Source organism: Alosa alosa, chromosome 19 (assembly GCF_017589495.1).
Source record: "Alosa alosa isolate M-15738 ecotype Scorff River chromosome 19, AALO_Geno_1.1, whole genome shotgun sequence".
In the NCBI taxonomy this organism is placed as follows: Eukaryota; Metazoa; Chordata; class Actinopteri; order Clupeiformes; family Clupeidae; genus Alosa; species Alosa alosa.
Genome location: NC_063207.1, coordinates 20,412,070 through 20,483,057, shown reverse-complemented (window position 1 = coordinate 20,483,057; position 70,988 = coordinate 20,412,070). Strand labels below are relative to the sequence as shown.

General features: G+C 41.1%; 1 protein-coding gene and 1 long non-coding RNA gene across 5 annotated transcripts; one reads left to right on the top strand and one right to left on the bottom strand.

The window, feature by feature from the left end:
• Positions 1-20,051: 20,051 nt before the first annotated feature.
• On the bottom strand, positions 20,052-22,271 carry LOC125284031. The gene is made up of 2 exons (XR_007191829.1): positions 22,202-22,271; positions 20,052-20,255 (listed from the first exon to the last, which is right to left on the bottom strand). It is a non-coding gene; the product is annotated as an uncharacterized LOC125284031 (long non-coding RNA).
• Positions 21,135-59,694, top strand: kiz (kizuna centrosomal protein). Of its 4 annotated transcripts, XM_048227719.1 has the most exons (15): positions 21,137-21,349; positions 22,495-22,557; positions 22,939-23,101; positions 24,678-24,749; positions 27,926-28,490; positions 28,635-28,908; positions 32,527-32,646; positions 33,434-33,598; positions 34,501-34,651; positions 37,223-37,397; positions 38,821-38,883; positions 40,182-40,313; positions 40,926-40,995; positions 58,657-58,703; positions 58,866-59,694. In XM_048227719.1, the coding sequence occupies exons 1-15, from the start codon at positions 21,270-21,272 to the stop codon at positions 58,964-58,966; spliced, it is 2,241 nt and encodes a 746-aa protein (XP_048083676.1). In that variant the 5' UTR covers positions 21,137-21,269; the 3' UTR covers positions 58,967-59,694. The 4 variants fall into 4 exon arrangements, 1 of the variants encoding a protein (XP_048083676.1); XR_007191826.1 differs by lacking the exon at positions 58,866-59,694 and having other exon boundaries at positions 21,135-21,349; positions 40,223-40,313; XR_007191828.1 differs by lacking the exons at positions 40,926-40,995; positions 58,657-58,703; positions 58,866-59,694 and adding an exon at positions 38,276-38,382 and having other exon boundaries at positions 21,135-21,349; positions 40,223-40,239.
• Positions 59,695-70,988: the final 11,294 nt, after the last annotated feature.

Below are 70,988 nucleotides of genomic sequence, written 5' to 3'. Positions count from 1 at the left end.
CATGGCTTTCTGATTTGATACATGCTATTGTTCCTCTGGGATGAACATAGAGATGTATAACAGAGGGAACATGGGTCCCCTTACACACGTAACACTAACATGGTTGGCATGTTGCTTTGTTTTTTCCCCCCACCGTCATTATGTTGGAGCAGGTGGCTGAGCCCCCTGGCTTGGGGGACAACGGAGAAATGCCCGCGACCCCCCCGCCAGCCGCGTTGACATTTCGCGGCGGCGGCGGCGGCGGTCCACACGCAGTCGGCATGGCGGCCGTCATTTAGGGGGACTAATGGTGGCCAGTGCCGGCCCCCGTGTTTGCCGAGTGCCAGGGTGGCTTTTCCAGTGCGCAGGCTGTGACAAATTATGAAAGGCTGGGCCCGCGTGGCGGTCTGAATTTCATTAAACTTTAACTGGCCTTATCTGCAGCACGGCAGAGGACAGCATAATAAAAAGCTGACAGGTATCTAAAGACGTGTGTTTGGACTGTCGCGCTGGAGCAGCGTGAGAGAGCCGCAACCCAGCTTTGTCACCGAGAAAGGGACATATGTTGCAGGCTATAAAAAAAGGCAAAGCAGATGTCGCCGCTTGCCGAGATTGTGGACATGTTCAGTGCTTGGCACATATGTTTGTGTTTTGGGAGCGCTCTTAGTTTCTCATGCTAGCTGTAATGCAGTGGTCCTGGCGGACTGCACAGGTGTAGATTTGTGTAGTTTGTTTTTTTAATTTATCTCTAGTTTATGCTCATCTGTTCGGTGGTTAATGCTAACCTGAGATAGATAATGTGTTTTTGATCATTTTGTTTTAGTTTTTGGTGCAGTGGTTAATTAGACACTGAATCTACTGTAGAGCATTGTTGTTAAATAGACACTGATTCTACTACTTAATAAAGTTTTGTCCTCAATAGTGAAAGATTTACAGTCTCCATTACTGGATCACATGAATCTGATGAATAAATATTTGTTTTGAACTACTCGCACACTTAATTGAGGATACAATGAATTGACACCTTTTTTTCAATAATGTGTAGTTTAATCAAACAACATACAAACAGAAGTCTGTGGTTCAGTTTAATTACAACACATTTTCAATAGTCACAAAAGGCAAAAGTGCAGTTTAATGTTACAATGGAATGTGCCATACGATAAATTCAATAGTATTGGAAATATAGTCAATAAAGGTAGTCATTATGAATCTCAAGGTTATTTAACATGTACACACTATACGTTATCAAAAGGAGGACTATTGTGGACTGTAGTTGGCTTGTGCACACCTCCTGTACTGTCTATTCAGACCTCCCATAAAGCAACTTTCCCTGTAAAGACTGGTAGAAATAGACGAGATAAAAAAGAAAAAGGGGAAAGACTTGAATCTTAGAGGCAAGTCACATAAGGACTGAGGTTTTTTTTATTTTTAAAAAGGCACCTACACAAGGCCAGCAATGTCGCATGTTAAAATCTGATGAAGGAAGTGGAGCCTAAGACTAAGAAAAGAGGCAGAAAAACAGGAAGAAAAACAGTCTATTGATTCCATGGAATACAGACCCTCAAGGCCACCAGGTTGGAACCAAAGACATTTGGAATGTGTGAGTGTGTGTGTGTGTGTGTGTGTGTGTGTGTGTGTGTGTGTGTGTGTGTGTGTGTGTGTGTGTGTGTGTGTGTGGAGGAGGGGGGGGTTGTGTGGATGTCAAGGGGTGAAGGATAGACACAAAGAGAAAGAGAGAGGGAGAAAGGAAAGGAAAGGAAAGAAAAATGTAGTCACAGCAACAAAGCTCTAGTAACACAGGTGACATTATGGGATGCTGTTGAGAAGATACAGCTCAACAAACACACATCAACATTACACTGTCACACATTAATGCTGGTATTACATTCTCATTAGAGACCACAACAGAAACTACATGCAAAATGATAAAGAACAATGTCAAGTAATTACCAAAAGGGGAAAGTATGAGTATCACATCTGATTAGATTTCAGAGTTTTCAGAAGTAACACAATTAATTGACTGTGATATAGGATATACTTACATGTGATTCGGTGTTAATTAACTTTTTTGAACCCCACATAGTAATTTATTCATTTGGTATGCATGCCTCACATGTTACTGAGTGTGTGTGTGTGTGTGTGTGTGTGTGTGTGTGTGTGTGTGTGTGTGTGTGTGTGTGTGTGTGTGTGTGTGTGCGTGTGTGAAAAAAGGGGGGGGAGGTCAACAGAAATAATCACCTGTTATTCAGAGGGGAGACTTGTGAAATGCATAGAGGTGCCCAGGGATGTGTTTGCATGTGGCCTCTCCCATAATTGCCAGGGTCCAGGTCATAAATGCCACCGTCACTCAGGTGAATGGCCAGGGCAGGGACATGCCGGTGGGCACGGTGTGAGTCGGGGGGAAGAGAGGGGAGGCATGGAGGGTGTCCTTGACCACTCTCTCCTCTCTCTCTCTCTCTTTCTCTATCTATCTATCTCTCTTTCTCTCCATTGCTCTCTCTCTCTCTCTCTCACACACACACACACACACACACACACACACACACACAAACACATTGACACACACACACACACACACACACACACACACACACACACACACAAACACAAACACACACACACAAACACATTGACACACACACACACACAGGAAGACAGATACGTGTGCCACCACTCAAGGGGCAGTGTCCTTCGGGCCACTGGTTTGTGTGATTTTCCAGTTTGAACAGGGCCCTCTAAGCTCTTCCACAAACAGGCTGTGAGGGCGACAGAGAAGGACGTCTGGCCAGCCCCAGGCATATTTGCCTTCCGCCATCCGAGAGTTGCTCTACTGTGACACTTGAGGAGGCGAGAGGATCACCCTCAGGATTTTTAAGGAGTACCCGGCAAAGAGGGGGGTTTGGTTGGGGGTGGCGAGGGGGGTACTGCATTAGTACTATGCGATTGAATGTGTCTGAGATTCCAAGGCTGCTCTCTCTTGTTGTCATGGTGGGACGGAGTGAAAAGGGAAAGGCCGATGTGATCAATGAAAGACAGCCTTGGAGGTGTCTCCTTATGAGGCAAAAACAGATGGGCTCTTGATACAGAGACAGAGTGTTCTAGGCTCCTCTGTGTTCAAGGGCTTCCATGGCAGGCTTTAAATTTACCCCTGACCAGGCCGTGAACTGTTTCTAGCGACCCCATAGCAGTTAAAAAAAAAAAAACATCAGGACCAGCACTAGACCTCCCGTGTCCCTGTTTTACATAGTAGCATTTGTGGCATTAGAGAGTAGCATGAGAGAGAAAGAGAGAAAACAAATGTACTATCTGCAAAAAAAAAAAAAACACCAGTACACATTATCATTCTAGCTAAAAAGTATCATTCTGAAGACAGAACTCATAACTGGAGGTGCAGTATTAACAATACTGAAAGGGGACATTGGTGGCATTGTATGGCATACAGATGGCATGCAGATGCGCTAAGGTCTTTGCCATCTTGCTTGGGGTGGTGATGTGGGGGTCTGAGGCCTGGAGATGTTTAGTCCGTATTGGACCTGGTTGTGTAAGGGGAGCCTGTGTCATAACACACTAGACAGCAGGCTGCGAATCCATGCTCTCCAGACGCCTACTTGGCTGTGGAGAAGCATGAGATATTGACCTTCAATTCAGCCAGCATTCAGACCTGATGAAAGGAGATAAGCAATCTCCAATCTGGCCTCCCGTCGCAGGCTCCGCGTTATTGACTAACTGACAGTCTTATTTTAGTGGTGGCAAGCACCGTGGCATTAGAAGCAGAAGAAACCCTAATAGATGTTTACTTGAAAGGGGGCTAATATGAAAATTGCCGGCGAAGACGTACAAATCAATTTTCCAAGGCGAAAAACATAATTGGGATGTGGAGGGGTACTTTGGTAAATGTGTCGTGGTGCAGGTCTCCATGCCTAACAGAGAGGAACTATCGTCGTCTTTTATGCTTTTTCCCATCCCTTGCCTCATTCATCCTCTCGTTTGTAGCGCAAGGTATGACATGTCATTATGCCTCTCTCTCTCTCTCTCTCTCTCTCTCTCTCTCTCTCTCTCTCTCTCTTCTCTCTTTCTCTCTTTCACTCTCTTTACAGATTTACTGCTTTAACAGCTTACCATCTACACGTACAGAACATTTAAATAGTCAATGAAGAGGTGCCATCTTGAAGTATTGCTCCCTGGATGAGGGTTGAAGGGGTCGTGTCCTCCTCCTGCTGTTGAACGCAGTGTTTGGCACTCAGGCATTTGGATTTAGGGATTTGGGGGCTTGATGAGGAGCTGCAGGGAGATTCGGTGGGGGATTCAGTGCTAAGCAAAACTGTGGAGTAGCTACACACATAAATACGGGGTCTGAGGGTAGCATGATATTCTATACCTTCACCGTGGCATAGATCCACATGTGTCAAACTCACACACACACACACACACACACACACACACACACACACACACACACACACACACACACACACACACACACACACACACACACACACACACACACACACACACACACACACAACATACACTGGGCCATCCATATCAGAGAGCCATCCAATAATTTTCATATTTATATTTACATGTATATGAGAGCCCACATCCAGGGGAAATATGGCAGAGAATATTTAAATTCTCTCTTTAAATACCCACCCAGTGAGGAGTGAGCGGCTATATTTATTTGAGTGACATTGTCTAAATTGAAGTTTGACACTCTTCACCACTCTAACCTTTATGCAAATGCAAAACCATCTAAATGTGATGGACAGAATTCAATTAACTGAGATGACAGAAAATAATCTAGTGAACTGAATACATCAGGCAGTTGAAAGGTAACATAATCACGCTGCTGTGGTTCTGGTTGGTGGTGGTGGGGGGGGTTGGGGTATGGCTGGTGGAGGGAGGGATGAGCTGGCTCTGGGGGAAGTGGAGGGAGAGAGGGAGGGAGTGCAGGGAGGAGGGAGGGGAAGGGGAGTTGGGGATGGAGATACGGCCCATTTTCACCCGTCTTATCTAATGGCGCAAGCTCTATTTCTCCAAAGCGGAGTCTTCAGTCCGGTAAACTCTTGATCTCAAATGAGAGGCCTTGTTGCTAAGCAATTAGGTGGTGGTGGGGGTGGTGGTGGGAAGGGGAGGAAGGGGGGGTCTTTATTGAGCAGCTGATTCCACTGCCCAGTGTCCATCATTACCCCACCTAATAGAGTTCCATACTGATGAAGAGAAACGCGGCGAGCTGAAGAAAATGGCTGTGTAGGAGGAAGGAGAATGGGCGAGAGCGGCCCGCGATGGTAACGGGCATTCCACACCGTGACCACAACAGACCCTGCCCAAAACAACTGTTGCACTCTAAAAGGGCTTTTCAACACCTCCTGATCTTCAAGTGTGTGTGTGTGTGTGTGTGTGTAGGGGGGGTTCAGTGTTTGCATAAATGTGTGCTCCAAAAAAAGGAGCGTATTTGAGGGTGTGTGTGTATGTGTGTGTGTGTGTGTGTGTGTGTTTAGTGGCACTAGTGTTTAGTGTTAATTAAACTTACAAATGCATTTTACTGAGAATGTATTTAATATTTAAAACAATTAATTTCATGAAATAAATACAATGCAAATAATATTTAGACAGCATGCTTGATTTTATATTGTTTTGATAAGGTATATATATATTTTTAGAATTCAATTTAAAATATTTATTTTTATTTCAGAATGGAGCTTGGATACATGGGAGCAGCCTCTGAGAACAAGTCTCTTTCTCTCTGTAGACCCTGCTATATATCCACACTGCTGCCAGTTGGGGGCGCCCTTCATCAAGTTTTGAGGCAGACCACCAAGAACTGCAACTGGCTATTTATGAACATGGCTGAAGCTGAAAAACAGAAATACCATAGTTTATCAACAGTTAATAATTAACATTGTGTCAGTGTAATCAACTGAATTTCACACACACAGCATCAGACATTAAGGTTCAAATAGCATTGTACTGCAAAGAATCACATTCATCACTAGCAGACCACATTGTCTGTCAAATACATAATTCACAGTGGTTTTACCTAAACAAATTTGACCCCTGACTCTAGTAGTATCCAGCTTAATATGACACAGTCTTGGTTATGTGCTGCAGTGCTCTCATATCTGAAGCCTGTCTCTAAATTGTCCATCCCTGATCCTGTCATCATGGGGGAACTCCTGAGCCAGTAACCTATTGCAGCAATGTGCTATTGAAGAGTGAGAGCAGTCACATGGTTTCTCAGATGCTTCAGATGAAGGAGGAGTGCTGTTTGACTCGTGAGAGACCGGTGCAGGACTCATCAGCTTATTCACTTTCATTCTATTGGAGGTCTCTCTCTCTCTCTCTCTGCATGTGTGTGTGTGTGTGTGTGTGTGTGTGTGTGTGTGTGTGTGTGTGTGTGTGTGTGTGTGTGTTTGTGTGTGTGTCTAGTGCGGTTTTGACGCTAGATGGCTCTGTTGAGATGTTTGAAGAGTATTTACCTACCATTCCACAGTTTTTCCTGTTGTGAAGCTTTCTGTGTTTTCTCTCATCCCATGCAGGGGAGCATTACAATCTAGTAATAACTATAAAAAAGGAAGATATTGCCATCAATATATGCACTTGTATCCTGATATGAATGTTGTTAACATTTTGATTTTGCAGTAAAAAATAACTGTTCAGTATGTTGACAGTTCCCTAACTCATGCCTTTCAACATCAGCGTGCAACAGCATTTTGTGCATGTTATAACATGTGCACACACACACACACACACACACACACACACACACACACACACACACACACACACACACACACAATTCTTCAATTTTAATCACATGTAGTTATTTCTTTAGAAGCATGATAATTATATTAGCTGATAATTCAAGTATGCTTTTTAACAGATTGTTATATTTCTAATGAACCCACAAGAAAATGCCACAAAGTGAAATCGGGTCCATTAGAAATGGTTAAGTGATTCCAGCTATATCTGTTACATATAATACACTTTCCATTAGCCTTCAAACTGGCTTTGGTATGCATGCCATTTAAATATAGCCTTTCAAAGAAACCTAGTGCAAGCAATATAAAGAGCAGTGCATTTGAAGCTTGCGTGAGGTTACTAGTGCTTTTAACCACTGCTAAGAGTGCCCAGGCTGTTAATTAACATATTTAGAATTAAGTAGATTTGCCATGCACTAATCAGTCTCTAATTCAGCATAACTATACCCTTTCAAACACTGGACAGCAGTCACAACAGCAAGTACTGAGATGTTACATAATCTGTAATTATGTTTCATATAGCAAATAAATAAAGAATCAGTCGGAGCTCATCAATGTGATTGGTTAATGGCCTTTCTGGTCCTCCATCATGGCTTCAGAGCATAAGGTCATGAGCTGCCGTGTACTGTATCTATGAGGGAAGAGATATGTCTGCTCACACCGCCCTGAAGGCTAGGATATGTCCATTGGGAAAAGGACTGCAGAGTCTTCTGATAGAAATGCAATAACTCACAACCATGCACAACTGCACAGGCAAACTCACACGCATGTAGACTCACAAGCAGACACACACACACACATAGGCACACATACACTGAACATGTATGATTAGATTCCTACTTACTGAAAAACAAAAATTGTACAATGCATGATCCTTCTATTGTCTTCTTCAGTTAAGCAATTCAGATTTAAGTGCCAGACACACAGACACAATATGTTCAGAGTGTTATAATGGCATGGGACAATGGGGAAGTGGTCCCAGGTGGTATTTCAGTATGAACCATGCAGAGTCAAGAGCATGCAGAGTCAATATACTTTCAGGCAAAACATTTTGGCCAACATGTCTATGTGTGTATAACTTGAGGCAAAAATAAATGTTAAAGGTACACTATGCAAGATTTTCACCTTTACGAAGCCAATATGATGTTAAACGAACTTGTAATAGGCAAAACTTTCAACTAGCATAGATATACAGCATAGACGTAGCGAGTCGCTACTGAGAAAACCAGCCATGCAACTTCAAAAAAAGGCCCGACAAATCTTGCGAGAACCATGAAACATTACCTTGTCAGTAGATATAGCTCTTTGGAGATAGTTTTTGCCTGTTGTTAATCCTTCACCTCCACAACAAAAGCATTTTCATTTTGTACAGGGGGGATAAGTCACGAGAGGTTTGTTATTTACAACAGAGATATATATATAAATGTATCTAACTCTAGAGGGAGCTCTATAAATTAGCAAGAAATACCTGAACCTGCATAGTATACCTTTAAGGGTTGTGCTGCTAAATAGCATTCAAAAAGCACATAAAAAAATGGGAGTGAGTACAGGCAACCAGGGCTGCATTGTTGGTGGCCACATTGTAGCATTTTGTGGCAATTGGGCCATGGCTAACCTCTCTCCCCGTGGAGAACGGTGCCTTTCTCAGAGAGAACCAGTGAGGGGGCGAGGCAGAGAGAGCAAGAGAGCACGACAGAATGAGTGAGTGAGCAAGTGAGAGAGAGAAAGAGAGAGAGAGAGTTAGAGAAAGACTAATCCTGAGAATCCAGCTTGTGCTGACTCCAGGTGGCTCCCCTTGGACAAGAGTGGAATGGCCCTGTTCTTTTGGAGAGCGGAGGCCACCGTCTGCCCATTCATGGCCCATTGAGAGGGCCTCATCCTGGGCTTTCTTCTGCCGCTACCCCTGCCTGCACAGATGGGAGCTCCAAGGACCCACACAGAGTGGCCCCCCTGACACCACTTTTTTGTGGTAGCGCCACACACACAGACGCACACGCATGCCCACACACATGCACACAATGACACCATACACTCTCTTGTGAAAGCATCTATGCACTCCAGTTTTTGGTCGCAAGGACAGACTGAGAAAAAAAGCTAATTTGTTTGGGGAGTTTGATATTTTGACTTGTTGTATGTAAACATTATATGAATAATATATCTTGTGGTTTACAATGGATGAAACATTTTCCGTTTTTTTTATGTATTTATCAATGTAAATAATGTTGAAACGACTGTTCAAAAGCATACACAGTTACACACTCATCTTTTGTATATGAACTCAACACTTAAAAGGCATCAAATTAAAAATGGTAAAGGTAAATTGTCCTCGTCTTGAGCAAATATCTCCCAAAAACCCCAGAAATAGTTGGGATCCATTTCACGCTCGGGAGAAAATATCAGGGACACATTATGAAAACAGACAGGCTCAGTGGGAGAGCTGCTGATTGCTGACCACACAGACACCCCTATCTGCTGTGAGACAGGCCTTTGATGCCACCAGCTCCTCGTCCTTCACACGCACACACACACACAGATACGCGCACACATGCACAAACATACAGATCTTTGATTCTGCCTCTAATTGGCTGAGATGAACTGCACAGGCAAAGGCCGTCGCCACATCAAGCGTCTGTGTGGAGTTCATAGATCAGTGTCACGCTGACTGCAATGATGAGAGAGAAAACAGCCAGTGAAAAAAAAACATTTCTTTCACCCATGATGACACAAACCAACACACATTACAGTAAGTTTACCCCTCGACGTGGCCCCCACCATGTGCATACTTGTGATAGGCAGACCCATATCTTTTATTTATTTATTTATTTACTTTTGCCAGAAAATTGCCAAGAACACCTTGGCGGGAACATTTCAGATGTGCTGATGTGCTTCAAGTTTACGGTGTCACGCATAAGTTGACAGGACATTGATAGCAGGTTAGCCTCTGTGTCAACACCAGTTGGCTCTACCTCCTGCCCTGTCTGCTCCGAGGACCCTTCTGTGTGTGTGTGTGTGTGTGTGTGTGTGTGTGTGTGTGCGTATCTGGATGTGGTCCGCGCTGCCCGAGTGTCGTCTGGTGCCGGCGACTGTGCGGGTTTGTTTTTCGCAACTCCTCCACTTCGCGGCACCTCCACCCATCCGGGGATGGCCAGTGTGGTGGAGAGCCGATCCGGAGCACAAGTGGTGCTTTGTTTGACTACCTCTCAGCTGCCGAGAGACACCAGCGGGGTCCGGTAATGAGTCGGCAAACAGAACTCACAAGGAAAAAACGCCGCGGCTACATCCACGGCTAATTGTGATAAGACCGCGGCAGGTGACTGTAGGGAGATGGAAGCACGCGAGCGACGCCCGGTGACACCTGCCGACTGGGAAAGAGCGGTCATGAGGCTGAAGGGGTTTTTGAAATGTTGAGAAAGTTAGCCCTGTGTCATTTCTCCCTATGTTGGAGGTGTTCACAGCAGCCTCTGGAGCCTAAACTGAAATGCAATATGGCATTGGAGCAAAGAGGCTAACAGTAGTAAACTCAGTGTCACTCACAGAGCACCACTGACAGATGTGTGTGCCTCAGAAGCATAGTACCCGTTTAAGGGCATAATTGGTTGTCACGGTTTGAATGCACACATGCAGGAATAACACACCGAGAAAAAGTGACCAAATGGGGAAGACCTTCTGATTTTTTTTTTCCTGCTGAAGGGGAACAAACAACAAAAGCCTGATTTCCCCCCTCTGCGTCTGTGTGGACATGTGGCAAAAACACTGATTTGGGCAAATTATAGGCCCAGAATGAGCAGCCCAAAATCTCCCCACCTCAATTCCCACTGGAATGGAGAAAGATATTGTTCTGCCCGAGTACCATAAAAAACAGCCTGGTGTGTGTGTATGCGTGTGTGTGTGTGTGTGTGTGTGTGTGTGTGTGTTGTGTGTGTGCGTGTGTGTGTGTGCATGTGTGTGCGTGTGTGGTGGGGGGAGGGGGTGCAGCTCCGTGAATTAGCCGCACAGGAAGCTCTAAAGCCCCTGTTTTATTCATGAGCATGAAGACTATCTGAGGCGAAGAAAACCCCTGCGGTCTCCGCTGCCACATCAAGGTTGCTCACGCACATCAATCACAGCGCACGGACGAGGTTGTGTCTTTGACACGGCACATTAAGAAGCAGGCAAGGATTAGCGCGCCTCCGAGTCAATTTACAGATTGATAAACAGGTCGTTGACTGTCACGCGCCCCATTGGCCCACCCACCCATCGGCTGCCTCCATGTACGCAGACACGGAGCTGTCATCTGAACGCGCTCCATCCAAACCCAATCCCCCACCCCGCCCGACTCGAAGGCCTTTTGAGGATAACATGGAGGAAGGTGAACTCTGCGCTGTGGTCGTAGGCCTGGGTGAGGAGCTGAAGGAGAACGGAATTGTGGGATAGCTGCGAGGCTTGACGGGAAGGTAGTGATGGTGGCAATGGTGGTGGTGGTGGTGGAGTTGTTGCCGGTGGGGTGGTGCTGGAGGGAATATGGGGTGGGTAGGTGTGGTGGAGGGAGAGTGGTTGGTGTGAGGGAAAGTTTGCACATCTGCTGAAATGCATTGTTGTCGATAATCCCCAGGAAATTGAAAGAGGGAGAGCGAGATGCGGGCGCCTGATGGGAGGAGTGCTGCGGTGGACACAGGCGGCTTACCGCCACCAGCTCCCGCGGCTAGCAGGCTGGTTTGATCATAGCCGCGGGGGGTCCCTGAGCAGAGGCCTGTGTGGGAATGAGGCTAAGGGGCCAGATCTCTGGAAATAGCTTCTGCATATTTGCCACAGAGGAAGTTTTAAAGTTCCACTATCTGTAGCGCGGCACGACGGTGAAGGAAAAACTACATTGGAAATGAAACCGCCATATGTTTAACTTGTCAACACAGGCGCACCAATCAGGGAGAACATGGCTGCTGTTTGATAATTGCTTCAATTTGAGACATTAATTATGCTCCTAAAATCTGTGCAATGTTACATAACAGGTGTAAACAATAACCGTGGCATCATGCTGGAACGGTAAATGACAACCCCCTTCCTAAGCCCTGCCACACACACACACACACACACACACACGCACACAGGAACACATGTATACACATAAACACACACACATACACACACACACACAAAGATGAAGATGTTCAAGCAAGCCTGACTCTTAATAAGCACAGAAACAAACACAAATGAGTCACTTTGCCAACGAGAGAGGAAATAATTGCTGTACTTCCCATTATGCTAATAAACAAGCAATAAAAACAAACAAAGTTGCACTGCTGATAAGAATTTCTCAGCAGGCGACCATTTCCCCGCATCTTCTCTGCTCTCTCTTTCCACCCTCCCCTTCAAAGCAATTAGATGTATCTCCCAATGTCAGACAACGGGCAACATAAAGAATTTATGTGGGCATCGGGGCTGCATTTGCGTTCGAGCCTCCATTTTGTTGAGGACGTTCTTCCCTAATTGCCCTCTCTGAATTTAGCATCCCGGGCTCCCCGTCATTACGATGCCATTGAAGTCCTAATGAGTGGAATTGTCATCTAAAAAGACGGCCCCCTTTTTTCCCTGCTGCGACGCCACATTAGCTCCAGACAGCTCATTTCCATTCCCCTGTCATCTCTCTGGCGGTGACGCGCAGTGCTTGAAACTGTTTATTTCCAAATTCAGACCTCCTCCGCGGCAGCCATCGGCTTCAATTACCAGTTTTCCTGAGCGGAGCCATCAGGCAGTCTGACACCGAGGTCCAACCTAATTCCCACCTTCTCCAAAGTCAAGAGCATAATGTGCAGATAAAAAAGGTGGAAAATAGCCCGCTGCTCATTAGCATGCTGCGCTTGTCTGTTCATTTGCGCCGCCACGAATGAAAGTTCTGACACTCGGCCTTCTGCAATATGAGCCCGGCGCTCTTCAGACGGCGCAGTGTCCTCGTCGCCGTGGGCGAGGTCACTGGGGAGAGGCGCGCGGCGGTGACCTCGATGGCCCCTGCTGCTGGTCGCGCGGAGGTGGCGGTGGTGGTGGCTGGGGGGGAGGGGATGAGGGAGTGTGAGGGGTGTTGATTCTGGGAACCCTCTCATTACCTGCTGAATCAACATATCACGGCCATATTTGGGACGGTGGTGCGAGCAGGCTGGAATTGTTTACGAGTGTCTTTAGCGCGGGCCAAAAGCCAGCGCCGGTGGGGCCGTGACCACACTCATTAGCCCGAGACCCTGGCGATTAGATGTTATCTGATACGTTGCTATCTGCCACGGCCGCATGACCAGGCCACTGGCCTGCATTGGCCCAGGCCCATTATCACCCTCTCTTTTCCTCCCACTCCTGCTCCCCCTCTCCTTTCTCTTCTACACTCTCTCTCTCTCTTCCTCTTGCTCTCCCTCTCTCACCATCTCTCTCTCTCTCTCCCCCCCCATTCCCTATGAATGTATCCATTAGCCCGGCGATGTGTAAATTGTTTTCACCTGCACCGCAGGCAGATGGGAGGAAATGTGGCCGCTGCATGATTTTCTATGCATGAGCTTTCTAATCAGCCTCAGAGAAACATGAATCCCCTGCTCCTCATGGAAATAAAAAACTAAGCATCAAGCCTTCCCCCTCTCTTTCTCTCTCTTCCCCTCTCTCCCTCCCCCCCCCCTCTCTTTCTCACTTCACCTCTCACTAGCACACATACACACACAAACACACACCAGTGCACACAATTTGCAATCAATATGCATGCAAAGTTATAAGGATATTGGAGCAGGGGTTGGCGATGACAGAGTTCATCATATGAGCTTGCCTTATATAACTGTGATGGCTTAATACAGATGGATGCAGGCCTTGGACAGATCCCAGCTGTCGCAGATGGAGTTTGAATAGTGACAGGTGAATTGGAGGATAATTTGACCTGGGAGACAAAGCTCCCCATAAGCACAATTTCCAGAGCTGGTGTCAGCTGAGCCTGACCCTACGTGAGGGAGAATGTAAACACATCCGTTAGACACACACACACACAGAGCGTTTAACAAAAATAAGTACTTACTGCCAACAACCTGATGTGCTGCATGACCTTTGCCCTTTTAAAGGTGAGGTCATAAAGTCAAATGGGCCATCCAGTGACAAATAATTTGACCTTCATACAGGCTGAGATGGAGGAGAAAAAATGGTCTGATAGTTGACTGGTAAATGGAGAGGTAAGAGAACATTATGAGAGTAATTATGTTTGAAAAAGGATGTTTAAAACATAGTATGGATGAGAAATACTGATATTTGTTGTACCTTCTGCCTGATTTGTTTCATGAACATCCTAATGCACATTCATAAATATGAAATAACTGATGAGTCAGCATCTTAGCGGTTGTAGTCTTTAGGACTTTAATTATTTAATGCCAGGACACATATCAACATGTTAAAGGTACACTATGCAAGATTTTCACCTTAACGAAGCCAATTTGATGGTAAAAAATGAACTTGTAATAGGTGAATCGTTCACCTAGCATAGCTATACAGTATAGACATAGTGAGTCGCTACCAAGAAAACCAGCCATGCCACTTCAAGAACGGCAGCCTGACAGATCTCATGAGAATTGTGAAACATTACCTTGTCATACCTTCTCTTTGGATATGGATTGTGCCTGTTGTTAAACCTCCACAACAAAAGCATTTTCGTTGTGGGGGGATAAGTCATGAAAAGTTTTCTATTTACAACAGCAGAGTAAAATATAAATATATCGCGACTCTAGACGGAGCTCTACAGTTGCCAAAAATACATAAACCTGCATAGTGTGCCTTTAAAGCAACACAATGTAGTTTAATTTTATTGTAAAATGATGGCTATATGTTAAACTGAAGAGTAATGGCAGTACAAAATCATTTTGATGCTACACAGGATTACAGTAAGGACAATGGTGTCCCTGGCATTGCATGAATGCCTGGTATTGCAATGTGTGCAGATTGGTGTTGCTGATCAGACCATGACCCTTTTTGTCGGTTTTAGGATAATGGTACCCCCTGCATTAAAGGTGCAGTCGGGAATTGTACACGATTTCAAGCCCATACATTTTTTTTTTCACATTCAGCAATCATTTCCTCACAACCGCTAGCTGCCCATTCCGTGAGTAAACTGTCAAAAAATGTAGTCTCTGTAGGCAGCTCAGGCTCCGAAAACTGGAAATAAACAAAGTTGGGGCAGCCTGTCCCCCAAACAAAACCAAAACCATTTTTCTCTGGGAATACTGGAAGGAGGGGTGAGCTACCACTATGGTGGGTTTCGTTTGGTCCTTGGTTAAAATATAGTGTACATTGTTTTGGACAAAATTGCCTTATAAATTTAAACATAAATATAAAGATAAACAAACGCAACTTACGCGACAAAGACAACTTATCTACACTGTGTTCTTTTAATACCTGGTAACATATCAACACCTAATGCATTTAAATAGACAGCATCCATGATCACAACAGTTTCTTCTGACTGGTATGACTTAGGTAGGTCACATTTGACAGGCCTGATGTGAGTGAACCCAGAGTCTCCATGCCTTCATGCCCCTCTGCCTTTATGCCCCAGGGCACTGGAACCACACAGTGCATTTTCTCTTGTTGACAGCTGTCACTCATTCAGAGGTTGTGTGGTGTGTGTGTGTGTGTGTGTGTGTGTGTGAGTGTGTGTGTGTGTGATTGAAAGTGTGATTGCACATGTATGTACAGTGTGTGTGTATGTGTGTGTATGTGTGTGTGTGTGTGTGTCTGCCTGCCATTTCCTACTCCTGCTCTTGTATAAACAGATTGACACAGAACGCATCTACTTGCTTTGGTGTGATGAATCACGCATTGGCCGCATGAGCACAAGAACCACCGAAACAAAAACCCACTGTGCACTTGTGGCTCTTTGTGCTGCAGATACACACTGAACACGATTGTCTGCCCAGACAGCACTCAAGACTGAACCGTGAGTGTGTTTGTGTGTGTGTGTGTGAGAGAGAGAGAGGAGAGAGAGAGAGAGAGAGAGAGAGAGAGAGAAAGAAAGAAAGAGAGAAACACAACAAAGACAACAGCATCTGAATGCCGTGATACAGCAATAAATGCTCTAAAGTGGGGGAGTACTATGGTGACATGCTGATCCGATCACTTGTAAAATGCACTTCAATGCTATTCAAATATTATTACAAAGTTGTTATCATGTTACAACACACTTTAAGTACAAGCAGTGTTATGCCCGTGTCATAATGACACATCAAATTTCTCAATCACAGAGTTTTAACAAATGCTATACCTTTATTAATAGATGTATTCAACTTTCAATAGATACATCATGTGGCAGTTTTTACATTTGAGAACTTTTTGCCCTCACGTTGTAGCCTATATCTCTATTTATTTCAGGCTTGAAGGAGAAAGTAAACTCCATTTCCCAATGTGTGATCTACATAACATAACACCTGTTCATCTTCACAGCTCACTGATGTTATTGTTTACACTAGTTCAGAGCAACTCTCAATGCTCAGACATTTAATTTAGCTCTATGGGCTACACATATTCACATAACATACAGTACAGGTACAATGAGATAAATAATATATTCTGTGAGATGTTTGTGAACATCTGTGTATTAAAATGTCTTACATTGCAGATAAAAAAAGAACATTAATATCTCAGGCATAGTTCTGCCATATGTCAAAATAGACAATTTTTCCAATTGTAGTTTTCTTGCAATGTTAGTATTAGGATACAGTTCAATATCTGACATGTTTTTTCTTCTGTACATTCAAATTTCACCACTTGTGCACTAAAAGTGAAAATTGAGATACAATATCACATCCGCATTGTCGGAACAGATCCCTTTTCCATGGTAATCTATAAATGGCCCAAAGGTGAAAAATTATTCCATGTGTTGATGTCCTCTTGAAAGTTTCAATAAGATACATACCTAACTATAATACCTACCTAATACATACCTACATAACCTAAGAATATACCTAGGTTACAAAAACAGTGTAGAACTTAATCAATGTACTAATTGCTTGATTTATTCACCCCATTAAAAATGAACTCCAAGGTAAGCAAAAACACTGAATGAGAAGATTAAATCAATATCCCATTTAGGGACAACAAAATTGTTCATTGTTTGGAAAAAATATTCTCCCTTTCATCATTTTTCCCTCTCACTCATAATGGGAAGCTTTCACACCACAGTGTTTTCAGACAGATTTCAAAAGCAGGTTACCTGACTATGACACTGCATGCTTTTAACGGAGTACTTTCAATTCAGATCAATTAAGTTCAATTAAACTGCTTTACATTCACTGGAGCATGTTGTCCAAAGGCATTAGAAATTATCTGTCATAATTACCCACGATGAGATGGCCATACAGAATGTGTTGTCTTGAAATTAGATGGCTGCCATACCAATTCAAAATGTATGAGCAGCTCTCTACATAGTAGTCAACTTTGAATCCTCTTTATGAAGTAGAACAATTACTGTCATTGGCAAAGGTGACAGCGTCTTGACATTTGTTTCTGAGACAGGCTGTGTCCAATTCCCCCTTAATCTTGGGCTCTAAAGAAAAGCTTTCAGAAACTCACTCTCATCAAGCCCCCCACTCCATGTTACTTTATTAACTTTCCTTGCCACAAATTTAAAAAAAGAGAGGATTGTGCACCTTTTTATCCACTTGACAGCACTTAACTAATTGCTTCCTCTGGCACAAACACACACATACACACACACACATACGCATGCGCACACACACACACACACACACACACACACACACACACACACACACACACACACACACACACACACACACACACACACACACACACACACACACACACACACACACACACACACACACACACACAGTATGACACAAACATTTCGTCTTTATAACTAAAGGTTCATTCTGGTTCAAGGACTCATTTCTTAAACAACAACAAAAAATAACACTGAAATATTTCAGTATTTTTCAAGTACAGATTATAAATGTGCATGTGCCTACACTATGTTGAACAAAATTACTGTATAGTTTATCCCATCATTCACTCACAGAGGAAAGTATTCTTTTTAGTTATATTTAAATGAAATAAGAAAATATCCTTCGCTATTTACGATGCAGAGTATGCATATAAAAGGAGTATTAAAAACACTTGGCTTATACTACAATGTGATCTGCCTGATCATTTGGGCAGATCCTTTTATACATGTGTGTCAAAATGAATCCTCAATGATGCTAACTACAAGTGTCCATTTGTTGAAATGATGATAACAGCTTGGTTAAATTCATGTTCCTGATGGTATAAGCCAATTATATAAACAAGTGACCATTGAATTAACACAGAGAACTTGAAAGCTTTTATATTCTGATGTAGAATAAATTCAGAGTAAAAATTAATTCATCTAATTTGCAATTTCAGTGGGACTCGCTTGAGCCTAGTACAAACAATGTACTCAAACAGATATTCTTCTTGAGCATTAGAACATGATTCCTGGGTCTATTATTGAGGATGTCCCTTTATTTCCAATATTTATTGTGCATTAGAATGTCTTTGTATAGATTAAAACATCTAAGTGAACAAAAAACTACTATACTGAATAGTCTCCATTGTGTGTTTACTACAATAGGAGACCTGAAATGTTTCTCTCTAGACCTATTTTTGCATTGACCAAGGTTTCGCATTAGCCCCAGACATACAGTACTCCAGCTTTGTAAAATGTAAATGCTCACAAGCAAACCACAGAGGTGAGAAGCAGCCATAAAAAACAAGGACTGTGATATACCAGCAACAAACGCAAGATAAAATAATAATAATAATAATAATAATAATAATAATAATAATAATAATAATAAATGTTTTTGTCTTCACTACAAAGCCTCAGTCCTACGAGCTGTTCTAAGGAGTTTCCATGAAGATAATTTGGAGGCTATTTGTACAAGTTGTTTATCAAATTATTGAAGGCACAGATGTTTCTGACTGGTTTCCAGCTGAACCGAAGCCCTGGCAGGCACAGGAGCAAATGTCTGAAGGAATCATTTGCGATGTGCCCAGAATATCAATTTAATTTACTGCTGTTAATTCATATGCAAATTATGACCTCTGTTAAGCCATATCAATTACCCTACATACAATATCTAAAGGACAAATGGCTGCATGAAGGAAAAGAACATAACACAATATGTACTATATAAATTAATAGAGACAGGAGATGGAGAGACTTTTCTATGCATATATAATGTCATTTTAATTCCTCATATTGAAACACATTAAAATTACTTTATTTTGTGGTTCCTTTGTTCAGGTTTTTGCACTTTGAATGTTCAGTTTGTTTGTCTTTCATATTTATTTTCACTTGCAGAAAGACATGTATCATTGCAGATCAATACACTGAAAATAAAAAAATATATAAGTAATGTGACAATATTGTGTGAAATATGATTATGCAAACAATATTTAACTCCATTGCCTTATTTGTGAAATGTCTAATAATTCAACATTCTGGCCATCATGACTAAATGTTATGGGGATTGATCATTTTCACTGTGTGCAGGTTGAACTGTACTTAGAGCTCCACTGCAGCTATCACTTTCCTCATCGCTCCAGAAGCGCTGCCATTCAGCTCTCTGCAGAGCAAACAAAGAGCCCAGCAACAATATCAATTATACATGCAGGAGGCAAACAAGGGGGTTTATTCCCCAACAAACAGCCTCACAGAGGGGACCTGAATGGAAGACATTAGCATGTGAAAAGGACAGCAAAACTCTGTGGTTCAACAGCTAAAGAGCAATTTGATGGGGCTGGAATTTGGGAAATTGCTTGATTAGGGTCTGCATTTGGAGGGTTGACAATTACAGCATCTCGGCTGGGAAACATGGAACTACACCACACAGAGCAACACCAGTCAAACCACAGCACAACAGACAAGAGACCATGCCTTATGCATGAATTGTATACACCCAAACTTGCTAAGATGTTAGTAATAGAAGTTCAAATTATGTCTGAGATGTGCATGTTTATACAGTATATCAGGACAAGATAAAGATCAACACAAACTCATATATAATTGTGCAATCTATGGTTAAGAGATATTTTAAGATATTCTTCAAGTGACTCTCTTGCCAGATGTAAACTACTGCACCAGCATTTTCTGTTATTGACAGAATGTTAAGGTTATGACTGGTTATGTGCACTCAACATAAAACTTTAATCTAAATGGCATCAATAAGTATATATTACTTTTACTTTATTGCATGAATCCCGTATCATGAGGATTTAGGATAGTTAAAAATGAGGTTTCCTTACAAGACCACTAGTGTAGAAAATATAGATAACACAACTGGACAATGGCAATTACTTTACTGTTTGAAATTCCGTCAGAGCAATAGTATTTGTAGGTGCAAGTCTTGGAAAATTGGAAGGGTTAAATGGAAAGCGCTGAGCATCCATGGTTGTTGCAGAATGTCAGACAAGGAGCTTTGGATAAATGAGGTCCCACTTCTCTAAGTCGCTGTCCAGGCATGAGAGGGAGAATGAAAATCGTGATGGCTGTAGCAGAGGAAACAAAATCTTGATTGGCAGCCAGCAGTCTAACCCCTGCATCCTTGACAAAGTCCTTCACTCACCTACTCTGCCTTGAGAGACACTTATCTTGGAATAAATGACACCAAATCCCACCATGGTTTTGCACTGACTTTAGGTATTAAAGCTATAGATACAAAAACATGTTGAAAATGTCTAATTTGCTGCTCCATGTAGGTTACCAACTATAAAGAAAAATAAGATCATTTTTATCTTAGTAACTTTGTTTGTTATAACCAGTCACATCTTTTCAGCAGAAAAGGGAAAAAAAATCAAAGACCCTTGCATCCTGTAGGTGACGGCACAATGACATAATTTCTCCAACCTCTTTGTGATAGGCTGTCAACACAAACATCAGGTAACTGGGTGGGTACAGGATAATCATCATATTTTAATCTACTTGGAGTAATTAAAATGTATGAGTTCATTTAGTAATTGCCTGGCCAGGGAGGACCTTATTTTCATTAATTAATCCATTTGATGCAGCCAATTACATGTAATTTGCACAAAAAATGTTTGGGACTAATTGAAAATGATCACCTTTGAACTTTGAAAGGATAATCTTTAAGAAGATAAAATGTACCAACATTTGTGTATAAACTCAGCACACACACCTGTATCGACATATCCACTATTTTTCATAACAACAACAGCAACAATAACATAATAATAATAATAATAATAATAATAATAATAATAATGTTTTATCTTTATTTTCATATTTTGTGGCTCAAAGTGGAGGGGGCCAATTAAGAAGATATTAGGCCTAAGTATAGTTTGGTATAGGCCTATTCACTTATTTTTGTTCTGGGAAAACCGAGGGCTCGTTCTCCTATCAGTTAATGTAGTGTAGCCACCCTATGGGGCAAGTCAATCACCAAGTCCACATGGTAGGAATGTTTTCAAGAAGGGCATTATGGGTAGCTGTCTGTATGGCAACCGCTATCAACCAATACACTATCAAGGAGCATGTACTGCTAGATGCTAAGAGGCACAATGGCTTTTTGCAACAATGAGTACTTTGAGAAAATTGGACATATTCAAGAGAACATGCACGACATGTAAGTGTAAATGACAAATTATTATTTCAGAGTGAAGTGAAGTGGAGTTGGCCCTGTTTGAGACAGCGGGCTAACGTTAAAGTTTTTTTTAACGTGGTAACAATGGCTAGCTAGCTAGCTAACTCATTTTAGAATGTAACGTTAGCATGAAGAGGCAACACAGCAATGTTAACGTTAGATGCTATGGGTTGTTACGTCCAAGTTACAACTGGCTAACATATACGTCGCATAGAGACAACACTACTAAAACACGTTAACGTTACCAGTGAGACGAAAGTAGAAAAGGAATTGCTAACGTTATCTTGTTTAGCCATAACTTTACGGACACATCTAACGTCAACCTCGCTAGCACGCTAACGCTATGTTATAACGTTACTCAATCTTGAGTCTTGAAAAAGCTTCGACGTTGACGTTTGACAGTGTCGTGTTATTGCTCGTCACTGCAGACGAAACACTATTTTATATAAACGTTGTTATTCCTAACAAAGTTAACGTTAAGCTGAACATTGCTAACGTAGTTTTGCTAACCAAGTGATGATATCAAGGTCTGATATAATGATAACGTGAACGATAGAATGGTAAGACTCGCGTGCCAACATTGATAAACTTCTAACGTTGACAAAACTAAGTCTATTAAGTCTAAACATTAACGTCAAAGCGGTGCATTTAAGTAAGCTCTGCAACCTATGTATAGCTAACCTACAAACTTTACTGAGGTGGTAACTTTAAAGCCTGAAATCAACCAGATAACGTGACCTAACATTCGTTTGTTCAAACTAACACAATGGTAGATTCATGAAATATGCTCAGTCTTTAACTAACGTTACTGAAATGAGCTACAGTCATACATACCATTGCGAGCTAGGTGCAGCAAGACTCTAGCTTTGATCTGTTGAGCCTGTCAGCTAACGTTAGCTAGCAGTTCATCTGACAATTTCAGGAAAGTTAGAATAGCACAGCCACAGACTCGATTCTAATTCAAGGAATTTTGCTCAAGGTTCTGTTGTTTGGGTTATTTCGCATGTCTCATGAGCTATCGGTAGTTACTTAGGCTACATTCTTGTCCTGTATGTAAAAGGTCATAAACTATGTTGGTGCATTTGTAATGCAATATTGCAATTTGTAATATTGTGTTAAACTTGTAGGGAAAAGAGGAGGCTTGAACTAGAAAGAGATCTGTTTTCCTACTGCAGGTCTGACCAACGAGTGTAAGTAGACTACCATATCTGTTGTTTGAGGTGGTGTGTGTGTGTGTGTGTGTGTGTGTGTATATATGGAGGGTCGCACTATCAACTGATACAGGACTGCTGTCTTGTAGATGCTATTTATTTCTCCTCAATTTAACACTTTAAGACTTAGGTACTTCTAATGTACAGTACAAACAGTACAGTTTAATAGAATTTGTACAGATCTGGGGTTTACTTTGGACATTAAGGTTATGCATGATGGGAAAAATACTAATGAAGTCATGAAAATATAGGAATGTACTTATTTCATACCATTTGGATATTATTAATTTATTGAAAAGTCTTGCAAATGTGGATAGGTGCACTTGCCTTGTTTATGAAAAGAATATTTTTCTCTGGTAGTGCACAGTTGAAACATGCCAAGCTGCGGCGTTATCTCAAGGAGATCTCTGTGAAAGAGGAGCAAGCCAAAGCAAGAAATCGAGAGCTTCTGAAAAGTGTGGATTCAGTTGCATCACAAGTGGATCGCCTTTGGCCTAATCGCAGCTCACTGCATCACATGAAGGTAACATAGCTGTCATTTGGCAAATAATTAGGCTATGTGTATTTGTAGGATATTTTGGTTGGAATATTGCATGTAATTGTGTATTAATGTAATTAAAGTATGTGTTAAATACGTCACATTTTGGCAAGACAGTGAGCATTGTATCACTTTTTCTGAAGCACATGCCATTCACATCTTAATTTGGCAGTTTTTAGAAATTAATGCCCATTTCCAACATGCTGCAATTGCTGGCACTCCAGTTCTTCCATTTTATCAACACACACAAATGAGGAAAGGAAAAACAATGAGCGTGTCAGATTATCACTTAAAACTGAACAGTGCTCAACGGCTAAATATCAAATTAACAAAATTGGTTAATTACACCCCAGCCAAATTAATTGGTCCAGCATTGAGATGCTGGAATATTTTTTTCTCCTCTTCCCTAAGGAGAGAGACTTCTTTGCCTAATAATTTGGTGTTTATGGCGTGTTTTAGTATTTTCTTAAAATAAGATCATAATAATCTTACTAAGAATGCTTCTGTCTTTGTAAGATTATACATGCCTTCATCCAAATTTACCAAAATGTTCTCAGGCTTATAGACACTGGAGAGCTTTTCCTCTCGGATTGAGAGTGCCCTTGTATGAGCCAAACTAAATCAATCCTATGTTATTTTACATGTAAATTGGACATGATACCAATTGGAATTTTATAAATATGCTAACTCTTAATTGCTTTAAAACCTGCATCAAACTTTTAAGGTAACACCATTACATTTTGAATGAATTCATTTTGTACAATTTCCTTAAACATTCTGATGAAGTGTCATATTCTCCCAATTATCGTTTGCAGTGTTTTTCACAGGGGATATTGGAGACTTTTTTGCCATAGCATGTGCATTTTCCAATATGTACGAACACACACACACACACACACACACACACACACACACACACACACACAGAGAACACATGGAATTAACTGGAAGATATTTATCAGTTTCATAATGATCAGCTACTCTGGCACTTTTGGTTATCAGCAGCTAAAAAAAAAAAGAAATACTGCATTTGGTCATTTTGATAAACTAAGCTCTTCCTCATGGACAACTGTTATTATCTTGTAGAAATGGCCTGGGATGCTGGAGTTAATCCTTATGCCCTCACCACCACCATTAGACTGTTTAATTGGAGTTAGGATTAGGGCAGTCAGTGTGGCTACTCAGATAATTGATTAAGAGTCTTGGCAGGCTGTATGGAGAACCCTCACAGGAGGAAAGCGGTGCTGACCGAGTCTCTTACGGCTGGAGTAAAGCGACAAGCTTATTCTCTCAAACTAATGTGTTTGCAGAGAGCCTAGAACTACTCACCTTAAGCACAAATGATTTAGCTATTGAATGTTTAACTACAAATGGAACAGAATTACATCATATTTTTCCCCTCGTTTAGATTTTCTTTTTTTCAGACTTTCTTTTTTCATTTTGTGAAGAAAAAGTAGATTTGAGAAAGATTTATATCTGCAAATACATGAACAGGTCTTCTTTGTATGGTTTTATATTTATTTTTAAATGAGTAACAATACTATTTTCTATTCTGTTACAGATCGAGTGCTGGAATCGAATTTCCAAACTGAGGGAAAATCAGGAGAAACAGAGAGCAATCTTAAAAAAGAAGGTATGCTAGAGCAATGCAATATTCAGTCCTCTAGAAACTGCACCTTAGTAAAAAAATGCTTAGAGCTGAGTGGAATTACTCATTGTGTCGAATAAAAGAAAGAGACCGAGAGAAATGTCTGTGTATTTCTTTGTTCACAGAGTAGAAGAGGTCAACCTACATGATCGGCATGCATTCATGTGTTATCAAAAGCTGTCCTCAAATGTAATTGTTCTGCTCAAATGACCAGTTAGTTCTCCTTTGAAATGAAACGGTGCAATTTCCCCAGCACTTCTTATCTTTTAAGCACTGAGAAAATACCTATCCGTGCGGATGCTTCCTGGAAACATGATCCATTTCCAAAGGATATTTGCTACACATAGAGGAGATTGGCTGATGATGCAGCGCTAAACATTAAAGACAACGAAAAACAACAGGGAATCTAAATTCCCTCAGTCTGCCTCTTTTTCCTTATTTCCTCTGTCTTTTCTGGCCTAGGCTAAAGTCCTGCTATTATGCAGAGCGCTCAGAAGGAGTGTGCGTTTTAGCAGCCAGCCTATCTGCTGCAGCACAGGTGTCTAATCCTGCTTCCCGCGCCTGCTCAGTCTGTGTAGTTCAAGCCCACGGCCCTCTTCTTTCACTTAAAGCAGTTCAAGCTCTTTCAGATGAAATGTGGAAGACAGCTCATAATAACTTGGAGCATGCTGTCTCGAGCAGTCACTTGTGACTGTGTGTGCTAAACCCCCCACCCCCACCCCCAGCACTGCCAAACCTCACCCCCTTTCCTCCCATCCATTCCTCCCCCACCCTCTTTTTCTCCTTTTCTCACTTTATCTCACAGTCTTTCTCCCTCTCCCTTTCTCTCCCTCCTCCTCTCTCTCACTCTCTCTCTCTGTCGCTCTGTGGCTCTTACTCAGTCTCTCTCACTCTCTCAATTCTCTTTCTCCTCTCTCTCACTCTCTCTCTTTCCATCTCCCTCCTAGCCTGCCGATATTGTAATGAGCAGAGGCGGTAACCGTCACTCCATTATGCATACGAGCCTCTGCTGGCAGTGTGCATGTCCCTCAGGCAGCAGCATTCATTAAGGGGAGCTTACCGGCCTGAAAGCTGGAAACTGATGATAACGGGATATGATTTTCATATTTAATACATTCCTTGGAAGAGCACGCGCGTGCCGCAGATTGATAGAAGAATCAATTGCTACTTTAGTGAAACACTTTCTACTTTGCCCCGCAGCTACCGATGGAATCACTCAGCCAAGAAATTAACTTTTCCTCTCCCCCCACCCTTTTTTTTACCTACATGCCGGATCTGTTGGCCAGGCTGCATGGTTTACAGTGAATGCTATTAAGCAGCTAACTGTTTGGTATTTAAGACTCTTATCAGAAAAGAAACAGCAGCTATGCGTTTTGTTATTATTGTGTGTGTCTGTGTGTGTGTATGTGTGTATGTGTGTGTGTGTGCTTGTCTGTGTGTGTGTGTGTGTGTGTGTGTGTGTCCCCCACCCACCCACCCCCTGTAGTGCCACTGCAGACATGAATCAAAACTTTAGAGTAAAAGGTGAGATTAAAAGTTAAGACATTGATCATGTGGCATCCCTCTGAGGAGACAGTTAGAGAAGAAGTCTGACCTTGACCCACATGAAATGCCACATACAAAGAAATGTCATTATTGTGAAGACTTTCAAGTCAAATTTGGCAGGAAAAAAAAGCTACTGCAGTCTGGTTTGTGGATTTTGAATTTGAGACTATAACAGAATATGAGTCACACAGACTACTAAAAGCACAGGGATGGAGAAGTGACTTTGCACTATTAAGGACGCCATTCAAAAATAATTTTGTTGAAGTATGTCTTTGACTGTGTAACTTATTCAGAATAAGAGAATATTGTGATTATGGTGTTTACATGAGTTATTAAAAGAATATTCCATTTATATTCTCATTTACTTGTAACACAGCATAGTCTGATTAATTAGTTTATCAAAGTTCTAAACGTTCCTTCCGTAATTGTTTCCTAGGTTTTCTTTTGTGGCAGCCGTGGCCTACTGGTTAGCGCTTCGGACTTGTAACCGGAGGGTTGCCGGTTCGAAACCCCGACCAGTAGGCACGGCTGAAGTGCCCTTGAGCGAGGCACCTAACCCCTCACTGCTCCCCGAGCGCCGCTGTTGTTGCAGGCAGCTCACTGCGCCGGGATTAGTGTGTGCTTCACCTCACTGTGTGTTCACTGTGTGCTGAGTGTGTTTCACTAATTCACGGATTAGGATAAATGCAGACCAAATTTCCCTCAAAGGATCAAAAGAGTATATATACTTATACTTATACTTATACTAACCTTATCATAGCCTGAGCTATACAGCCACTAACATTGATTTCCCTCAAAACTCTTGGCATTTCGACAGTTTCTTCCTCACCCCAAAAGTGTACCTTCATTCTTCTTTTCTAAGGCTGCACAAACATTTCCCGCTCATTTTTTTAAGTGCTAACGGACAGCTAGAGAACCATTAAGAGCGGCTCTCTAAATTTGACAAAATGTGTATTGTTTACATTTATGCACCTTTCCTTTAAAACTCATAGAAGGCAAGAACACAATTAAATATTTCAATCATTTGCTTCAGGCAAACAGCATTGGTTTTCATGGTCAGCCCTACAAGTATAGTTAACTAAAAAAATCCCTACGAAACTCACACATTAACTTTCACGTTAACGTCAAAAACGTTTTTCACTCGTGCCCTGTCTACACCACAGATGCTGTTTGCCTGAATTTACCATGTGTTTGCTTTTACCATATTCTCTACTAAAATTTAAATAGTGTCACACAGGAATATTTTTCCACCCTGACAAATCTAACTTCCTTGCTTGATGATAAGGCTACTTCTATTAGTTAGCACGATAGCGGCTACAACTAAACAGCATTTTGTGAGTGTGCCACTGCCTGGAATAGAACATTGATGTAATTTTTCATTTTTTACTTTTATTATCTTCTTTAGCAGATATTATTAGCTTCATTTTCTTTTAGTTTTTTTTTCTTTGGGTTAATGTAAAATTATTTGTTTCTGTTTCGTTATGTTACATTAGTTGACATTAATGACCCTATAGTTGAATATGCCAGGTACCAGATGAAATGTATGGTTGTCAATAATGTCTGTGTTAAGGAGGAGTGTTTTAGGAGTATTCAGGTGTGTATCGTTGTTATTTCAGAGCAAGGATTTGCCACCATCATCTGCAAAAACTCTTCCACAGCACCAGCCCTCAGTCATCTTCATGGATCGGCCGACCATCGGAGATCCCTGCGTTGATCGTGACACGAGTGTACTCTCACCGTGGCTGTCACACTCGCCGCCTAATCACCACCGGCAACCTTTGCTTCCGAGTGGCCTTTTGAAGGATGCCTGCGTTTCAAAGGCCAGTGCTGGCACAGACTTATCAGATGGCATTCTAGACTTCCTCCAGCTTCCTGATGGTGCCGCTCCGAGCGAGCGTCATGAAAGGAGGACGCCCGGAGTGCCATCTGATTGCGGCTCCCCTGTGAGGGCCGCAGAAGCACCTGCCGAGTCCTCACCTCAAGTGACCTTGAGAGGACCCAAGTCGATCTCGCCTGGACCTGCTCCACAGAGACTTAAGAGGAGCTCCTTGCCACCGTCCAGTTCGCACCAGAATAGTTCCCATGATGCTCCTGTGGACCCAATCTCCCTTCAACGCGACTGTGGAGATGGTCCACTGAGTTCTTTGCACAAGCTTGGCGAGAATTTGGAAATAGCTCAAGGTTTGCTAATTCTTTCTTGTATTGGGCCTGATTGCAACATATTCAAGTTCTGTGATGTATTTTTTTGGCCTACATTATATATTTCAATGAGATGTATGTGCTTGGGTTTGTAACTCTTGTCCATGCAACATTTTGTTCATGCAGGACGTGAGGTGGAATCTAGCCCAGCTCCACCTAGTCCCAGCCTATCCAGTTCCAGTGTTGATATATCGGCAGAGTCTTCTGTGAAGATTGACAGCGACGTCTCAATCTCCATCAGTGATTGTGATCTTCAGAGGTCCGTCAAGACGAGGGTTTCCAGTCTGAGGCACTCAGAAAAGACTAAGGACCTACCCAAGGACAAAACACCACCCAAAGTACCACAGACAACTGTACAAGATGGCTCAGACTGCTCATCTCACAGTTCTGCCACAGACAGGTATGCTACGTCATAGTCATACCTCCTTTGTCATACTGCTCTTTTTGCCTTTTGACTCTCTCTGTGGATGACATTCTCTGTAGAATCTGGAAAGTAAAAATTCCCTGGTATAATGAAAAGAAACATGTTTAGGGTTTGTTGGTGACCTTTTTACACAACCATCTGGCTCTGGTGTTCCTCAACTGAATTGGAGTGTAGGTCCAAGAAGATCTGCTTGATTTCACAAGGCCCCCTGGAGTCAAAATGACCTTTTGTATGATTTCAGCTATTTAAATTGTAGCTCCTTTTTAAATGCAGCAGCAGTAGTTCAGACTTAAATTTATGCAAAATCGTCCAAGCCCAACCAGCCAACACTTCCACCACAGCCGGAAGTACACCAGGGACTATGACAGAAACACATGCAAGGCCGAGCACAACCTCTAGCCTGCAGCTGGAAGGATTTGGGGAGTGTGTGCCTGTCTGTGAAAGTAAGTAAGTAAGTGTGTGTGTGTGTGTGTGTGTGTGTGTGTGTGTGTGTGTGTGTGTGTGTGTGTGTGTGTGTGTGTGTGTGTGTGTGTGTGTGTGTGTGTGTGTGTGAGGCTCAGAGAGAGAGAGGGGTGATGTGATGAGGTAGGTCACGGTCCAGAGGTGCTCTCTTTCTCTCTCTCTCTCTCTCTCTCTCTCTCTCTCTCTCTCTCTCTCCCTCTTTTTTTCGGCTCAGTGGCGGGTGCAACACACCTTGCTGGAAGGGCTCAGGCCTCCCTATCCGACATTATTGCCTTAATCCCAGATAATGCTGTAACCGAGCAATTTTCCGCTCGAGAGACTTTGGGAAGTCCAAGCGGAGGTGACAATTTGCAGACTCCCTAGAGTGTTCTGAAGAACGGGCGTGTGGACAGCACTTTCATGCAAGTGGTCGCCGAGGTGCCATCCCATTTAAAGACATTAGGGGACGCGGCATACTCAGGGCCCCTGTGAAGGCCAGACCAGCAAATCTGACCTCTCTGCACTGATCCGTTTCTCGTCCCACCATACCCTGTCATTACGCTGTGTGTTTTTGCCATGTCTTCTTCACTCTCACGGGCCCCCAAGATCACAGTTTGTGAGAGTCATTTTGTGCTGTGTATCCCATGATGGGAGCACAACCGCTTTTAGCACTCCGTGTACAGTATCAGGCAAGTGAAGTCATTCCAAGCCTTGTGAGTTCCCCATCTCTTTCTTCATAGTGAGGAAAGGAAGTAAACAAGCCTTGCCATTCATCTCTGTCTGCTGTTGCTTCCCCTTCACTTTGACTCTGCATTACCAGAGCAGACAGTAACCTCTACATTACATTACATGTATTAATTTACAATTTTACGTAATTTATATTGCAAGTTTCATTAGCCACATTTACATGGACACTTTTAATACAATTAGAAACTGAATAACGGCTCATTTGGAATAAAAATTCTCATATAAACACCTCAATCGGAATAAAAATGCCTGGTCCGATCAGACTTTTAATCGGAATGAAAGAAGTGGTATAGTCCGTTCCTATTGCGATTGAATAGCCATGTATATGGTCAATCGGATTGCCTGCTGTATCTTCTCAAGAAAAAGTTGGCAACAATGGCTATTCCGATCAAAGATTCTAAAGTGCTTGAGAGCACCTGATCGGAATAGAATGTACCCCATGTAAACAGATGGCACAAATTTTTCAATCGGAATGGATTAATCGGAATGATAAAAAAAAAACTGTCCATGTAAACGTGGCTATTGTCCCCAGAGCAACTCGGGGTTAAGTGCCTTGCTCAAAGGCACAATGGTGGAAGCCCGGAATTGAACCCACAACTTTTCAGGCTACTGCATGCTAGCCCAGGTCCTTAGCCACTACACTACCACCAGCCCTACGACAACCTCTCAGGGACGTCTGTAAATTCTGCTCTTTCGTTTTGTTCTATACTCCACCTCTCCCGAGCAGTAGCTGATGGTTGGGCTGACTGGCCCACAAGGTCAGAGGTCACTCGTCCCTGCTGATGCCCACTCTAAGCTCTTACAGTAGCCGTTACTGGAGGCCTGCCTGTGTCACTTACTGTATAACCATCAGTATGCGGGCTTAGTGTTTGATGTCTGATTACATTTGATTATTAAAAAAATAAATAAATACTTTTGAAATTATTTCGTTTTTGTAAGAAGAAATGGGTTTGGGGAATTCTGGATCTTAGTTTTTTCTGACTAATTCATGTCTCTAGGGTTCTATGTTATATAAGAATTGACTCAACAGTTCTGAAGAATGTAGAGTTTCACTTTATATGAGCCTGCAGAAGTTGCATTGGTCTTTGAAACTGGAATTTGTAGGTTTCAATATGGGACAGAAAGTTGAAGGTCACCTGGATTTTTTTATTTGATAATGCCACATTCAAATACCCTGCATCCTTTGCGTCAGCAACTTGCTCTTGCGCTTTATGACCACAATTCCTACCACCAGTCGTTCATAAATATCTGATAACTAAGTAAAGGGAAATACTTATATTTTTAAACCATGAAGCATAGTAAGCAAAATTCTGCACCACAAAGACTAGCAATAAAAAGTATAAGTATATAAAAGTAAGTAGCTACAGGAGGCTCAATATACTTGAGATGTCCACTTGTTAAGAGAGTGACCTGACTGATGAATCCACCCTGAAATGGCCTCTTTGTCACATCTCTTTCCCCCCACACAAGTGTTGATTGACTCTGCCTATGGTTATAAGAGACTGATTTGGCAGTGGCAGCTGTGAACCTGTGCCTAACCATGGCCTGGTGCTCAGACGAAATTCACTTCTTTGGCTCCCCTTTTTGAGGAGTGCACTGCAGACAAATAAAGCCTGGAGAAAGATGATGACTGTTTCAAGGCCCGCTCTGAAGGGGGAGGTGAGGGAAAAAGGCAGAGCTTTGGCCATGCTACTTCAGCCGCATTGAAGAGGACTTAGCACAGATGGGTTGTGCACTACAGAATGTCATGGATATAATTCGCACCGGCAGCTTAATCAGGATGTTACCAGGAAACAACCTGCCAAAGAGAGGGAGCGATTGTTTGGTGACCTCTAACCTCGGAGCCCATTATAGATTGTCATAAATTCTTTTTGGACCCATTATGTGGCCAGGGCTCAGGATTTGGGCTCAGGGTTTTGCAACGGCCTTTCAAGCAGGGCCACCCAGAGCTTAATACTCGAGAGGAAGGGGAGAAAAGGAGAGAGAGAGAAATGGATTTGCTAAATCCACAGGCATTAGGCATATTTCTCATTTTTGCCATTGCACATGACCAGATTAGAGTCTGTTATCTCATCCCCTATCTTTCTCTTTAAATAAAAGGGGGGTGAAATCACTGTGGCTCTTCTGTTGTGGATTTACCATTATTTGATGATTTAGTTGCTGCCAAACATAAAATTCTGCATCTAGATAGATATGCTTTTCTGTTGGGCTTGAGAGTAAAGTTTTGGCTGCGGGGTAACTTTTAGCTTTATGATACACCAATAATTACATTTTACATCCCTTAACGTGCATTTGTAAACATCTGGTGCATAGGTATATGGTATTCGTCACACATTCGGCACATAGTAATAGATCAAATACTGTGATGATGGTATAAAATTGTGTTTTCTTCCACTCTTCCCTCAGGCTGTCATTAGATGGTCTGTCCTATTTGCTTGACCATATCGAAAGATGTCTGCAAAGCAGCGACAAGGAGGCGTACCATGACCTGGCGGTCAGCCAGCAGCAACTCGGCGACGTGATCAGGTGAGATTTTTCTGCTTCGTTTGCCTGCTATTTGGTCTCATTTCCATGTGGTTTTCACGGCTGCGCTGTGAGATGCGTTAGCCAGTCTTGAAGGGCTCTTGCTTTAAATAAGTGTCATTGGTTGGCACCAACAATGTGCTCACTGTAAATCTTGTTTTCCAAGGGTTTTCTTATTGCAGTGCATTGTCATAGCAACGTTGCTGAGCAGCAAAGAGTGGTTGAATAATTATGTGTGTTTAAAAAGCGTAAAGGTTTACTAACAATCAATAACATTCTTAATTCTGTAGCACCATGGTATTACACCCATATTTTGGGGTGTATATAAAATTGTATTGTTCTGTTTATTTGTGAATATGTTAAGTTATATGACTATGTATATGTAGCATAGGGACCAAATGTACAAATGGTAGGTTGCCCTTTAAAAAAAAACAACAGAAAACATCCATGACATCTCACTAATTTTGCTTATCACACTAGTTCCCACAATATCTTCGATCATATCATATTTACCCATTACTGTATTTCCTTTCCCATACAAAAAAACCCATAAACAAATCAGTGGCCCGGCCATGGCCTGAGGTATCAAGAATCTTCCCCTGTGTCTGATTTAGATGTGGGGGTGTTGGTGTGCATGCATTGCAATAGTGTGCGTGTGTGTGCTTGCGTGCATGTCCGTGCGTGTCAGAAGGGGCTGCAGCTTTGCTCAGAGTCCTGACCGGCCGTCTCCAGCCCCCTGGCTCCATAGCGATAGCGATGGCTCACTCACGCCACTCTATATATTCCGCAGCCTTTGTCAGGGAAAGGCTGCCCTGAATGGAGAGGCACTGCAAGCATGTGGCGCGGTCGCCGTGCAACAGCTGCAGAGGTTGTCATGGAGCACGTCAAAAGGATGCCTATTACCCTGGGAGCTGGTCAGGGCGAACTGGGACTGCACTGAGCAGACACGAATAAGGTACTGTTCCGATAGCTACACCTGGCAATACCTGTGTGAGTACTGGCACATTTTTTATTATTATTATATGTATTTTTATTTTTTTCTGGGATGAGATTTAAGACTGTCAGCTTTAAGGTAATGGGATTGACGCCTGGTTAAATTTTGTAGTATGTTGTATTAAAGTGAAAAAGGTTAATGGCTTGGCTAACATACATACCTTACCGTAGTGACCAGTTAATATAGTGAGTTACGATCAGCTGAATTTTTTGTGGTGTATTTTTGTGGTGTAGAGTTGGGGTTGCAAAGTGTGTGACCTCCCGGGATTCCATTTGCTTTTATGACTTTAACTGGAATGGCTGCTGTAACTTGCTGGAGTTTTATCTCATTAGTCAGAGGGGTGACCTTTCTGGAACACCTTACAGCTGCTGACTGTCAGGACTCCCACACATTAAAAATTCCCTGGATGCCATTTGTCCCTTATTTCTGGATCCCATCTACTCTGTAATTTTTGATGCCTCAACCTTTGTCCACTATGACAAATTAATTATTTGTGCTCTTGTGTGTCATGTGTACTGTTATAACAATGTGTGCTCATGTTAAATCAGGTCACTGCAGGTCAAGTGTTAAAATGTATAGGCCTACATTCCAGTTTTATAATAGGATCCGGCCACATTTATAATGCCTTTTTATGCATTTTATGCAAAACCTCACCACACTTGTGAAGTTAATATGCACATCAGAAATGACTCATGGATTTGAATAGGCCATTTCTAAATATTATTTTTTGAGGGCTTGCAAAGCATGGATAGCTGATTTGAGGGGTCTGTCATTTAGACAGCTCAGGACACTCCTCTGATGCTACCTCCCTGACGCCACTGTGTCATGTTGACGTTTTCCCATGGGCCTCCCCTCTCTGACAGGTCATGCCTGCCGGCTGACAGTGTTCCCCTGTGGGACCGCTGGCTCCGCCACGCCCTGCTGCTGAGGAAGCTGGATGTGCTGACCTGCGAGGAGGTCCTGCAGGTCTTCACCCCTGTCCTGGTCCAGCCCAACGCCCCGTACACAGACAAGGTAGAACTTTGTAGAATTTCCAAAATAGATGCTAGTCTTAAGTTGCATGAAGCCAGGCGTGGGCTTTCATTGAAAGGCATCCTAAAGTGAGTCTGTTGGTGTTTGTGTGTGTGTGTGTGTGTGTGTGTGTGTGTGTGTGTGTTTGTGATTGTGACAACAAGCCATTGCAGACAGGATGCCTTTGACCAAAGCTCAATGCATTTTTTTTAAATAGGTAATTCCAAATAATGGCCTACTAACTTGTTAATTGCTGTATTTGATTTGTTCAGATATGATATGCTCACCCATATATATATCCTAAACTATCTATGACTGACTAAATTATCCTAACAATGTGTACAGGAGTATGTGAGTACATTTTCTGGTCCAAGTTTTAAATAATTGGCCTAAAACACCCTTTCATTTCCTCTGAAATCTGAACTGGCTGTGATACGCAAGTGTGTCAGCCCAGCAAATACCCTGAGCTCCCTCAATGGGTTTTTAATGTGACCCTGTCCTGATGGAGAATTGTCGAGAACCATAGCTAAAATGAGAGAGTGAGCGCAGTCTTTCCATTGAAAAAGGCAGACACAGGCAGGCCTGGCTGCCCAGAGAGGAGAGATTATGCTTACACTGCAGCTTGGAGGCTGTGGAGACATTATCATTCAGTAAATTAAATTCAACCCTCCCTGAGTTTCAAACTTGGACATATGAGGCTAAATTGCCTTAAATCCTTGGAGAGAACGAGAATGTGGCCATTCTGCTGCAAAATTTGTAGCAGCCTGCCATAACCTGAGGGACAGCCAGTGAGGCAACAACCACCAACAATGTTGTATGTTTGTTTTTATTATTAGAATTGTCATTCTATGTCTTCTATGTCTACTTGTACAATTAACGTTCATTGCCAATAAAGCATTCTTGAATTGAATTGAGATGGAGAGAAGACCATAGCTAAAATGAGAGAGTGAGGTGGAGAGAGAGAGAGAAAAAAGGGAAGAGAAGAGAGGAGGAAAAAAAGAGACAGGCTGTAGAGCTCTTGAGAAGATGAAGCAACAGAGAGGTAGCCTGACGAGCCAGACCCACATTAAAATGTAGGGTCTGGACACTCACCGTTCGCAGTGCTCAGTCCGAGGGGCGGGATAATCGGTTGTCTTTCAAATTCCCTCTGCACGCAATAGGACAGCGCTATGAGTCCCATGTGTTTTTCCACCAGCGGAGCTAGTTGGCTAGTTCAAACTTTTGCCAAATTAAAAAAAAGCTTAACTCGTGTCACACTGTTGGCCAACAGCAACATCCATCTTATTTGTTTTCAAGTAGCAGGGAATTCAAGCCAAACCGTTGCAACTCTGCCATCAATCATTATGTTAAGCCCGCCTCTATACGACTCTATACACGATTTGATTGGCCTGATAGAAGTTTAATTTTTCGAGCTCACAAGCCAACGGAGAGTTGTTAGACTAGCCCTGGAAGCAAATGTAATTTGCTGCCGCTAGGGTGCGTCTAGATTTCTAGGCTAACAGAGAAGAAGAGTGGTGCAGAAACGCTGATGGCCAAGGACAGAAAAGATGGAGAGTGAAAAGACTATTTTTATAAACCGCTAATTTTCTTTTACACACACACACACACACACACACACACACACACACACACACACACGGCAACATTACACACAAAGTTGTACCATAGATTGAGGGCCTACACAGCACTGATCTCATTTGAATATGTAAGTGCATGTATAGTATTAAAAAAACCCGTATATTCTTAAGGGCCACTGAATAGATAATACATTTTAAAGGTGATTTGTGTTCCTCTTTCAAACATTTCTGAAATGTGTGATCCAAGAGCTCACAGTAGGGGCCTATTTAAGCGACAAATATATCCACCCACAAAACAAAGCAACGAAAGCCCAAGCCCAATGATTGCTTTTTTTTTTTTAATCTGAATTTTAAATGAGTTTTCTTTAAATAACTGAAACAGGTCTGCTTTACAACTGGTAGATAACAAAACACCCTTTTTCCCCCAATGTGCATTTGAAGTGTTTTTCCGTGGTGAAATCGTGCCGATCTTGGTCGTGTGTTCGCTGCATTAGTGCTCGTTAAATAGTTGTGAGCGGCAGCCTTAAGACGAGTGCAGGCCTTTGATGAGGAGAGGGTCTGTATCTCAGATTGTGGCGACTGGGCCCATTGATATGCTTCAATAAAAAAAGACAGCGAGAGAGAGAGAGAGGGAAGGTATCACTATCCTCAATCTTAGCCACTCATTATTTCTAACATCTCTGTCTAATTGTGTGTCGTCCATCTGCAAAAGAAGTAACAAGTGGACGTGAACAGGAAAAAGAGACATTCCTCTCTGGGCTAACCCACTCCTCTACATCTAAAGTCTCCCTCTACACGCTTGGAGTGTTTCGTGTTTCACATTCTCTTTCATAATGTGGAATCCATTCAATATAAAAGAACTACGAAAGTACAACTTCATTGCTTTTCCTGTTAGACATAGCCTATGTGCTGGATGCTGGGTAGACAGGGGGCTCCCATCCACCCTGGCCTGGCTCCAGACGGTGTGAGGCCAGTTGTAAATGGCGTGCTCTTTTAGGCGGAGGTGCTGCTGAGAGCACTCTTCAACGACGCCCCTCTGGACTTATCTTCGACCCCATCAGACAACGAGGACTCCTCCTCGGCTGGCTTGCCTTCCATTGTGGGCGACAGCGATGACATCCAGCCTGAGAGGCCGGCCATTCAGAGGCCATCTCTCAGTTTAGCCATGCACGGTAAGGGACATCACTGCTACTTATGATTGCAAACCCAGTCAGTGATCATTATGTTAGTGTCTGATATTATGGTCATTGTTGTCCACATGTGAAAGCCATAAATGGAAGTTAGAACTATACAGTAGTTTGTTTAACAGAACCAATACACAGACAGGATTTGCATGTTGATCATTTAAAGGTGCCATGTGTAAGAATTGAGGTAAAAATATCCAAAAAATGAGCTACACGCATCAAAAGAAGGAGAAGAAATAAGGGCGATGATGTCATTAAAAAAATGGCAAGGTATAGTGCTGCAGAGATATCAACCAGAATTAGCATGCTATATTGCTAGCCACAGCCCGACAGGTGTCATAATACCAGCTTCGGCCATGGGAGGCGGTATGCGGGCAACAAAACCGCCAGCCAAACTGCAATACACGTTTCTCGGTTGTTACTCTAGGGTAGACCAACTCACTTTCTGGGGGTATACTGCCCCCATCTTTGATGGAATGTGGAGTATGAATTAATTTTTTGGCGGATATTACACATGGTAACTTTAAACATAGGGCCATAATTTGAACGATGGGTTAAATGCAAAGTCTAACTGAAGCTAATTTAAGAACTGGACAAAATCTATTTGCTAGTTTAACATCATGGGCAAGACATTAAAATGCAAACATTGATGAGTCAGCTCAATGATGCCGTATGCCACACAATAGCTGTATTTCATGCACAAGAGACTTTGCACTTTGCCCACCAAACAAATTAGGGCCCTTAAACAGATAACATATATACTTTCCCATATGTTCTCACATGAAATTAGATTAACGCTTCATGTGAAATGCTGACAAGAGGAACTTCCAGTCTTCTGCAAATAAACACTGTTGTTTATCACGTAGAGAGGATAACAGAAGCAGAAAATACGTCCACTCATCTATTGCCATAACATTTGGTGAGACAGGAAGTCAGTGTGGTGAGACAGGAAATCAGTGTGGTGAGATGAGAGGTCAGTACAGTGCAGTGGTGAAAGCAAAGAGCCCTGTACTCCCTACCTGACCAGGTGCACAAGTTGGCATATTCAGCCAGAGCCAATGTTTGTTTTGCATTAGGTGCACTGGTAGAGTAAAAATAGGTTATAATGGTTGTGGGTAATGGACATTGCTATGTAGAAACATAATATTAACAAACAGTTTCTTCGGGGAGAAAACAAATGAATAACTCCTTAAGCCTGTAGAGTGACATTCATGTCCTTAATACTTTTCCCATATTTGTTGACTAGAATTGGTGTTTCTTTTCATTGATCTTAGCTGTCTTCATCAGTCTGTGCTAAACAATGATCTGAACGTTCTTACCGTTTCTCCCTCTCTCTCTTTCTCCATCTCTCTCGGTCTCCTTTCTTCCACAACACTACTGAGCTCTGCTTTTTCTGCCCCCTTTCTTCCAGGAGTACAAAGTGGTGAAGAGGAGAGTGCTGACCAGGGCTCGTTGGAAAGTATCCCTATTAGAGGTAAAAAGGCAGAGCGGGCACCCGCCCTTTTGGGAGTTCTTAACGTCCAGCCATGTGCTCTCCCTCCTGCACCGGATAATGGGGGGGTCCTTTTAAAGGATGGTGTGATGCGGTGGTGTGTGTGGTGTGGGGGGTGGAGAGTAACAGAGAAGAGATGATCAAGGTGACTCAAGGTCAAAGTCCCACCTAAAGAGCCGAGCAGTTCCTCTAATTATCGCCAAGACAACCGGCGCATCTCTATCGCTGTCTTTTTATTTCTTCCCCCTCTCCTCCTCCTCCTCATCCTCCTCCTCCTCCTCCTCCTCCTTCTTTCCTCTGAGTTGCCGAACGGGGAGAATCTCGCCCCTGGTATAATTGTCCGAGCCCTAGGCGGGGGGTGGCCACAAGAGATCTGGCATTGGTTCTCATTATCTTCTAAACAATGGCGAGCCGAAGCAGACTTGAAAAGACTGGATGTTGAGGCATCCCTGAAAGAGGCCCAGGGTACCGAGTCCCCGGCTCCATGCTTAGAAATGTAAAATCGTCCATTATTCCTTGTGGCTATCTGATTTCATACTGAGCTTTTCATGTCGCAAGGCCTACCCCCAAGGTGCAAGACAAATAAAACGACAAGTCCGGCTTCAAATTGTTACTAATCAAAAGCAATAATAATGGGAGAAAAGAGGAATGGGGAATTCCACCTGCCTTCTATTTTTATGTAATATTTAAAAGAGCGCTGACAACTACTCTGCCAGACATATCCATTGTCAGCCTAGCACACAATGAAGCCAGATAATGAGCGATATGGTGAATATACATGTGACCTCCATGCTTAACTATTATGTTAGTCCTTCACTAATGATCACTGTACATGCATAATGTAATTGAGACTTGGAAGTAGCTCGACTTAGTGGAGAGTGTCTAATTGCAGTTTCATGTATTTTGCGCTGCGGTGTAATTGGTGTGATAGGACTGCGTATTTGTGACCTGTTGAGTTAGCCTCTACCACCAGACTCTGGGGATTTGAGGCATGCGCCTGTCCTGCCGCTGCTGACACAAACATGGGATAACATCAGTGGCAAGTGCCCCTGTCTGTGTGCACATCAGCTAAAACCAGCAGCTTAGCATTCAGCTGGCTCTGTCCCCCACTCCTCTGAGAGTCTCCAGGAGTCAGTCACCGTAACATGTTGGTTCACCAAACACTGAGGCCCTGGATAGACACCAGTTAAAAGGGAGGGGAGGTGGGGCGCTTGTGTTGAGTCAATATTTCAGTGTAGCACTTCTTGTTTGTTTTCTGTCTTTTTTTTTTTTTTAAACAGAGACAAAGGCCTATCAGTTGCTTAAACAGTCTGCCTCGCAGGTCAGGCATTGGAGCAGCAAGGCAGACAAAGAAGAGCTGGAGGAAGGGGAGGACGAGGATGATGAGGAAGGCTCCAGTCTGGAGCCACCAGGTCAGGCAAAAAAAAAAAAAAATAAGAGCATCCCTTTAGCAAACATAATCTGAGGGCCAAGCATATGTCTTTGCTTACAGCTTGCCGTGGGACTATGGTTACGCAGAACCCCATGATTTGTACATGGATACCTTGAAGTCGATCCTTTTCTATAAAGTTGTCATGGTGGCTCTTAGACATTTCAGTTGTAGCAGTAATAAGCCTACATTATTAACAATACATGCGCAAGAATCACCCTTTGTTCCTCTTGTTGTCACTAGTCTGCAAATTACAAATGTTATTCATACACCGCATCAAGATTAGGCACATGTATTCCTGGGAAATATATTTTCATAAATTCCATTTTATGGAAGAAAAGTGCTCAGCACGACTCAAGTGTGTACACACTGTTGATGCATGTAACCCCATGTTGCTCACCTTTTGATGCAATATGTCTTGAGTCTTGTCAAAAAAAAGCATACAGGAGTATGTATTTCACCTCAAACCTGACTATGGTTGTTAATTTCTACCTGCTTACTTAAGAAATTACATGTGTTTAAAAATATGTGCTGAATGTAATCGCTATACTGAATGTTAACCTTCATTTTTGTATTTTGTGTTTACTCTGAAAAGGATCGTTAGCCAAAGAAAAAAATAGAATGGACTGGGGGAAGAACACCACTACTCAAAACTCGTCTTTTCGGTAAGGTAATTGTTTACTGATAAGCCGTGCAAGTGGGATGAGATAAAGTGCAGACCTTTCATTTTAATAGGAAAGGCAGTCCAACACAGGGTGCAACTGGAAGTCCAGAGAGGCCAGTGGGTTAGTGTTGCATCTGATGTAGCCCTCAACTTTGTCAGCAAAACACTGTGCTACTAACAAGCAACAAAGTTTAAGTGCCATTAGGGCTGGTGAGTGAGCTGTTTGAAGAATATCCACCATAAACACAAGGCCATCCACGTCTGAAGTATCTGCTTGTGTGTGTCCAGGGGTCAAACGGATGCACTTGACTCTCACCTCAGGTTTATGAATGCTCCGGCTGTCCATTCCATGGGCTGGCTACTTGAAGGGGGTTACTATTTCTAGAGCATACTTGTTCTTGAGGCAATTATTTATTTTATTCTGCCTAATTGATTGAGGGATTGAATATTTAATCCTGTTGTATATAGAAGACATTCTGGTTTACTGAAATAAAGAATTGGTTAGAATTGGGCCTGTGATAGAGTATCTCTCATATCTACTGGTATACTGTAGCAGGGAGAGAGAGAGAGAGAGAGAGACCACCCCAACCCACCCACATGCCCCTATAAGGTATTTGCATCCTGTGTAAACACAACAGTGCCTCAAAATAGAGCAGTACGTCTAACACACACACCATAGCATCATATAAACCATAGAATTGCCATCCTTGTCACTGCAATATGTCTACTACACACTACATCTCTGTGGAACATTGTCCTTTCTGCACAGCAAAGGAGGGCAGCCAACACATCAAACACAATGATCCCCCTATAGAAAAACAGTGTTTGTTGTATGAAATAAAGAGCCAAGCACCATTTGATGCTACATGCGGTTGCCATTCAATCTAGTTAAAGAACAGGAAAATCAAAAAGGGAAGGATAGGATGACAGGGTGAACACACTCAGAGTGAACTCTGTGATGTTATGTGGATGTATGCGCAAATTAAAATTGATGGTAATATAGTTAGGTAATATTAGTAAATAAAACCAAATAAGCCCTCCACAACACACACACACACACACACACACACACACAAATTAATTAATTCATAGAAAAATGAATAATGTATTTTATTAGTCTGTCCATGTAACTAGTCTTTTTTTCCCCTTTTCAATGGCACTTTTAAGTGTTTGTCACAGCTTTGTATAAAAAAAGTGGAAAATGTAGCATTAATGTGGGTGGCTCACTTAAGCAACTTCATGCAATCAGGTTAGCTACTTAACAATGCAGCCCTCTGTCCGGTCCTCAGCCCTTCAGTGGGAATACATTGTGGCTGGTAATGAGTGGGTAAACGTTATGAAGAATAATTTCCTTTGATTTCATGTGATTATCAGTCTCCGTACCGACACCAGGGTTGAATCGCACTCTCTCCCTGTCCCTCCTCCCTCTCTCTCTCTCTCTCCCAACTCTCTCTCTCTCTCCCTCCTAGTCCCGCTCTTTTGTCTCTTGGCCAGAAGACACTATTAGAACAAGAAAAGAGTATAATGACCACACTTTTATCAACTCTGTGTGTGTATGCTCACGCATCCATGCCCACACCACAGCCCCCCCACCCATTTTAATAAACATGAGGGGAATTGTTTTATTTTTAGCTGGAGATGTTTTCATATCACGCTTCCAGCTCATTTTCAGATTGATGTGTTTATGGTTCACAGGAAGCCGTAATCTGGAACAGCTGTAATACGTATACATATCAAAACAAAGCAAAATAAAACAAACAGTGTGAGCCACCATAACTGCAGAAAAGTAATGATTTAATGAGAAACTGCAAATCGTGAGGTTCTGTGTTTGTTGCAGGAGATGGCTTTTCTGTGTGAGCGATGTACTTGTGGATTGTGGACTGGCAGACATGGCAGTGGAGGCTTCTTTTTTTCTCTTTCAGATGCTAATGTTTAAGCATTCCTCTTACCACAGTCACTTCTTGCGCTTTATTGCTTCCACAAGTGGTCTGGAAGCCCTGCACTTCAGCAGAAGCACAACACTGTTCTATGCCCCCCCCCCCCCCTTCGTCTCTCTCTCTCTCTCTCTCTCTCTCACACACACACACACACACACACATTCTCTCTCTCACTGTCTTTCCCTTACCCATTCACTCGATTTTTCTTTTTCCTCCTTTAACGTTTTTGTCTCTTGGTTTCCCTCGTTTTCACCTCTGCACTCCTTACCCATTTGCATCCTCCTTCAGGCTCTCCATCTCTCTCTCTCTTCATCCCTCTCTCTCTCTCTCCCTCTTTCTCTCTCTCTCATGCATACACAGTCCCTCCCTCCATCTCACTCTTTCTCTATCTGTCTCTCCCTCTTATTGGCATTATTTTGTTACTGAGCTGATGAGAGACATCAAAAGAAGACATGGTAGCCCGAGTCGAAATGTTGTTTAGGGGGTGTGCCTCTCTGTTGTCTTAGACGTAATTATGATGTGCCAGTTAAGCCCGGGACTACAGCTGAGGGATTGGAGTTTAAAGCGGGGGGCTTTGGTGCAAAAAATGCATTTATGGCTCTTTGTATGGCTGCTCATTATGTGCGGGGCCGTTTCATTAAGTAATTGGTTTGCAGTTGTTTACATGAGTATTAAGGCCCTCTATTCAGAGGCCTTTGAGAGATACATTGTGCCAATGTTGCATGTTATGAATGCCCAATGAGAGGCGAGGGGCCAGGCCTATTGGCCAAACAGAGCTCCCGACTGAAAGGAGGAGAGGGAAGCAATGGGTGCTGCTTTGCATAGCAATGACTCACTCTTAATAAGCTTTCCAGATTAAATACATGCAGTCTATACAAGATGCAAAGAGATACTCTTAACACATTTATATGTGCTCATTTCACTATTATGGCATGGGAGAGAATTGGGGCCTTACACATTCTGTGTTCTCTCTCTCTCTCTCTCGCTCTCTCTGTCTTCATATCCTCCTCTCCACTGCACAGTTTTTTTTTTTTCAGCGAGCCACTTTTCATAGAGCACAGCATTTTATTGTGTTTATAAATCACGGGGATAGTAGACAGATCTGCAACAGTTTATTAAGGATGAGCCCCATTATATAAATCTTGCGTGGCCATTGTGGCGCACCGGGCAAAATCACTTTGTGGCTGAGTGGGAATGAAAGGCGCAGTGCACGAAGGAGAGAGTCTCAGTGAGCAGCTGCACTCCATGTAAAGGCCACTTGTTCTGGGCTTTGTCTCAGGGTGCATGCCTCTGCCTCAGCTTCCTCCAATCCCAGATGTATTGAGCCCCCCTATTTACTGTAGACACTTTCAGTGGGGCTTCCGATTCTTCATTGGGCCTTGTTATAGCAGTTGAGGGAGGGAGAAAAGAGGAGGGGAGAAGAAGTGTGTTCATGCATTGAACAGTGGTGAATGTGTGCATTTGTTTAAGGTTGAGGGGCGTTTGTGTCCCAGTCCCATCCATAGTCTTGTTATTAATTCCAGTGGTTACATACTGCTACGCACTAGTAACTACATATGGACAACGCAGATCATTTGTGTCCCTTATGTCTGTTTGGATAGATCTGTTAGCATCCCTCTTAGTCTTATTAACACATGTCATAACCAAATATTGTGAGTGAGTGTGTGTGTGTGTGTGTGTGTGTGTGTGTGTGTGTGTGTGTGTGTGTGTGTGTTGGGTAATGGGAGCACTGAGCGCTTCTTGCCAGTGGAGGTCACTCTATTTCTTCCTCCTCCCTCTTCTGTCTCTAGCAATACCAACAATGTTCAACCCAAATAGCATCTCAACCTTCATTTTAAGAACACACATTGTTCTCTCATTGTTCAGGGTCAAAAGCAGGCATTTTCTAAATTAATGAAGAGCATTCAGATAAATGAATAGCACAATAACACCAGTTTTTCGTTATAAGTTGCTGTAAGTGGCCTACATGTTATTCCTAAATTCTTTGACTCAGTTTTCATTAATTTAATGTGACCTGTGACCAGCAAGAACGTTTTGTGGTATTTGTGTTGTTCTGTTCAAGTCCAGCAGCTGGAGTAGAATGCTGTCTGAGCTGCCAGTAGAATGAGGAGATGAGAAAGGGGGCTGGTGTGTCAGTGTCAGTGTCCTCCATAAACCAGTAGAGGGCACTCACACTCAGGGTAGTGGGAGGCGCAAAGGCCACCTCACAATGCTCTCCCAGCTCTCACAGGGGCCAGAGCAAGCACAGCAAATCATCTGGCCAGCTTTGGAGTGTGTGTGTGTGTGTGTGTGTGTGCTTGCTTGTTTGTTTTTGTGTATGTGAGCATATCTTTGTTTAGAAACACTCATATTGGCTATATTTAGTATTCATTTAGAAAAAATACATGTAAACATCACATAATCATGTCAGTGAACACAAGAGGTCTCTTATACACTTGCCTCCTTTCCCAAGAATTACTGATGGAAAGATGGTCGTTCATTTCTGGCTCACTATACCAAAGCATGTTAACTCAGCGTTGAGTATGATTGTTATTGTCATTTAGTTCACTCCATATTTTCCCCAAAGACATTATACAGCAAAGATGACTTCCTGCCCTTTCATCATCCATAATAACCAATCCTCTGTTGTCGGTGGTGGGTATTGCTTTAAAGGGAGCTCTAACTTGGCTTGCAATAATGGCATCACAATGGAATATATCAACAGTGACATAATTATCATGGCGCTTGTTGTTATCAATTTTTTTCTCTGTCTCTACACCACTGTAAAATTCACCTCATAAAATCTACATTTGAGCATTGGTTTTGTTTGCTGTGCAAGATTAGTGGGAGTGGGCCTCTTTTCTGTCTGATCACAACATCACCAAATGTACTAAACAGTCTGCAACGGAGAACACGACAGAGTGACAGGGGGAGGGGGGGGGGGGTTGAAAAACGATGTGTTTCTGTCAAAGCCATAATTTGCATCATTTTACACATTACATTTACCTCTGTGTATGAGACGTAGCTAAACAGACGCCGGCCCTAGTCTTACATATTCAGATCATTGCCTCAATTAAGTGAACCTCAGCAAAGATGAACTGGCATAAATGTTTATGGAAATGAAATATTAGATTGGAGGGGTCAATGTCATCCACAGCTCTCTATGGTAATGGCAGAGTCTTGAAATCAGCCTCATCCCATTCTGAAGTGGAACAGCTGATAGATTGTTCCCATGGAAGTTATATAAAGGAAAGAATAGCCCAATTTGCCCCACAGAAACACAGTATTTATTATTGTCATTATGATGGAGGCAGAAGAACTCCAAATGTTGTTGTAAATGTCAGCTGTTAGGGGGGGAATAGGATGAGCCCAGGCCTCCATGGGCTTGTAAATGTATTAGTTTTCTGCTGTGTTTCCCCCCCCTCACTCAGTCATTCTGATGTGCACTTTTTTTTTTATTATTTTCCTGCTGGCTGTTTATATCAGGCCTTGGCAGCGTTCACTCTTTAAATTTGCATTCTTATACACTCATAACCTCTCTCATGCGCTGTGGCCCTTTGAAGATTAGAGTTGGAGATGAGGGAAAGATTTGTGGTGGCCACGTTTATCGAATGTGAAATAGCATACTTGTATAAATGACAGCCAAAACCATTGTCAGCCATTATGGACATCTAAACAACTGTCATAGTACAATGTTCTCTGTATGCGGTGCTTTTGCCTGCATGGAAAATGTCTAGAGCTCGCTATATGCTCGCACATACAGATAGTACATTTCGATACATACTGTTGTACAAATTCACATGAGTGTAAAGCACTGGTGTAAAATCTAGACTGGGAATATATGTGATTAATTTTCTTTCATATTTTATGGTGATCCGTAGATCAGGAATCTCTTATCTTAATCAGCTGAACTCATCGAGATTTCCATCCATCTCGGTGCCTTGTGAAATTGCCCATTTAACGTTTAAATACAAATAAACTAAAAAGAAAGTAGCTGCCCTAAAAATCTTTTATTAAATCTAGATTGAACAGTAGGTCCACCCAAGGACACATTCAGAGCCAGAGTATAAAGAAGCCCCTTGTTGATAACATCGTCACTTGACACACATTTAAAAGCATTTGATAAAAAAGAAGTCTATGGCAGGAAGAGAAGTGATGTGATATGGGCACAGTAGAGCTGCACAAGCACCTCTTAGACGCTGACCTGAACCTCCTGTGAATGGGGTGAGTGAGCATGGTACTTGTTTGTGTTGCAACAAGATAGTTGAACCACTATGCACAGTCCTGCAGGATCGGTGTGCACAGTTTCCTGGTCACAAGATGCACACAATGCAATTTTTTTTTCTATATGGATCAACACAGATGTAGAAAGTAATGACATGTTATATAAATATATATGAATTGAACGCAAACACTAACACAGAGCCTTTCAATACACAGTATTTTTCCATCCAAATGAATGACAGACTAAGTGAACCCATTTCTCTGTCCATCTGGTTATCCATTTTCATATGGCTGATTATTTATGCCTTTACATTAACACATTTATTTATTTATTTATTTATTTATTTATTTTGAGGCCATTTTGCCTCCACTCCCACTTCATTATCCAGAGTGTGAGAGCATCCTCCTCTCCAAGCCACACTACACAATTAACACGTAATAACTCTTCAATCATCTTCATTAAGTACGTCAGTTGCTGCAAATTAGTCTGGGAAGTGGTACATGTGGTCAGTATGGAGAAGATTTGTGCAGTGTTACCTTAAGGTGAAGTCTTAAGAGACACATAGGGGATATCTGTATGGGACAAACAACTAATTAGTTGTTATATACATACATACATACATAGTTGTTACATGCATGCATACATACATACATACATACATACATACATACATACTGTACACAAGCTAAGTCAGGTTCACCGTGCCATTCTAAAAGAAAAAATAGCAAACTATAATAAAGATGTTCGTAGTGAGAGAAGGATCCACTTCTCTAAGATAATTGCTGAAAACAGTGAAAAGTCTAAGATGTTCTCCATCATTGATAGGCTCCTACATCAAACACCCTTTGACACACTCAGTCAGGCATCTTCTCTAAGATGCGACGAATTTGCAGACGACTTCAAAAACAAAGTAACTTCTATAAGGAGGGTCATTGGTATCATAGGTAATAAGTTTGATAGTACACCCAAAAAGAGCTCCCCAAAATTAGTAAAAATACTTAATGATCTCAGACTTGCTACTGACTTAAACAAAGTCTCAAACCTTATTCTTCTAGATTTGAGTGCAGCATTTGACACCATTGATCATAGCATTTTAATTCACCACCTTGCGAACTGGGTTGGTTTCAAACCTACATTACTGGCAGAGATTAGGAGATCATGTGTCTGTAAAACATGACTTGCCTTTTGGTGTGGCCCAAGGGAGCTATCTTAGTCTGCTGCTTTTCCCCCTATATATTCTTCCGTTAGGAAACATCATAAGTCAGCATAATGTAAACTTCCACAGCTACTGTATGCAGACGATATCCAATTATGTATTTCTGTGGAGCCAACTAACCCAGATGGCTTTTGCTCCCTTATCACATGCTTAGCCTCCATTAATCAGTGGATGAGCAAAAAGCTAAAAAAAATGACAAAACAGAGGTACTTTTGGTTGGACCAAAATCAAAGTGAGACACCGTTCTTAGTAATCTTGGGAACCTGGCACACCAGGTTAAATCAGAAGTAACAAGCCTTGGTGTCATCTTAGATACAGAGTTAAGCTTCAAACCCCATATCAGTAAAGTTACCCAGACAGCTTATTTCCACCTGAGAAACATTGCCAAAGTGCGGCCTTTTTTAACTCAACAAGATGCAGAGAAACTAATCCATGCCTTTATCACTAGTAGGTAAGACTACTGCAATGCATTTTTTACTGGTCTCCCAAAAAAGCATATAAAGAAATTGGAAAGGAACTCTGCTGCTAAACTTTTAACTAAGACCAGGAAGAGAGAGCACCACCGGGCTCCCTGTTTTCTATAGAATTGATTTTAAGGTTCTGTTAATTACTTACAAAGCTCTGAAACACCTTCATATATCTCTAAGCTTTTAATATCTTATCAACTACAAAGGAACCTTACATCTTCCAATGCTAATTATGACCGCCGCGCAGCGAAGTTTTTTTTTTTTTTTCGCATGCCCAAATTTCCGTCAAGGATTCCCGGAACACTAAAAAGACCAGGGTACACGAAACTTGGTGGGCATGAAACCCCACATGGATAGCATGGAACCATCGTTTTTCGTTTTGATCTGTAGCCCCCCGCTGGACTGGACCCCCCGAAAGGAGGGTAGGGCAGACACAGTTTTCTGTGAATATCTCGAGAACCGTAGGGTTTAGGAGGACCATTCTTTTTTTGTATGTTGATCTCAAGGGGCCATGTCAACCCATTCCATAACTACTCATTTCATGTATAGCGCCACCTAGTTAAACAAAATTAAAAAAGTTAAAGTAAAAATGAGGTGTTGTAATCGCAGGTATCTGTGACCTAACATAGACAAAACTGCACGAAATTGGAAGTGTAGGATCATTATGACACCCTCTGTATGCACGCCAAGTTTCGTGGAATTCCGTTCATGGGGGGCCACACAATAAATTAATTTATGTTACTATACACCAACTGGCCTGTAGGTGGCCGGAGACAGTTTTCTGTGAATATCTTGAGAACCGTGGGGCCTAGGAGGTCCACCTTTTTATGTATGTTGGTCTTAAGGGGGCATGTCAACCCATCCCATTACCACTTATTTCATGTATAGCGCCACCTAGTTAAAAATTAAAAAGCAAAACATTAGGTGTTTTCATCACAATATCTCTGGCTGACATGGTCAAAACTGCACGAAATTAAAAGTGTAAGATCATTATGACACCCTCCGAATGCATGCGAAGTTTTGTGTACTTTCGTTCATGGGGGGCCTGACGTACACCAACAAGGATTCCCGGGACACTGAAAGACCGGTGTACACAAAACTTGGTGGGCATGTAACCCCACATGGATAGCATGGAACCGTCGTTTTTCGTTTTGATCTGTAGCCCCCCCACTGGACTGGACCCCCCGAAAGGAGGGTAGGGCAGACACAGTTCTCTGTGAATATCTTGAGAACTGTAGGGCCTAGGATGACCAATTTTTTTCCGTATGTTTGCCTCCAGGGGTCATGTTAACGCATTTCATGTGCACAAACGAATACACACGCACACACATACATTCACAGTAATCATACGTATGACACATACTCACACAGTAGACATATGTACGCATGCATACACAGGCACATACGCAGGCACACACACAAGCGCACGCACACACACACACACACACACACACATAACATAAACATGTACATGCACACATGCACACAATTCAAGAATTTCTGAGAATTATGAACAGGCAAGATGGAGGTGGGCTTGTATAAAATGAATTTTACATGTGAAATCTATGAACTAATCATGTTTTGGTACTTGTCTAGCAGATACCAGTGAGAATTGAGTGTGGATAATGCAATTTAGTGAGACAGTTAGAATCATATAGGCCTTTCAGCGTGATTTATTTTTGTGGGAAAAATGTGCTGGACTGGGCGGCGGTCATATTTTGTACCGCTCTGCGGTACATGTAGTATTTTAATTGTGCCCAAAGTGCTCGACAAGCAAAGTGGAGAAGCTGCTTTTATCCATTATGCACCGAAGCTATGGAACACCCTGGCTCTGTACATCACACAGGCGAGTTCAGTAAATATCTTTTAAAAAGACCTGAAAACATACCTGTATATGAGAGCTTTTAGTTAGTTCATTTTTATATTGAAGCCTATTTCTTCACATTATTTTACATTCTACTGCTGCTATTTACAGTCTTCCTATTTTCACTGCACTAGTTGTATCATATGTGTTGTTGTATGTATCTCCTTACCATCCTGTGAATTCTCATCTTTACTTAATTGTAAATCTCTGATGTTTTATTTATTGTTTTGTTTGTTTGTTTGTTTGCATTATTATTATTTCTTCTCTTTCTTGTTCTCTATTATTATGTTCTCTAAATTATGTTATGTTAAGTTCTCCAAATGTAAAGCAGTGTGGCTCCTTTAAGAACGTAGAACGGCCACCTAGCGAGAGAGGAAAAGAGAGAAGATGCTTCTGCTGTCTACTGATTGCTGCCAAAGCAGGGTAGTGTACGATCAGACTTATTCAATGTCTAAACTATTGGCCATTGAATAAAGTGGTGATTTCTCGCACACTATGTCTTGCATCTGTCTATTGCTCATGACTTAAGCTACAGTAGAAGCGCTGACTTTGGTCTTGGAGCATATAATGATCTGACTAACATGATGATCTGGACTAAAATAAAGGCAGGGAAGGTAACATTTCTCAGTATAAATGACCCAAACATACTATAACGTGTGTATATCCATAAAATAGGTAAACAAGTAATACTGTAAAAAATAACAAGGAAAATCTGCACACTAGCTCTCCTTTTTTCCTGTTTACTCTTGGTGAAACTTAAATAAACAGACAAAAAAGGGGTGCTAGTGTGCGGATAGTCGGTATAAATGACCAAAATGTGTGTTAACAAAACACTATGTAAATCAGATTTATCTACTGAAACAGAAACCCACGGAGTTTGTTTTGTATGCTTGGCTACTTATCCCCAACTAGCGCGTAGTACAGAGCTACACTAATACACCAGCGACGCACAACAACAACTAGGCTACACTCATGCCTAGCTTAGCTGAGCTACAGTGATGGCCAAAAGTATTGGCACCCATGCTAAAGTTGACTGAAAAGAGGAAAATAAAATCTTCCTTTTGGAAACTCTTTTGGAAATTGATCTTAATGCCTTAAGTGAAAAATGAGGAAATATCTAACCTTTAAGGACACCAATTTTCTTAGTGAATGAATAATGTATCATAAATAAATAACTGTTCTTCCTTAAAATACAGGGGTCATAAGTATTCCCACCCCTATGTTAAATTCCCATAGAGACAGGCAGATTTTTATTTTTAAAAGCCAGTTATTTCATGGATCCAGAATACTGTGCATCCTGATAAAGTTACCTTGGCCTTTGGAATTAAAATAGCCCCACATCATCACATACCCTTCACCATACATAGAGATTGGCATGGGTGTTATTTCAGTTAGCCTATTAGCTGGTTTGATGCTCATTGAGCTCAATGCAAATGCTATTGTCTATCCAAAGTACTGTAAAATGCCTGTTTTGCCTGCCTGCCGGTCTGTGACGTAAGTTTGTGTGAAAGAATTTCCACTTCTGTTTTGGGGGGCTTTTATTTTGAAACCACATATTTGGGGATCAATAAAGTATCTATCTATCTATCTTATCTATCTATCTATTTTAAAACCACATATTTGGGGATCAATAAAGTATCTATCTATCTATCTATCTATCTATTTTGAAACCGTTCCTACCGCGAACAGAGCAGACATTAAACATAGACGTGAACATGAAATGAAACAACACAGAACGATCATTTGATTGTTTCAGCACACTACAAGGAAACACAATGTTAGTGTTCATGGAGTATTGTACTTATCAATGTGCATGTTATGCCTTAAAGTAGGCCTAATTTGGACTGTAACTAGAACTTCTTTTCACTTGTTAAGTTGAGTAAGTTGGTGTTCACTGATGTGAATGAATAATGAAATAGCCTAGGCCTATTTCCATACCGGAGATTTTAGAGTAGCAGGAGAGGCTTCGAGTTCGGTGCTGCAGCTCGGAGCTAACGCTTTGCAGTTCAACAGGTGTGTGTGTGTGTGTGTGTTTTGTCTCTTTGCATGCATGCTGACATGGGGGGGGGGGGGGGGGGTTATGGCTGAATCATCGATTCTACATTTGATTTCGAAGTTCGAGATTGAGATATATTTTCCATCGATTAAAATGAAATCGTGACACCCTTACTTTTGACAGTAACCAGGTGCACATGGTTTCTGTTATGTCTTTGTCTGAATGTAACTTTTCTATGTACATACAGTAGGCCTACTTTGCTTTGAGTTGCGCATGTCGCGCAGTGGGCTGTGTTCCCCTTGTTTCCCCATTAGTGGGGTTAATTGGGTACCCTGGCTGGCTAGTGCCAGCCTGATTAGGAGAGCCTTGTGATTGGTTAATTGGCTGAGCACATGTGTATTTAAATCCCAGTGTTGGGAGTGTAAGGGGGGGGGGGGGCTCTTCTTTTTCCTGTATGCATGTAATGTGCTGTTGTTCGGCAGTTTCTGCGATCTTCTGGATTTATTTGCGGTGTTTTCTTCAGTCGGGTGTGCGACTCACCGTTTTTCTTTTGGTTGTTTTAAGTTATTTGTCTAGTGTCTGTCTGCTCCTTTAAGGAGATATTGTACTCTACTTTATTTTCACTTTTGTATATATTTTCTCTCCGGTTTTGGATTCAGTTCAAATAAAATCATATATTTTTTCCATCACCCACTTTCATTGTCACTGGCTGTGCTTAATTTCTCTCCTCCTATGAGTACCTATCCCTTTCTTCTACACATTCTGAATGGTTACTTGTACCAGTGTACTATTCAGGTGTATATCTGAATGTTGACCTCCCTCCCTTCAGGCAGTAACTCAATTCTGCTGCTTCCTGTGTAGGATTGTCTATTGGAGGAAGTTTTACAAAAGTTATCGATCTGATGTGTGCCTGGTATTTATCGTGCAGGGTCACATTAGTGGAGAGGTATTCTTGGTCAGTTAGAAAAGGTTTTTATTCATTAAATAAATAAATGGCTTTAATTCTCTTATCACAAATGTGTTATAGGAATAGAGTGACTGAATAGGATCATGGTCAGTGTAATTAGTTTCATATGCCTACTGCATAGCCGCATTGGGCAGCTCCAAGGCTAAGCCATTAAAACTGGGTGGAGAGATGCCACTCAATGTTCTCACCTTCCCACACACATACTCACTCAAACAGAGCCTTGTCAGATATGTTGTTTCACTTGGTGAACCCACATGCCACATGCCTCCTCAGTATATAGTGTTTTCTGCGCCCCAGGGTGTATTTACTGCCAATGCAGAACCCATGCTGTATTCCAACAAACAAAACAATTTCTTCAGGCCTAAACCAGAGCCCATATGGTTATATGATAACTTAAAAGATGATGGTGATGATGATGGTCTGACATTGTGTCTGCTTGAATGGAACTGTGATGATGTACACTGAAGAGGGCTTGCTTTAAAGATACAACTAGCCCAGGCTCCTGCCTACTGTATGCATCAGTGCAGATCGAAGGTTTCCCAGAGGTCAGCCATTCACATAGAGATAGCAGTGATGCTATGGGAACCCGGCCACCCTGTGCCAGGAGCACTTCTGAATGAAAGATGGCCCTGACAGGGTCCTTAACCCTTTGCAGACCGCGCCGAACATTCAATTTTTTCATACTTGATGGCCTTATGGCACAAAAAGGTTTATTGTGTGGTTATGGTACATGACAGAGATATAATTTACCCACCATTATAATCAGGGGAAATAGCACTTTCAAATGGTATAAAATATAATTAATAATTTTGAGGAGAACACGCATATTATTTTAAAAATATCTTTAAAATTCAACCCCAAAAAACACAAAACTATCAGTTTGTCAAGATTAATCTCATTTTCCCCCCAATTTCTGTTGTAGATAGAGAAAAACTTAGAGTGTATGGGAGATTCACAATTTTGTCCTCTACTCAGTGATAAAAACAGAATCAATGTATCACCTTTTGTTCAAAAGTTATGATAAATTTATTAGACCTTTGCAGACGGCACGAAACATTCCGTTTTTTCATACTTGATGCCCTTGTGAGACAAAAAGGCTTATTGTGTGGCCATGCTACATGACAGAGATAAGATATACCCACCATTGTAATCAGGAGAACTAGCCCTTTAAAATGGTACATATCATAGTTAATAAGTTTGAGGGTAACACACATTGTTTTTAAACAATACCTTCAAAATTCAACATCAAAAAACACGAAAATATCAATTTGTCAAGATGAATCTTACTTTTCACCTAATGTCTATTGTAGATATAGTGTGTGAAAGATAGACAGTGTTGTGTTCTCCTCAGTGAAAAAAAAAAAACAGAATCAATTTATCACCTTTGGTTCAGAAGTTATGATTAATTTACTCATAACTGCAAGTCGCAGTAACAAGTAGAATTTTTAAAGAGTAGGATGTTTTCCTTTCCTGGTTTGACATCTGACCAAAAATACACAGATATAATGGTCACGTAACAAATATAAGATGTTTTACCATAAAAACAAGATGCATAGCTAAATATAGGATGTCTTACTGTACTCTGAGGAGGCAAAATCAATTGTGGGGAGGAAAGATAAAGGCTGAAATAAAGACTAGGCAGGTGGTAACTCCGTGTGCTTCATTCTACTATGAAAACAACGATAAGAGACACTGGCACATGTGTTAGGTTTACGAAAGAGGAAATAAATCATTTTATTTAGATAAGTCTTTAACAATTTCATTAAATAATCAGGAACAACAACTTCAGGTAAATAACATAAACATATGTTTACAAACAAGCAGTAACTATTAGAACTACAAGACAACAGTATAACAAAGATCAACAAAATACTTTAACATGATGAACAAAGCATCAATTCATATTATAGCATAACAAAGCATCAATTCACATTCACACATATAAACAATTAAAACATTAGAAGAAATTCAATACATTTAACAACCATACAGCATATATTTCGATACAATATATAATTATCGATATAATTTGCCCCTACACATAAGGTGATACACTAATCTAGCATTCACACCAGATCTGTGGTGTGTGTGTTTTATCACAGCTGTTGGTGTGTGTGTGTGTGTGTGTGTCCATCTAAGCCTAGCAGACGATGAGGTGTAAATGCTACTGGAGTTGGTGTCCCGGTCTGTGTTAGAAGGATAGGCAAAGTGTGTGCTTTCTACCTGACATGGGACTTGACCAAGCTCAAAATAAAGAAATTGTCAGATAAGAAAATTAGAAATTGAATTACAAATCTAAGCAAACTATTATCACTATAATCCCTGTCATTATTGTTATAAGCAACACTCTTATCACAACCAGAAATGTGCATACGCCCAGTTGGGCGAACACACACACACACACACACACAAACATGCTTACCCATCTGAGGATGATGGGAGATTACTCTCCTCCTCTAGCACATCATTGTCTTCCTCTTCATCCAGAAACTACCCGTCCATGCTATCGTGCCATCGTGGTCCTTGGGGTCATGTTTGCCATCAGCAGTCGGCTACTTTCACCTCAGTTGCACGTACTTCTCTCCCTCCATCTAAAATAACAAAAAATCACAGGTCTGATAGTGAATAGGTTGTTTAGTTTTATTTTACATTACTTCCACATAATCTTAATCACCACCAACCATGACTCTTTTCACTAAAAAGTATTTTTTTTGTCACTAAAGGACTCCAATATTGCTTGGAGAGGTAACATTAGTCTCAGAGCTCACTATAAGTGTTATTGCCTTGGCTAAACTATACATAGCATACCAGCTTACAAGCAAACATTGATTCATGAACATGAATCAGGAGATATGACAGAAAAAATCTAAACAGCGTATGCATACACATACACACCGTACATAGGCTACTGCAGTTGCGTAAAGACAAAACACCCCCTTAGAAAATGATATGTCAACGAGAAGGCTTGGGTGTATGAGCTCCCATCATAGCACACCAAAAACCTCATAATCGTAGCAGCAAACCTTACAGCCTAAAAGTTAAACAATACTAAGACACATTTCTAACAAATCTTCAGTCATGTATTGATGAAAACAGCAGTCAATTAATAAAATCCTTACATTACACCATCGGTGATCAACACACTCACGTCGGTAACATAACATTAACGTTGTCATTCATGTCAGATGTTTATATCTAAGTAAGCTAAGCAACTTGGCTACAAACAACTGTAAATTGTGCTATACATATTACAAAGGAATGAAAGGTTTATTTGACAATAAAATACCGATTAGGTGTACTTGACATAAAGTTGCCAGTCATGAAGCAGGGGAGTGAACTTTTATCATGACTACGCTGGCGTCAAGGACATGTTGCAGCCTCTCCTGATGCTAACGTTACCTTTACTTAGCTAGTTTTCTGTATCATCAGATGACAAGCAAGCAATCGTTCAAAATAGAACAAATCGTTAAAGTTTCAGTCCTAGTAGGTCTGTAATCTTGGTTGACATATAGTAACCCCCAAAATGACTGAAAATAATGAGTTTACTAAAGATTACGATTATTATTTAAAATACAAGCTGTCATATCAGCTGAAGTGAACACACACGCGCATTATGTTACGACCATTCATACAAGGTGTAATTACCAGGAAAAATAACTTTTAAAACGATTTTGAAGTAATAACATGGATAACAAGTAGTAATAACATAAAAGACTTGTTTTTTACCTCAGATGATCCAGTAGTTTCTCCTTTGGACGACGTGAAGATCAACGATGCATAGTGCTTCCTGCTGTTTATCCTCTAGTGGAGGGAGCGTCAACTCTTGATTTTTCCTTCACGTGAGTAAAAGTAATTCAACCACAAATCCCTTTAACTAATCATATCGCCAGAAAGCCTATGATGTGACGTTTTTGAGGAAGTTTTCATTGATAAAATTGGTTGGGGTATGGCGGAGTTATTAGACTGAACGTCATAGGTACTGGGGTACCGAAATTAGAACGTGCGGTCTGCAAAGGGTTAAGCACGATTAGCGAAGGAGTCAAGGAAGTTTCTGTTATTTGGCCATCTGAATCTAAGCTTAATTAAGCATTTATACAACAATTCTACCACAAACTAAATAATCTGAAAACATCCCGTTACTTTTTAAAAATGTTAATTTCGACATCGTTCTAACGCATCAAAAAATAGTTTCCTTTTCAATAGACAGCGTCTTGGTTGCTAGGTAACCAACATTCCAGATCCTTCGTTAGTGTCTTCTTGAAAGAAATGTTGAAAGTCGTGCTGAAATCACATTCATATCTAGGTAGGTTTGCTGCATGCATGTTACAAGGACACTGGGCCATGTCATGTAAGGGACATGGTACTGCAAAAAACGGAAACATAGTCTACATTGCAGAACCACTCAACTTTATTAATTTATGGTGAATAAATGTTACACTACTGTGCACACAGCCTGACGTGACGATGCTAGCTCGTTAGCAGCGGTTAGCTAACTATGCTAACGTTAGTTATCTACAAGTCTCCTCCAAGTGACAATCATATTATACACAATGCTGAGAATAATTAGCATCCTCGTTTATCTATCTTACTTACATTGAGTTGACTGTGTGGCTTAATCCACAGATGTGGTGAAGCACTGTTTCGTTATGGTTTGCTAAGGAGTAACCCATTGCTTAAGATAGTGGAGGGCTGGGATGAGAACATTGTGTCGCGGAGTGATTTATTATTAGCTGTGCAAAGTCCGAGTTGAAATGTCCAGGGATATTCCAACTCATGGAACGTCTCTCGGCCAATCAGAAACCAATAAATAGTTCCATAGAACCCAATTGTTGTATAATGGAAAATAATCCCTGTAGCATCCATTATGCAGATATGGATATACACTGTTTTTACAAAGATGTCTTTATTTGTGCTTGATTAAGATGTTAATGTCAAATGAACACAGTGGAGCTTCAGTCTATGTAGGATAGGAATGCATGATGAGTAATCAAACTGTGTCTTTGTTTTCTAGCAAAGAGAAAACCAAAGCTGAGGCCCTTTCAGCCATCCAATCAAAAGGTATGTCTTATACAGGAGTGCACACTTTAATGACAAATATACATGATGTATGTATATGTATGCATGTATGATCATCTTACCATTTGACGAGACATTGTAAATTATTTTACTATGCAAATACATTTTGAATGTATCTTTATGAATGTATCTTTTTCTCTGCAGCTTTTTGGGGAGAATCAGATGACAGCAATTCGGACATTGAAATTGCCTTGCGTCCTCAGTCTTGGAAGTCTGGTGATGACACTGATGATTTCTACGACTGATTGCAACCTCTGGAAAGAACAGTTAATGCTGGTGCCGGCAAAACCCTTGTTCGGAGGTTGTGCTTATGTGCTCTTGTTTGCTCTTGAAGCATTCACAACTGTGCATTCTATTAGAATAAATAAAGGGACCTCTTAGTTGCTGGCGAAAGAATGTGGAGGATTTTTCAAACACGCCAGTGCTAACCCTGCTTGAATCTCTCCATCTGAACAGTCCTTGTGACTGGTTGAAATAGATTAAACTTTGCTTTTAAAGCCATTCCTTTGCACTGTGTTGCATATTATGAATTTTAGATTTTGCAGGCGTCTCAAAATTTGTCATCGCCGGAGGGCTTGAGTGGGCTGCTTTGAGTCAACACTGGTGAGAGCCAGCCAGTTATGGCCACTCTGAACAGTGGCAGAACACCTTTGAACTCAGTGAAGTACCAGCACTAGGAGAACAAAGTGTGTCATAGCTGTCTAAAAATGGAAGCAAACAGTTTTTTCCCCTCTCTGCAGTGACTCTTATAAACCAATGTTTGCACACATAAAATATGACACTTTCGTGCAACTGTGAATACCTGCCGAATGAGAGCGTAATCAAGCATTTATATAGTGAATGCTGTTCAGTCATGAAAAGACGTAGTAGCTTAAGGGCTCTTTTCGTTTTTTGGGGACAATGCTTACAAAGGTTGTGACATGGTAATGGGTACATTTTTATATACTGTGTATGAATAAAATGTGCTTTTTAACACACTGTATGAATAAAATGTGCTTTTTAACAACAAATAAAGCTAGAAATGCTAATTAAATACATGATAGAATTAGGCATATTGGAATACGTGGAACCAAACCAGGTACCTACATACACTGCCCCTGTCACTATAAATATTCCTTCATAATGTTTTTAATGCATTGGATGCAAAATGATTACACTCGCTTTGTTTGTTCACATCTTTTAATGGATGCAGAAATTATGATAGAATCTGATTGTAAAATGCACGGACATGGTAGCCAGCTAACCCTGATTAATCACAAACACACATACACACATAATGACCTTTGCCCCCTCTCTCAGTGGGGAGTTTCATATGGCATACATATAAATCTGTTTATGGCTGGAAGTTCATTTGTTTTCCTCATTCCAGAGGTATATTTAACATTCACTGAGCCTATGCTGTTCCATAATAATAATGCAAAATGCTGGCATTCAGTCCATCAGTGGGATTCCATTAGTCAGCTTTTAGGTGACTTAGTGAGCCTGAACCATCTAAAGTAGGACTCCACACTCATTATCTGTAATGGCTGCGGCCAGCCTTGACCCTCGTGGTGAACAAAATGAAACGTGTGTGAATAATTTGGAGTTTTTTTGCTTAAAAGGTACCCCTCAGATAATATCCATGTTAAGGATCATGTCAACAGTCACTTGTGTGCCTGGAGATAGTGCGCTGAGAGCAGAGTTAGATTGTGCTAACATATAAAAACACAATAAACAGTTTTTAAAAGAACTTTTCCTCTGATTAGTTCAGCCTTTCAGAGAAAGACATTTACTGACAGTGCCTGTTCCACTTCACGGCAGGTAGGCCTACTGAAGTAGATTTTACCACAGTCAGACTTGGAAACAGCAGGAGGTCAGGGCTATTGGATTTGAGATGTCTTAAACACACCATTATGACCATTATAAACCACACTCTTCCCATGGCCTTACTATAGTGTAAGGTTCAAGACTAGCTGGTTAGTAACTTTAGTAGTGAAAATAACAAGGCATGGGTGTGGTAACACTTTATTTTAATGTGTCGCTGTTACAGTGTACCTACCTAATTAGAGGTACTACCATTGTACTTGCATTATGTATTTGTAGGTACCTACATATAGTTGTTACATTGTAATACTGAGTGCTTTTACAAAACTTTGCCAATTTGCCTAAATTTTCATCAGAGGCAAAGAGCTGACCTGAGACCTGCTGGATGGGGTAAATCTGGTCATGATAGATTTGATATACAAATCATTCTTAGCTCCAGTCAAGGCCTCATTGTCTTCAGTGTACATGTAACAACTGTGCTGCTACAACCTTGTTACTCTTTGATACAGTGGAATAAACTTATTAAGTGCACCAGTTAATTACTTACATGTACCTATGACATGTATGTTATGTCTTCGATGTCTTGGAACAGGTCTACTAATTCACATGTACTGTGTGGTGTAACGGCAGACACGTTTCAACACATCAATTACAGGATGCATGACATCACTGACAGGATGTATATAATATGTACATGTAAGTACTTAACTGGTACACTTTGTTTTAATGGGTTTATTCCACTGTATCAAAAGAGTAATAAATGTGAACCAACACAGTTGATACATGTACTACATACAGTATGTAGGGTAATGGCAGACATGTTCCAAGACACCAATGACACAACATACATGTAATATGTAATTGTAAGTACTTTACTTACAATTTTGTACCTTAAAATAATGTTTCCAAAATCGTTTCAGTGGTTCATCAGCTCGTGTCAGGGTGTACGGCACTTTCTGCATTCGCTTCGCGGCCCTCTATCGGCTATAACCGCACTATGTAAGTTTGTATCTGTAGTTCGATGGAATGAGACATGAGAAACTATAAATTTGACTTGCATCTGATGTCGCAATACATCGTACTTTCATAAAATCATGCAACATATTCTACCTTGTCTGTGGACATTGTTATTTGCAAAGCCGGTGCTGGATAAACAAATAGTGCATGCAACACAGGAAAAGTTATTTGGTGTTGCTTTAACTGGTACACTTCATTTTAATGGGTTTATGCCACTGTATCAAAGAGCAATAAGTGTGTACCAACACAGTTGATATATGTACTATGTAGTGAATTAGTAGACCTGTTCCAAGACATCGAAGACACAACATACATGTCATATGTACATGTAAGTAATTAACTGGTACACTTAATAGGTTTATTCCACTGTATACAGCTGTTACATGTACACTGAAGACAATGGGGCCTTGACTGGAGCTAAGAATGGTTTGTATATTAAATCTATCATGATCAGATTTACCCCGGCCCATCCAGCAGGTCTCAGGTCAGCTCTTTGCCTCTCATGAAAAAGTTTTGAAAAAGTTTTGTAAAAGCACTCAGTATTAAAATTTAACAACTATATGTAGGTACCCACAAATACATAATGCAAATGCAATGATAGTACATGTTGTTACACAGGTTGTACCACTGTACCTAATTAGGTAGGTACACTGTAACAGCGACACATTAAAATAAAGTGTTACCAAAATAAAATGTTACCCAATAAAGTCTTAGCTTTTGCTCTGCTAGATCCCTGCTGCTGTTGTTCTCCTTTTTGATCTACATCTCCAGAAGATGGTAACAAAACTATATTTTTTCTGATATTTGATATCATTGACAAATAATTTTATAGTTTCACAATCAAATTTCAGTAGTCCATAATGCCTCTACAGTCTTATCTTGCATGGCTGTACAGTAGCTAGACCATTTTGCCCCGAATGTTTAAGTGTACTCTCAAATGTAATTTACAAGGAGTCTGACAAAGCCTACTGCTTCATGACCCAGCTAATCAAAATAAAGCAGGTCTCAAAGTTATAACTCAACAAGTGCAGGCTGCATGCGCACTGGAGAGAGTGCGCACACAGGTCTTTTATGTTTGTTGGCTCATAGTGGTAGGTTGCTAATTCACTAAAGAAAGACGGTATGGTACGATATAACGAACATTTTGAAAAAGAAAGGATGAAGGCAACGAGGAGCAGAGCTAGTCTTGTTGTTGTGTATCAGCAGATGAGGAGAACACGAGTGTGCGTGCCACTTGCTGGCCCACAGGTTGCTTCAGCTGTATAGTCGAGCTCAGTGATATATGCTCTTGAGAGAAGGCACACTAAAGCAAGAGTTTCCCAGGCAGACCTTTACCAAATGACAGCATATCAACAGTATGATGTAAACCTTCACTTACTTAGTTTATTGGTAACCTATGGCCGTGTCTACTTCCTTTTCACTTTTTGTTAAACTTCATAGGCAAATTCTTAGTGGCAAAGAAGAGTAACAAATATGAAACACACAGGGTTCTGGCTCATATCTCAGGAATGGCACAGGTTGGGATCAAAATTCTGTTTTTCATGAAAGTTTACACACCCATTTCTGTGAAATTCAACATTCAAAAATGTTTAAAGTGAAAGCTGAAACAAACTCCTATAGTGATGCACCTGATTTTGGTGTAAATCATCTACAGACCATGCTGACAAACTTTTCAGATGTTTGAATGTTTCCACATTGCTTGCTGTTTAGTATGGTTGTCATGCTTGTCAGTTAGTTAGCTTATGACAACCCGCGCGGCTCCCTCTGACCTAGTGTCCACCACCCTCCAGAGTGGTAGACAAAACAGAGCTTGGACACTCCCATAAGAGACTGGAAAAAGATGGCAACACTTTTCCATGCCAGTTTCCGGGTTATGGAGACAGTTTTGGAACTGAAAACTGGCAACACATACACATACCTAAGTGATCAATTGGGATTGTAATGCCACCTGCAATACTATTTCATATTCATCAAATTCCCCTGGCTGTCCATTCTGTGCGTGCTCAAAATCAGATATCACTCATACTCATTGCCTTGTAGATGGGAAGGAAGAGGCTTTGGTTTAGCCATACGTTGCAGCTCATCAACGCGATGCTTCAGTAGCATGGAAGAGAGTTAATTTGAATTCACATACAGACAACCCTTTGCCACAATTGCAGGAAAAAAGTATTCACCCCCCACCCCCTTGAATATTTCCACTTTTACTGCTTTTATAAATGGAATCTTGATCAATTTGATGGGAAAAAAAGCTTATTTATGCAATTGCTTATTTTGCATTATATATTTTTAATTAGTTAACATTACTTTGTAGAAATTTGCTTTCACTGTGACATTAAAGAGAAGATTTTTGTAAATTAAAATTGTAGTAAAGGCCAAATTAAATTGACAAAGATTCCATTTATTAAAGCAATAAATAATCAGAATAAACAGTTACAACCAGCAACATGAATCTGTCTTGGATACAAACCATCTCTTATTTCTCCAAGATGTACTAGACATATCAGATATACTAGTCCAGTGGTTTTTTGAGTCACTGTGAGCCCCGCAGAATAATCAGATTGGTGTTTTTGACCTCCACCTGTACCCTCCCAGCGCTTTTTTGCCCACAAACAGAACTAGAAAATGTAATTTCGAGGAAATTACCAGTGCATAAAAATATAAACATACTGTATATTAACATAAAATGCAAAACAAACTTTTATTTGATAACAGTTGGCAGAAGTCATAGTTGATAACAACTGACAGTTGAAATGGCTGAACAGTTACGTAGTTGAGTAGTTTAAATAGTTAAATTATTTATTAATGAATTATTGTAGTGAGGACATTTATTTTGAAACAGTTGTGGGCAGAGGAAATAGTTGAACAGGATCTGTAGAGCCAGATTGTATGTTTAAAGCCTATAGTTTATATAGAGTATATAGTTTAAAAGTTAAATGTAGATAGTATAATGGATGTTGATAGACAGAAAGTTGAATGGATGTTGATAGGCAGATTGTTTAATGGATGTTGATGGGATAGTTTAATGGGTAGATGAGTGAATGGTTTGAAGAGGATGAATGGATAGAAAGTTGGATGGAATGTGCCTTATATCCTTGTAGAATGGAGATACACAAAGAGAGTTGGCCTAATTGAGCAGAAAGCAGTTGATACAGGTGCAATCAGTTTAACTAGCTTTTTGATGGGACCTAGTTGAGCAGCTGGAAGTTGATACAGGTGCAAATCAAGTTAATTAGCCCATTATGATGTCATAGTCCCCATACAAAGTCTATGGGGAAAAATAAGCTTGTTTTTTATTAATATCTCAAAAAGTATAAAGTTTACAAAAGTGAAAAATACATTCCTCAAGTCTCCTTTTCAAGACCTACGTTACAAAGTTTGAACGAAGTTTCTACGTTAAACGGTTGAAGCTGAATTAGACGCAGAAATTTGGTGGGAAGAAGAAGAAGAAGACTTCAGATAACAGAACAGTGCATTTTCATGCACTGTAATAATTAATTCAATTTTGGCTTTACAGCTATGTTCTTAGATACAATTTAGATTCAAGGCTTCAGTTGGGATCATTTTACTTCAGAGACGCCATCTCCATAGACAGTGTGTAGATGAGGCTTCTGCTGTAGCAGCTATCACAGGTGTTACGAATATGTATGACATATAGGATCAATATCATGTTCATAACAGCAGTTCCTAACTGCAACAACCCACAGCTAATGACCCACAAACTGCAGAAAGGCTGCAATTACTACCTAGTGTAAACAGCAACGCTGTTTGTATGCATGTGTGTTAGAAATGGTGATGGTAATTAAGTGATGGTGTACTGTAGAATTACAATATTTTTATTTTTTTCATACAATCTGGATACCCCCAGAAATTATCTTGTGACCCTCATAGGGGTCCCAACCCCCATGCAGTTTGAGGACAACTGATACTGTAATAGGCCACAGAATTTGCATGCATTTGTTTGCGCTATTGGACACTTGTATACAATTCTGTATTGGTGTCAGATTAGTGTCCTATGTATGCTGATGAATTTATCCCAACACCAAAAAGGTGCACAACCTGCATGCATGACTATTATTTGAACATGCATTCATCCCCATACATTTCTGATAAGGAGGTCTCTTTGGGGAACATGAGATTAGATGGGTTGGGAAATACCCATCAGGTCATCATTATTCAACACTCTGACCACCTTTAAAATGAATATGCCTAAGCAAGGTGCACACTTACAGAGGAGTTCACTTGGATCGCAATGTTGGACGATTTAAAAAATAGTAACTTATTTCAAAATGACTATAAACTGTTTATTGTATGAATTTTTAATTTTGCTGTCTAATATTATTTTTCATATATTCGACCAAATGTTATATCAAATGCTATCAAATGACCAAATATACTATCAAAACACTTTCCAGACAAAACTGTATTAAAGTAGTTTTCCCCTGCAAGAGAATTTCCATGAAAAAGAGGATTTTTAGGAAACAAAGAAGATGTAGATGAAAGTAACAGGGAGAAAAAGTTAAACACTTTCATTAACAATGATAGTAGCACGGCATTTGCATAGTCTACTTGATATTTCTATAATGTATTTTCACCGGTTGTACAAGTTGAAGTTTCAAGTGTGTACCTTCCATTCTACTGCTCTCCACTTTCATTTTTATCAGGGAATAATGATTTAAAGCAAGGTCATTTGATCTTCTGTTTCAATAGGCCTTAATTAAATATTCATTCATTCAGCAGTGGTTCTTCCCTGTGTATTCCTGAGGACATGCAGCGCAGAAACAAAAGCAGTTTTTCCATTATAGGCCTACTGCTTCTTCCACCAGGTTCTCTCCACCAGGGACATGCAACTGTATTATGTCGCTTTTTCAAGAGGTTGTTTTGGGGAGGTCAAGAGAGTCACATTGTAGAATTTGTTCAGATATTCCTTATTCAGGGTAAACCAGATCACGTATACATTCAATACATTCAATGAATAACTTGGTTGATTGACTGACTACATTTTGAACTGCATATCATGTCAACATTATAGTTAGCCTATATCAGATTTACATAGAAGCAGATCTTAATATTGTGACATGGCCCTCAGTTTCAGAAACTGTCACATCAGAGAGTGGCGTAGCAACAGACTCCTCATCATTCTCTATGGATTTAAGGTGAGCTTATATCATACTATAAACAAACCATGTTTAGCCATTTGGATTGAAAAATCATCTTAGTGTGTTTTATTATATTAGGCTATAATTAGGATAAGAGGCAAATATCAAATGTATTCTTAATGTAGAGCAACAGAGAAGATGTGATTGAGGATGATGGAAGTGAAGAGAGCAGGGAGCATGAGTGTTGCTCTGAGCAAGTCAGAAGAGGAACTAGAAAGTAGGCAGAGCAATGCAGAACAGTTTTTGCTAGAGGCAGGACTGCGGCCAGAGAAATTAACAAATGATCAGAGAGACACCATAGTATGCATGTAGTCATGCCATGTACCTTAAAATTAACCTTAGTAACCTAGGTTGGTTAGATAATGTTGGGAAAGGACATAAGCACGTATCACAGATTATTAACCTACTTTAAGAATTACAGTTAATAGTTAATACCCTATCATCTAGCCCTACAAATTCATGTGTACATTGGCGTGATTATTATTATTTATTTATTTATAACTCACCTAACCTGTGCAAGTGGTACAGACTCGGTGGCTAGCATGTTACTGTGGCTCTGCACTTCATCGGGAGTTGAGGGAAAAGTAAACAAAACTCAGTGGAGGGAGTGATGTCACACTCTTTATTTATTTTTAGAATTAGGCCTTTTGGGGAAAAAAGTAAATGTGTTCCAGTTCATTGCATTTATATGCTAGCCTAATAATTATTTTTTTGGTAGAAATAGCAGTATCGGCAAGTAGGCTACACAAATGTAAATATTTGATTTGGTTTAAAAACAATATCACTAAACATTTCGAAATACAGTACACCTGGATTGTTTTGCTTTCTGTGACTTTCAGTTTCTAAAAGGCTATTTTTCCAGCCATATATTTCATCATTGAAGATTTCTCTGTAGTTAGAGCAGCTTTGCAGATTTCTTTGTAGTTAGAGCAGCTTTGGATCACATAGAGGCTGCAGTGGCAAGGAGAGGACTGTACATAAAACACATTACTATCGGTAGACTATTCAAGTTCTTGTTGAATGTAGTAATGAAAGAGGCATTAGATTTAAAGGCAATAGCTGTGGAATCTATCCAAGGTCCTCTAGCCTACATGCACTCAAGGGCGCTAGGCTACTTCAAATTCACCAAATGAATGGGTTGTTACAAAACAAAAACTTTTTGCCCTAACAACAACACCTAAGCTGTTATGCATGGGTACTGCATCATAAGTTAGGCATCACCCAAATGTAGTTACAGAGCCCTCCGCTTCCACTCCACTTACTCTATATCATCTCTCATCTTTTGATATAAGTTTCCAATGAAAACAATGAGGAAATATCCACGTTGAAGGGAAGCAAATTTATTCTGGGAAGAAAAATGTGAACAAAAACACACATGACACAGTTATTGGCACCCCTAGAAAATTGTATAAATAAAATGTAACTGATTTTTTCCCCCATTTATATTCAGCATGGTAAGCAGTAGGTAATACATGATTTCTCATTTCATCAAAGGAGAACTCTGGCCATTTTTAACAAAGAGCTCTGTTGCTCGAGGTCACTGAGCACTGTTGGTATATAGGAAAAAACAGTAAAACAAATTGGTGCTACCTAAGGGTACGTTCAGACTTGGGCATCTATGACGGTCTAAAACGTATGGTCACTGGCGAAAAGTTTAACAATATGCTAGATATAGCATATTGGGTCTTGAAATATTCACAAGAATCCATAGAAATTGATGTATTCGTGTCATTTGATCCAATATTAGTTATGCAGATGTATAGTCCACCAATTGAATTGAAATAGAATTTTTTAAAAAGATTTATCATTTTTTGTAATTATTCCATATTTAGTGTAGTCATTCCATATTAGAACCCCTGAAGTATAATCCAAATGCAAGCATGAACCTTCAATGTGTTACCTTTCATTTGAAACCAAGATTATGCTTCTACACAAAGGGGTTCATATGCAGTAAGCATTTGATTGTTACAGTATGTATTTTGGATAACCAAAAGTCCTATGGGGAGTTTCCATAGGGCATTTTACAAAACACATGAGCATACCATGGCAAATAATGGTCTAAAGTAAGTAGTTTTCATTCTATGTTGATCTACTTTTGCACACAGCTACACAAGACCTGATGCTAGGACTCAGTTGTGTTTCTAAGTCATCTCAAGTGACCTAGAGGGCTAAAAGGGCTGAAAGTTCGGAGATGCTTGTTATTCGGCAGAATGAGACAATAATATTCAAGCCTCAGTAACTCTGTGTCAGTACATCACACAGTTTTTCTGGTTGTTGTCCAAGTAACTACAGTGTCTAAGCATTCCAAAAAGGTCAGACATTTGATTATAGGCCAAAGTATGTAGGAGCAATGATCTCATCAGTAGATGATGTGCAATGTTGGGCAAAATACTCAAAATGGGGCGTATGCATAAGAATTTAAACAAATTTCGTGGGTAGTCCAGTCCACATTGGGTGTGGTTTATGAAACGTTATCAAACGTCCGGCGCTTATCACAAGAAGGTGGGCTTATGTTTCTTAATCAGTCATGGGTGTGTTTTGGACGTAATAACCCTTTTAACAGCAAGCAGCACGACTTCAAACAGTGCATCGGTATTTTGATGGTCACCATGCTTTACTAAAACCTAGCAGAGTATAGCCTACATAACACGCATTTGCGCTCGTCTATTATTTGAACTCATTGGCAAAGTGATACTAACTTCACCGTGGACTGAGTCAAAGACAAAACAATTATACACAGTTAATTCCTTTCACTTCTGACTGACAATGGGTTACCATTGAAAATATAGCCTGGAAAAAGACACGTACCCCAATAATGTTCGAATGACTGAATAAAAAAACATTTATCCTGCAGGGGAGTTGGTGCTTACATCTCGTGACAGTGCGTCTTCAGCTTCATATTTGCCTCCCGCCTAATCACTTTTATCCGTCATTACCAATTTGCAAATAATGGCGAATAACTACTCATTTTGAGATGTATTTCATAATATCTTTATTCTAATTAAGTTTCCCATTGTAATCATGTAATTTGTAATATTTTGCATGGATGTGCGCTGGTTCGCGTTCATGGATGAGAGAAGCAGGGTGCGTTGTGCACCCGCCCATATCACTGTTGATAATGCGCTCTTAAAATAACATATAAACAACTCGCCATGGATTTCTGACCAGGTTTCTCTTGGCCAGTGGCGTAATGCGTTATAGGTAGTGTACAATAGCGATTTTTAGACAATGCGCCAGACCCCTCCTTAGGTCATGAATTGCCACACCCCTTGGCGCATTACTCCAAAAAAGAGATGGTCATGGCGAAAAACTCGAGTCTACAATAGGAATAAGCTTTGCGTCATGATGATTATAGACTTTCCGCCAGGTTTTGGGTCACGAAAATAGGGCCCTTGGTGTATTTTTCGCAGCCGTCGCCACCTGTTTTACATTATAATCCTGGAGTGTTTTCAAAAAAGTGCAGCTCAGAGCTGTTTTGAAAGTTGAGATATGTTCAACTTCTAGTGGAAAAACGCCCTACGTCACATTGTTTTTTGACAGCTGACCAATCACAAGCAGATAGCCAAGACCTGTGGACCGGCTGCTTTTTGGAACAAAAACGATGAGAGATTTTTTAAAAACTGAAAAAGCAGTCTGCAGAAAAAGAAACCAAGTCTGAACGAACCCTAACGCAAGTTAGCCTGCTAGTGACTAATGCAGCCAAGTGGCTACAAAGCAATGCTCTGTGGGCATCACATAAACTGTACCTTTGTGCCTCTTCACAGACTCAAACTGTCATTACAAGTGCTCTGCAACATCAACAGGGTTCTTATGTGACACCACTATGCGTGTTCAACTCAGTATTTGTGAGGAAACTCTCATGTGCATATCTGAAATATAGTTACTGGCTTCATGGTGGTCTCCAGGTTGAAAGATAAGAGTGGCAATGGCATGATTCCAGTCAGTAGGAAAATAGCTGTGTGTAATTGAAAGGTTAATTAAATGAACCAATAGGAGTTACTAATAGGCCAATAGGGCACGTAACTGAAGCGTTCCGTTCGCAGAGTATCTGCTGGAACTGGTGGCGCATACGTTCAAAAAACTTCTAAAACTATTTTCTACGCTCCACGAAAGGAGCACTTCACTTGCGAACCCGGTGTATCCTGGGCCTTAGAGTATTTCAATGCGTTTTAATAAGCAAGGTATGAAATTGAAAAGCATCTCTGCATTTAATGTTTCTTGAGAAGCAAATGGCTTTATTAACTTGCTCTTCATTGATTGTGCTTAGACAAAACAAGTCTTCACTCTTCAT

Coding starts and splice junctions, on each gene's coding strand:
- kiz (XM_048227719.1), top strand. CDS start 21,270: ATGCTAAGAGGCACAATGGCTTTTTGCAACAATGAGTACTTTGAGAAA. Junction 28,491..28,634: donor GAATTTGGAAATAGCTCAAG/GTTTGCTAATTC, acceptor TTGTTCATGCAG/GACGTGAGGTGGAATCTAGC. Junction 40,996..58,656: donor ACTCAAAACTCGTCTTTTCG/GTAAGGTAATTG, acceptor TTTGTTTTCTAG/CAAAGAGAAAACCAAAGCTG.